Genomic DNA, 72,089 nt, shown 5'->3' on the forward strand with positions numbered 1-72,089 from the left:
CCCACGTCAGGGGAAAACCAAAACCTAAACGAGGTGCTTGAAGCCAGTTACTTTCCCAGCTCGTTCACTAGCACGTGGCACAGGGTTCACACCACTTCTCTGTAGCACCAGGGGGCTGTGTAACAGAAGTCCTCATCTCTGAATACCTGCAGTGCAACCACCAAGGTGCTTTGCAAGTACAGACATCACTCAGCAAAGGCCCCTTTACCTTGTTTGCAGGTGTAGACCCAGGCCTTCTCTGTGCCTTCCTGACATCAAGCAGGGGGCTGAAGATTAGATCATCACAGGCAGAAGATTTGTATGACAGCAAATCCTGGAAGATGGGAACACTCTTTGGCTTTTTGGTGTGAATGTTCTCTGAATAATCTTTTAATCTAAAAAAACTACCAAGTCTTTGAGTGCTTCAGGAGCTCGTCCATGTAACCTGGAGGAGTGAGAGCACCCAATGTACATGAGGGCAGGAGGCCTGATGTCCTCCGGGAGCTTGTCTTCAGTGGAACCATCTATGAACACAAGGTTAAAAGGCTTCGGGTGTTTTTGATTTTTTTTTATTTTATTTTAAGGTGTTTTTTCTTTTTTTTGTTAGGTGTTTTGTTTTTTTCTTTTTTTGGGGGGTGTTGGTTGGTTGTTTTTAAAGTGCAGGCAGACTTGCAAGTGTCATGCAGTGTCCAGGCAGCCCCACCGCCCCCTTGTCAAAGGCACCACAGAGCTGGAAGGGCCGACAGCAGGCTCTCAGCACAGCCTGACCATGGCAGTACAACGATAAAGTGGGTCACGCTGCGTTTCTGCGCCCCGGCCGAGAGCACAGGGGAGCTGGGGTGTTGTGCAAGGGGTCCCTGCCGAGAGCCCCGGGGAGCTGGGGTGCTGTGCAAGGGGTCCCTGCCCGGAGGGCATGGGGAAGGCAGGCGCTGAGCGCCGCAGGCGGCCCAGGCCATCGCTGCACAGGCCGAGGCCACGTCTCTGCAGCTCCACAGAGCGTTCCCTCCTCTTCCCCTGGGCCTGCCGTGCCTTTCGCTCAAAGGGGCAGCCGGGCGCGGAAGAGAAAAGCGAGTCTGGCGGGGCGGCAGAAAGGGGCCCGGGTCCCCGCGGCGGAGCGGCGGAAAGGGCCCCCGGTAGGCCCGGTGGCGGGGCGCGCTTTGTGGCGGGCGGCGGGCAGCGGGCAGCGGCGGAGGCGGGGCGGGCCGCGGCGAGTGGGTGGTCTGCGCGGGCGGCGGCGCGGCGGTGCCCGCGGCCCCTGCGCCGGGCCGGGGCCGCTGCCGCAGCTGGGCCGGAGGGGCGGCCCGCAGGCCGCTCTCGGCACATTTCTTCATTTCTCACTTGAGTGCCCTTCTTTAGTTCCCTTTCAACTGCCCACTTTATATCGGCTTCATTACACCACCGCTCCGTTTGTAATGTAAATCGCGAAACTCGGGGAAGTTTTTCTTTTGGCCTTGTCTACGGAAGAATACCGAGAGGTATTCAAAACGTATTAACACAAATCAATGGCACCAATAAAAGCAAAATCTCCTTAGCAACATAATCTTGATTGCAAAAGGAGAACTGAGAGCATTTAGCAGAACAGTGGCCCACATGGAATACGCATTTGTCTAGAAGAATGCGGCACAAAGCCTAAAGAGAGATGCTGAAAAAATCCAAAATTAACTCACACTGAACAGTTACTCTTTTTTTCAAAAGTACACAATTGGCTACATTAAATCTATCGTGCGCTTTTCTGCTCAGCAACATTGTATCATACCGCTTTGCAAACCCGAATTACAAACCCGGAATGCTCCGCGCCCCTCCCCACGCACACACGCTTGTTACACGCCTGCGTATGCAACACACGCACACACGCATATACATTACAGGTATTATACACACGCTCATTGTAAAGAGGCTGTCAAGACTTCCATACTAGAGTAACCAGAAAGCTGTAAAATGTGTCATGCAAAGAAAAAAAAAAAGCTGGCTGGTGAGAAGCGAGACTGTCCCGACAGCACTGGCGAGCCCAGGGTTGGTTTTTGTTCGGGAGGTTCAGGTTAGCCAGCAGTTCATATCTGACCACCTTATAAATACGTGAATTACATAGATGGGAATGATTCCTTTCTGAACAAAAGGTGTCTGCCTTTGGAAAGTATATATTGTTTGAGAGCACTAGTGTATAAAAAAAACCAACAGCTTCAACATTACTATTCAACCCTAATGGTAACACATATAATAAATCCCACTCCCATTAGGGCTTGAAAAGCTTAAAGAACACCAAACGCAGACTTAATGAAAAGCCAGTCTGAAACACTTGAGTCAGGCAATGCCTCTGAATTTGGCAACTTTAGTCCTAGAGTCACCTAAACTACTCAAAACCATTTTCCCGTTGTTTTTTTTTTTTTCCCCCTGATTTAAGACTAAAAGTATCTACTGAAAATTAGAAGAGACCATTGTCTCATAAGGAAGAAGTTTCTGGGGTTTTTCTTCCTTTTCCTTCCCCTTCCTACCACTTCCCAACATATTAGATAGATGAAAAACAGTAAGGCTTAGTAGATAGGTTAACAATTATTTTATTAGTTTATAATACATACAACTTAAGAAATGTTTTTAAAAAATTTATATCGGAATCCATTCCAATTCTGAGTCAGGTCAAGAGAAAACAATGCTGATGTATTAAATAATATTCTATAATTCAACAATAGATTAACTTCAGTAATTTAGCAGACATGGTTAAATACTCTTAAATATGCATATTTACAATTGTGCAGCCTTAAAAAAAAAGTCCTTTTCTTCCTATCTTCTCCTTCCAAAGCCGTGTGCCCTGTGGACACAGTACTGGCCTCTAAGCTTTCAGTCTCTCACCCAGACTTAAAATATTTGAAGAGGAATGTTACAACAGTGGAAATCACAGCAACCCTATCTTTCTAAACTCTTTATGAGAGGAGATGCCCAACAGGCAAAATTACCATCAAGTCTCTATCAGCAGCTTCCTTAATATCCAGTTCTAGGTTAAATTATTGCTTACGCATTTTCTGCCTGAAATGGATTTTTAACATAGTCCAAAATACCGGTTTTTAAGTTTGCCTTCTTGAAAGATAACATCCCTTTAGTGACTTATTTACCATTACTGCTTTGTACGTTTAACAGGTTTTTGCTAAGCACACACAACCTGATGCAATTCTCTGCAAATTCTTTTAAAGCAAAATGAATTACACAGGGCTAATTTAGCACACAACATTTAGGCACTGTTTTGTAGTTTGCTCTTCTCCTTAAAATTTATGTTTGGAATTAGTTTTGTATCCTGACCGCCATACTTGGTCTTTTACAGAAACAAGAATCCGAATTACACTTTTCAAATCAGGAACTACTCTGCATTCCTTGTTATCCCACTGACCCAAACTGCTCACTGACAATGTTAACAAGTACATACACTGCATATCCTAACAAGCTAGAAAGCCTGTTGCAAGCACAAAGCATCACAGAAAAACATGTAGAGTGGATGAGCGAGATATTTATATTGGTACAATGAAATCCGTTCAAACATAGAGCCACTAAAAATATCAGTTATATTGCATCAGGATATCTGACTTTTTCAAAAATTTCTAAACATGATTTAAAAAATGGATACACAAACCTAAAACACTGTAACAGAAAAAAATCTTCAGCTAACCACCAAGTCTAGTTTTCAACATGAGGCAAAGTAACTTTCAATGATGAAGTTATAAATGGGGTGGGGAAGCATGTTTCAATAAACATTACAAAATCTACCATCTGCCCTCCAAAGTGAGCATTTGTCAATGGTTCCCTTCTCCATAAAAGCTACAATTAACTACAAAAGTCTATCTTACTTACCTGAACTTAAATTATCCTAACTGGATCCTGCTCCTGGGCCTTAGATACACTGTCACATGACAGGAGCTGTCTGGATGAGTCAAGAATTTTCTTTGGAAACAACTAGCCGTGCATTACAGGCTCCAGCTTAAGAAAAGCCTGTTCTCTACTTGCTGCATAGCTCTCATCAGCAATTCCTTTTTGGTCGGGATATTTTAAGCTGAGAGATGCCGAGTTTAGAAGGAAGCTTACCTCAAAATCTGCATAATAGCAGAACTGTCTATTAATTAGGGCATAACCGAAATAAATTAATAACACACTTGTTAAAATACAAATGTAACAGAAATTAAGACAGTCTACATAATGACTGAAATGGATTGCTAGATTTTGCTTAACTTTTATCATTCAATGCCATTTCATTCAGTTCAAAACTACTTTCCATCACACTCTGGTAACTCCAAACCTAATCCTCAAATTCAATCTTTTGGGTGTTGCTTCTCCTAATTCCTATGTTTCATCCTTTGCCTCACAAAATCTTTCCTAATGGTCTGTTGTATTCTGAGGAGTCACGCATTTAGGAATATTTTTCCAAGAAAATAAATCTTAACGAAGTATTAATGAGTTAAAGTAGAATAATTTTTTAAATAATATCTTCTATGAAAACAAGAAAATTTAGTTTATAAAATATGTATTATCCAGGCATCATGTGGTAGAGATACATGTACCAGCACAAGTGTCAACATATGAAGTTTCATGAAAGGACTCATTTTTTTTTTTTAAATTTTCAGAAAGAGCCTCTACTTCAGCCCATGCTGACTGAAACATCAGTGTGCAAAAAGATGAATTGCAAAAATTAATGAATTGCGAAATACTGTTACCGACAAAACAACCCAAATGGATATCTGCAACTACTGGAGAATAAATGCATGATGTTTTCAGCAGTGAAAGTTTTTGCTTCTCCCCCTGAAACTTTTCAACTTCCTTAAAAAGAAGGATACTGTTCTCATTACACCAGTATCCCCTGATTCACAGAGAGAACTTTACAAAGAATAAACAAAGGAATTCAGAAGGTAGCACCATTAGAAATAATCACTCTATCCAAATCAGCAAAAAAACTTCATTTATCCTTATCCAACATATTTTCACATTCAGCAGCCTCATAATACAGGGTAAAGGGAGCTCTCGTAGCTGTATATTGGTAACATTCATAATGGTCATGCATATTACAATCGGAAGTTTTCTAGGGTGCCGTTTGCAAAGTAAGCCTTCATGCAGATAGGCATTCAGCTCATTAACTCCATTTTCATATTTCCTATTAGTCCCTGAGAAGTTAATATTTCTACCTATAATATGGCTATTAAAGGCATTGTAATAATCATACACTTAAGCTGTTTGTGATGGAAATGCAATGTGGCTTTATGGAGAAGCAGCACAAAAATTACAGCAAATTAGCAGTGATGAATACAGATCTTATTTCTAAAATGCTTTCTTTTCATAAGCAAGGCTGTTGAAGAGCAACATAAATTATTTTAGTCACAAATACAAAACCAGCCAGCGCCACTTACCCTTAACAAGTTGCTCCTATGAATCAGAGATATTTGGGGCTCTGAGACCTCTCTAATTGAGCATTTCCTTCACATAAAATCATCTGGATTTTGACCTAATGTAGGGTCACCATGATCCTTCTTTTAATTACTCAACAGCAGTGCTAGGAGAACTTAAAAGAGCCAGGGATTTTCTTTGCTTAACAAGTCTTTTGCTTCTTCAATTAAAGTGATCTCTTTAAATTGTTCAGAATTCAAATGAGGGTTTTTGGTGGACAATTTGCATTATTGCCCGCTGCTCAAAAACCGTAAGCTAGGGCTCCCAAAACAAGCGGACTGATGTAAAATTAAGACTTTGGGGTGGGGGGATGGAGGGAAGGGAATAAAGACAAGTTCTTTTTCTTTGCCTTCCGGCTTCTGAGCAGTTACAGATTGCATTTTAAAGCTCTCCCCTACAACCTTCAGGGCTAAATAATGACTTTTAGTAAAAAGAGAAAACTGAATTTTAATTTAAGCATATCTCAGAGATAAAGTATTACATTTAAACACCATGGTCTTGAGATTTACAACAAAAGTATCATTTAACAAATTGATTTAGAGATTATAATTTACATCTAAATACTGTAAAAACTTTTTACAATCTACTCTACTTGGGTTTGAATATCATGGGAAATTTTAGATTTGCCATGGCCATTTTTGGATTTACACATCTAGTTTATTAAAATGACTCTTATTGAGCTATTACAGAAATTTTACTGACTTCATGTAACCTATCTCCATAAACATTTTAATTTCTGGTGAAGTTTGCCAATCCCGATATAAACTTCAAATAATAGCTATTTAGCAACAGAGGAGCTCTACAGAATTCTTCATGTAGGGTCAGACAGCAAGCCTTTCTCCCTCAAGACTTATTTCTACCTATCACTAAAAGATTAAAAATAATTTATTTTGATTATATTACAGTAAGAAAGAAATCTTTATTGGCCAGTTAAAGGCCACTATACCTAAAAATACTAACTAGCCTTCACAGGGAGTCATTGATGCATTTACCATTAGTTTTTCAGGCTGAAGGTGAAACAGACATAATTAGCATCATTTGTTAAATGATGAGTATCAAGTGGGTACCTAACTCTTAGTATTCAAGGGAATTGGAACAGATATTATTTGTAAGAATTGCGGAGTTGCAAGAGGCTGAACAAATTAGTGCAATGTAATATTTATTTTGGCAAAGAGTAGGCTATGTCCTGAAGTCCTACTATAGCTTCCCAAACTGTTGCAACTTCATCCTTCACCAACTGGACAAAAAAAAGATAACGTATGTCTTCTCACTAGCACACAAAATAAAGAGATCTAGTGTTTTAGAAACAACATAAAAGGAAAATCCTGATGACTGCTGCAGGCATTTAACAGTTGATTAAAGTTCCTGCCACGTTCAATTTCTATCATTGTAATTAACAAATTAAAAGGGATTGTACGAAAATGTTTTATAACATTCTTACTAGGTGAGTGTGCTACCTCATCAGGAGAGTAACACTTCTAAGCAAAACCCATCTTTATACAAACGCAGTTTCTCAAGTCTCCTGGTTGTATTTTAAGTCGGAGATAATATTTTAATAAAATATCAGAAAAGCTTTAAAAGGCAATTAGTCTGGCTTCCTTACTAAGGGATTTGACTTTTTGTTTGCTCAGACCCCTACTTTGGACCCTTATACAAGAATTCTTAGAGAGAAAGTCATAGTTAAAATACAGGAATGCCTGCTAACCAAGGAGATGACTGTAGATGCAACCTAAAAGTGGACAAGATCTCAACCAGCACTACTGCTTATTTGGAAGCTTTACTAATGAGATACTCTTTATAAGCTTGTAAGCCACACCCTATTCACTTCTCTGGTTTCAGCACACATTGCGCTCAAATTAGCCTTACTGTAGATAGGTTTGGGTGCTGCTGGTAAGGTAGCTGTGGTGTCACAACGTAGTACAGAAAGTTCGGGTAGTAAACTAATGCGCATAGCTCACACTGAACGCGGCGCTGCTATGAACGTATCACAAGCCACATCCAACCTATCCCTCCACAATAACGAACTACCAGTGAAAAACTGCATCCATAACACTAACCTATCTACAGAGTCAACTGAGAATTTTGATAATAAAATCTAGGCCTTGTATGATTCAATATTCATTTTATTGAAAACTGACACTTGGAGAAATCAACATATATTTCTAGCCATTAGTATTTATCACCAGTTATCATTTCTGTTCAATTCCAACTTCTCCTCTGCACCTCCACAATCTCAGCTGCCATCACTGTTAGGCTTCTGGCCCCGCTCTCAGGCTGAAACTGGTTCAAGACTATAACTAATAATTCTGGGTGAGCGGAGGAGGGCTGCCGTCACAGATTTGTACTAAAGAAGAGGCTGAAATTGATTTTTAAAGAATTATAATCAGTTACTTTGGAGAGAAACCATTGTGGGACCCAGAAGACTGAGGCAGCACAAAACTGGTATTAGTTAATTAAAAATCATATTCCATCAAGTCAAAGAAACACACTTGTAGGCTTGTATGAAAAGCATAGCTGAGCTATTTTCAAAGTAAACAGCAGGAATCCACAGACAAAAGCTGAGCAAAGGATGAGTTTTGGGAACAGATACAGAAGGCTTAGATTTAAGAAAACTTAAAACTTTCTAGACCACTCCCACTATCAACAATTTAGGAATATAATACTCACTAGAGAATATTTTACAGAGAATAAATATTCTGAAGACATAGAAAAATAGTTCACAGCATCAAGGTACCTGTAATATATTACCTTGAAATAAAACTTGTATTTAAAAGATTAAAAAGAGAAGATTATTCTTGTAGTGGTATCAACTTTTCATTCATACAAATATTAAGCAGAGTATATCTGTTTTTTTCATATATTCACATTATTGCTTGCTACCACAACTGTACAAGGAACATATTCTTAACTTACACTAATGTTCATGTACAGTAATTTTAGACACCTACAGCAAATTTAAAAATATGATTGAGTTGCAAATAAAAAAACTATGTGTGAAGATATATACACCTAAGATTTAAGTAGAAGAAACAAAATACAACTGGCCTGACCCAAGCATACATCATATATCCAGTTAAAAAAAAGTCTTGTGCAGAAAATAAGCTTTGTAAACCAAAATGAGCAGAAGCAAGGATGCAATAAATAATTATCTAACACATTTAAACTTACACTGTTGCCCAGTGTACCCTGCTTTGCTTATTTTTAATACACAGCATCTGCATTTGCATCTGGAACTGTACTGTTCAAGATTTGTTCAATACCTTTTTTTCTGCTTATGTGGCTTTAAAACAACAACAAAAAAAGCAACCCTGAAAGGTCCTCTTGGACAGTAAGTTTTAGTAAAACAAGTCCTTCTGCACCTCTGTATACAGGACCTGGTAAACAGTAGGAATAAAGCTGATACATGGCATTGACCTGAATTAAAACAGCTACATTATAAACTGCAATACTAATATATTTTTGTGATCTTGAGTTCTACTAGCCATATGCATGCAATTCTCTCAGTGATTCTTCTAGTCCAAGTAAAATAATTCTATTTTGCTGCCTTTTTTTTTTTTTTAACCTTTAAATTAGAACTTTTTCAGAACCAGCTGACAGGACTTCTTTATGAAAAACACAGATTTATACTAATGCATTGACATTTGGTTTCCAAAAAGCACAGTTTCAGAAAGAACTTCATCTCCTTCTTTTGTTGGAAGAGGCTAGCCAATATCCCAAAAAGAAATAAAAATATTTACAATTGACTAGTCACTGACAAAAGTATAGGAAGATCTTAGAAGGTACTTCAGCATGTAAATGAATGATTAAAAGGACTTACACAATGTACAGTCAACCAGTTGTGTCATTTTGGGATAAAAAAATAACCTGCTCACTTGTATACCATTTTCAGCTGTGTATTTATAGTAATATATATATGTACACACACGCGCGCACACATATAAAAGAGTCTTTGAAAATCAAGATACATTAATAAACAGAAGTAGTAAAAGTAACAATAACTTAAGTAGTAGTTAACATTTGCGTGAAATGACTTTGCAGAGTTTGACCAAATGCACTTAGAACATGCTCTTATTTAAAAAAAAAAAACAAACAACAAAACAAAACAAACAAAAAAAATGAAAACACCACAAGATTCTGTAGAACCAATGCTATGTCACCACCAGGAGAGCACCAAGCAAGGCACCATTGGAAAGACAACATACTTGAATAAGTCTCTATAAATAAATCAAATGCTAATCTGGTCGAAAAATCGGTGTCTTTGGTAAAAATTCTATAAGGATGACCTGTATAAAAAGAAAACAAATATATATTAGATGGAATATGGCAGCAATTCTTTTATCTATCACAATAATTCACATGCTTTTTAGGTTTGTTTTTTTTTTTAAGTACATCAAGTTGTGGACAATCAAAGATCACAGTGCTTTTCTTAGGTAGGAGACCATTAGAAGTCATGTTTGATATAATTGTTTTGGGGTAGAAAACTAAAACTCTTAAAGAATCAAATTCAATTGGAAAAGTTTGCCTACCAATACCTAACACTCCTAAACAAACTGAAATAAGCTACTACATAATTATTCTTTAACATAACTCATTTACTTTATTAGGAAAAAATTATAAAACAAATAAATGTATTAATTTTTAAAACCCCAGAAGGCACAATGTATGCAAACTTAATTTTCAATTACACATGTAATTCCCTTTACTTTAAAATTGTTTCCACTTAATATAGGATTCTAAATCGTGTTCATAGTTCAAAACTTGTATAGAAAGGTGTATTAACCTTTGCAAAGTTCCCACATCTAACAAATCTGCAAGTAGTTAACAAGAAATTTGACTAATGCTTTTGCATGATTGTTCTTATGGTCCCAATTCAAATATAAACTACGTGTTTCTAAGCTATGCACGTATGGTAGGGTACAGTCCAGAACACAATCCAAGTATTTATCCTACTTTAGATAGAAAGCTTAAAGAAAACGTTCACTTGCGTATTTTCTTTCTTCAGAGAGACAGTCATAATACAGCACAAAATTGTATTCATAAACAAATAAATGCATCTGGTAACATAACTAAGGATTTTCGTTACTTGTAAGGGGAGCTTGCCTTTCTAAGAAGTTAAAAAAGAATTTCTAAATGGTTTTGATTGTAAAGGAGAACACCACTTGGCTGCTTAGATAGTAAACACTTCTATCTCTGATAGCATACAAACATCAGAAAAGAAGTCTCTGATTTTATTTCTAAGGCAAACACTTTTGAAATAATATCAAAATCAGGTATGTAAGTTTATTTTTAGAGATTTTTCAGAAGTGACTTATTTTCAGAAGTGACTTATTTTCAGAAGTGACTTATTTTCAGAAGTGACTTATTTTCAGAAGTGACTTATTTTCAGAAGTGACTTATTTTCAGAAGTGACTTATTTTCAGAAGTGACTTATTTTCAGAAGTGACTTATTTTCAGAAGTGACTTATTTTCAGAAGTGACTTATTTTCAGAAGTGACTTATTTTCAGAAGTGACTTATTTTCAGAAGTGACGCAAACTGCCCAAAATCCATTGATCACTGACATGAGTCAACCACTGGATGCTTCAGAGATACCAAAGCTTCTGATATCAGGCAAGGTTTCAAAACTGGAGCCAGAAGTAAAGCTGAAACAGTGTGTTTATGCCAAAGCTGTAAGACTATCTTGCCTGTCTTTAATTAATTTATTTATTTAATTTAGCATCTGCAGCCGTGGGTTTAGAAGCTCAAGTTGGCAAAGCACCAAGTTTTGGGTACAAGAGTCTAATTTAAATCACCTGTTTTGAAAAAAATTGAGGATAAGAGTTTGTTATTTAAAATTAAATCATGAACACAACATTAAGGGCAGTTTTTAAGAGACTAGAAAGTTCACTGAAAATGAGAAACTGGTACAAAGAAGTTTTGTAATAATTTTCTCTTTAAATATATACAGAGATAATAGATTTCATTTCACAAATGGAAAATAGAATCTTCGATCTTTATCCTGTAAAACTATATGCCCATGATTATATATTATCAATGTAAACAGGTTAACTGATTTTAAATTGTATTTAATAGAACGACTGTTCATCTGTAAACGTTGCTGGGCCATAGTATGTACAAACTAGCATTGTATGTGTTTTTTTACAATTGAATCTGCAAAACATTCGACATGCCAATGTTTTCCTATAGAAAAACTAAATTTTCAGTTAAATAAAAAATGCTTCATTTAGGTAAAGCTCAAATCTACTTTCTGCACTTTGCTTCACTCCATTTTCAGTCACATCTCACACATCTAAATCAAAAAATTTTGTAGAATAGATGTTACAAAAAGTCTACTTAGTCAGTGAACTGAATAGAGCCATTCTGTAAAAAACTGTAAAATAGTAACTAGAACAGAAACATCTTACGTTTCAGGCTAGAAATAAGATCTAACGTAGAGACAGGAAGAAGGGGAAGACTAAAAGAAAGAGATTCTTTTAATATAACTTCCAACTACTTAATCACTTTTAAAATTTGTATATGCATGATAGCTTTATTGTTTCACAGAACAAAGTACCATGTAATGAAAGATCACAGATAAGTTAGAACTAATACAGTAGATATTTCTCAAAGGCTAATCTTTATTTTTAAAAAGTTAACCCTTCCTATTGCCTACTTCCTAGAGCATTAAAAGAAATTATGCAAATTCTAATGTTTCTTACATTTTAGCAGCTTAATTTCATCCTGTTCTATGTACCTCCAAGATACTTCGAAAATGGAAATAAAGACAGCACCAAAAAAGAGCACGAAGGTTGCAAGCTAAACAAACTGAAATCCCACATTGGACACCATTCATTTTAAACCGCATATAACTTCCCACTGTATATTTCCAAGAAGGGCTTATGGAGTCTCAGCCAAAGACTGAAGTAAGTTAAAACTCCAGAGACTGACTTAAAAATATTTTAGTGACACCAATGGGAGATAAAGATACTTTCAAGACAGTTGAGGTAAGGGGCAGTTAAAATCTAAAAAGGCTAAAGATTCCTTAAGCTCCAACAGCTTAGTTGAAAGGTCTTCTTCCATACTTTTAGACTTGATTAGCATTGTATAAAACAGCCATATCTGACTTGCTGCGTAACCAAAGTTGTGGTTATTCTTTATATAGCATCTAAAATTTCACACTCCATCAGCACATGTTCAAGCTATTTTATCTTGGCAATTAATTTATTATTTTTCAGAACACAGTGAAGCCTTGTTTTCAAGTCATTCATAACTTTATAAATCAGTCCTGCACATGAAACCATGCATCTGTGAACCGTAGAAAATCCTTGCACTCAGGCGATTAAGCTCCTGACACCTTTACTGATTAATAATCATGAAAAGAATAAGATCAGAAGCAAAATAAATGATCATTTAATAGAGAAACTCACAAAACAGCCCTTTAACTTACATATTCCATCATGTTATTCGTTTCACATTTCCTTTTGCTTAGTCTCCAATGCAAGCACAGCTAGACAAGGAGGAAAGAAAAAGAAGAAAAATGAGCTGTATTTTATTGCAGCACAGAGACTAGCCCATTTATCCACCTTTCATATTTTTTGTTCAACAAAAGCATCTGTTTCCATACTGTGCAATTCAAACTCCAACAGTACGAAGCTGCTCCCTGCGGCACTCACCTTGTGGTATAACCTATTGTTTTCCCATTCTAATAACTTCTCAATCGATCTTCGTGTCTGGAAGACAAATGAGAAAGAATTTTACTCTTGACTGGTTTTAGAAAAACTTTGTTTTGCAGCTGCTTTTGTGTGAAAAGGATAGAGGTACGGGACAGTGACTGAGTACAGGGTGGTCTATAGTACTATCAAAACTCCTCTGGTATTCAATAGTAACTAGAACAGAAACAACTTTTTATGACACCCAAATAACTATCTTAACCATTTTGGAACAAAAACTGTTCATATATATGCTTTCTGGTTCTTACAGCAGTTACAACTTTAAAACCACAGAAATTTTGAAGTGATCGAAGTATAAAAGCAGGAACACTGCTCTCCCAGTATCAGTGGTCTAAATGCACTGCTTCTAAGAAGGTCAGCATCTAAACCGATAAATGTTGTGAACTATTTTGCAATGCTGTAGGTCAAGTACAAATACTCAATACTGTAAACGAAAGAGAAATTTTTGTTCCTTTTATATCCAGATTTTAGAGACTGAAAAACAAATGCTGAGAATTACAGTAAATTGCACAAATGAATATTACTAAATCTGTGATTTGTATAAAGAGTAAACCCAATATTTAGGGTTCTAAAGCAAAGTTTTACTGCCTATGTTGTCCACACTTGACACTTCAGATAAGAGAATCATGAAAGCTGTTCTGCACAGCTTTTTAAGATTATGCATGCTAGTATTAAAGGACATTCTGTGCTGTAAAGTTTCACAGCATTTTGAATATAATTACTCAGTTATATTTACATTTGAGAAATACATTCTGACATTTATGGTCATTTGACTGCCAGAGTATATACTGCTTAGCTCTAAATGGGATTTGCTCCTGACTATGAATAAAAAGAGGATAATTCATGGTGCCAGGTGTTAAGATGAGACCAACAGAGCTGCAGGTGCAAAAGGACGGAGCAATGACAAGGATCAAATACAACTTAGTGCAGCTGCAGCTTCCTTACAAGGCAGAGAGGGGTGAGGGGAAGGGATGAGAAAGCATCTTGCTGTTATTACTACAAAAATACAAGTAGTGTAAATGAACCTTAACAAATCAAACTAAATGCTGTCATGAGAAACAAGAATGTCTGCGTAAAAAGAATTAAAGAACAAATTATTCATTTCCCACCAAATATTAGCATCTCTGTTTTCAAACATTATTTTCTCTCTAATTTAATACCGAAGCAGTTTTGAGGAAACACATCTAAGCATGTACCGTGGTCACGTGATTAAAAATTAGATCATTGCTATGTAGGAGTAATCATTACACTGAATTTTTATTACATTTTATTTTAAAAAGCACAAGTGAAGGAATTACAAGAAGGTAGATGTGCCAGTGACTAATTTATCACATCAACTAGGAACTGAGTATTTTTGGGGTTATTGTTATTATTATGTTTTTAAAGACAGTGCCCTTTAACAATAATCAGTAGACCTCACTTGTTTCTTTGTAAAGATAGCCTTTTAGAGTCTGCTCTCCTTTTAAATGAAAATAGGGCAGCAGTTATGGTCACACTTTTGTTAATTTAGTTGCCAGTCAGCTCCAAATCAAAAGAAAATAAGGCTGCAGAGTGTAATTAACATTCAGTTCAGTCGTTTTGTCCCTTGTCTAGCCCCCAAGCTTTGTTAAAATTGCCATCTGAATGCTGAAGGCTGTAGGGAAATCGATTTGATTCTAATCGCACCATGAAAAGAACATGATCTAACTGCTTTCAGCCCTCCGTAAATCTGTACTAGGTCTTTAGCACAATGCAACTTCCAATTTAAAAAGCACTGAATGTCTCGTCAATGACTTTGTGAAGAAAAAAGAACAAGGAGCAGACATAAAAATTCCAATAGTTGTTTAAGCATTAAAGTTCATTTGCATCACAGCAAACCTGAAAAGGGCTGACCTCTCAAACCGCCTCTCAGGTCTATGAAGTTGTAGCCTTGACAAGCTCACATTGACAGAGCTCATTGACTCTGAAAGGCTACTCTATCAATGGTGAAAAATGGCAATAGGTTCTACTCTGAGCAGGCATCTGCCTGCCCACCCGCTGCTAAACCAATGGCAAAACGGATTCAAAACCTGAATCCACCTTGTAATCTTCCTTTCCAGGACCTTTTAATAATAGATTAAGATCACTATACAATTTAATTTAATTGTTTGCCCCAAAGACTCTGAAAAACATCCAAGTTTTTCAAATTCCAATAAAATTACATATATATTACAATATATACACATAAATAAGAAACTCATAGGTCGTTATGTACTATTGATTGGTTTATTTAAATAAGAAGCCAGTTTAAAGTCACTTGACTAGCATGAGATAAAAACACATGCAGCCTCAAGACCACCATTATTTATGTTTCCAGAGCCTTAAATACAATACTTCCTGTACTATAATTTGGGACACTCATAGCTCCCAAATCACGCCATATTATCAATACAGAAATGTTAATGAAAATTAGACTGTACAATATTTCTGCAAATCTCAGAGCCTGGAATAAAAAGAAATTAATTAAACAGCATCACACAATTCACTGTAGTAAGTTCTCTTCCTACTTGACAGGTGAAAAAAAGCACTTGCACGTGCAGCTTAATTAATCACTGCTCTTGACATCTCAATGATTTACAGTGAGGAGCAGGTGAGGATATACAAAACCAGAAAGGAACATTTGATTTGAGTGTAGCATTTCCAGCACACTAGGATGACAAGCTTATATATTCTATCAATGGTGTACAGAAAAACCCATACAGCAAATTATTTGTTAGCCACAACAAAAGCACAAATTAAGTGGAAGAGAGACTTGCTTATTAGAAAGATTTAATACGATCCAGCTTTTAAAATTTTTTTTCTTAAAAAACCCAATCCAATATTTAAGCAAAGCTAAAACTGCAATTCAAGTACTTTTTAGCATACCAATGATACGAAAGTATGCTTTGTAACATACTCTGTGAAGAAAGCAGATAGTCTTTAATGTTATCCACAGAATTTTATGAAATAGACCTCTTCAATCAACTATCTAGATGCAATGTTTAATGAAACATGCCTGTACAATAACTGATTCTTTAAAGATATTCATGTTTGACAGTGTCTTTTGAAAAATCAGACTACCAAAAAAGCCCAACGCAGAATACTTTCACCAATGCTTATTGATCCCAATTAAGTAAAATAAAGTTTTGTCCTTGAACACAGAATTAAAAAAAAATAGGAAGACTGTGAACTTTTCATGCAGAAACAAGGCAGTATGGAACACAAATAGTGTGTTACCTGTATTACCAACTGCAAGATCTTTCGGTTATGTCTTTGCAGCATCTACTGAAGTCAGCTTACAAGTCCAGATGCAGCTATGATGTGGCCTGGGAGGCTGCGCAGCCACAGGGCCCCCTCTTGCAGTGCATGACCTGGAACATGCATGCTACACCAAACCATATGAGTGAATGGGCCAAAGCCCCCTCAACTCCTGCTGTAAATCAGCGAATGACTGGTACAATATTAAACAAAAGGATCTTACATGACTCCCAAAATGGTGCTAATTTGAGTACCTCCCTTTGTCTTTATTGCGGCGGGGAAACAACATGGACAGTAACAACACGATCCTCCACTACCGATCTTATTCACAGTTGTCTGGGAACAACAGAAGAATCTCCCACTACATGCATGTGATCTTTGACTTCTCATCTGAAAACTCCAAAACATATGTAAATGTAGTGCAACATTAGCCCAATAAATAGTAGATGGAGATTTTCAAATTACTTCATATAAAACTTTATCACAATCAAGTATTAATAATTTTGAATATGGTCCTGAAAAAATACACTTTATGCTTAATTTCAAAATACAAGGAGACTGGTTTAAGTAGATTTTTGCTGATTCTTATATGACCAGAATTTATATTACACCCCACGGAAGAAAGGTGAAGGATCCCATCAGAGATCTGAATTACACCATCTCTGCTCACTCAAATAGAGAAATTATGGAAGCAGGAATTTCTGTTCGTTCTCCAAACAAAGATATACCTGACTACAAAATTTATACCCAAGTAATTTAGTTATCAGCACAAACAATTAAATATAAAGTTAGAAGATAACTGAGTCACACAACTGTATGCTCACTTTCAACATGCCAGAAATCCCCCAAGTCAATTTTGAGACCCATATTGGTGCCATGAAAATGCCAAAGCCGTACTCGGAACATGCATAACTGAATTACATATATCTTTATCTGTGCTGAGAAAGTCCCCACCTTGAACACTGTATCACAAATAAACCCTTTAGAAACTGTAACCTGGTAAGATTCACATCTTACTGAGGAATTCTCTATTTGTGAAGGGCAAAGATGACAATGGTGAAACCTGAGTTGAGCTCAGATCCTGATATCCTGGAATACTTGCTTCAGCACACACAATAGCTTGAAAAGGTGTCTGTTCAACCACACAGGTGTATCTTGCATCATCTTTCCTATTAGTAGCTAGGACATTTCTTCCTAGAGACTATTGTAAGGGTGCTCATCCCCAAAGCCACTGCAGCATCCATGCAAGACAGTGAGTGAAACCCATACTACATGGACTGAAGAATATCTGGAAATAAATGTAGCATTCTGGTGCTTTTTGTACAATCTTGAAATAACTGCTTTGTCCACCAGGATTACTGTTGCTGCATCTTGTCTTACCTTACAGATGTCTCTGGGCAGAAAGTAAGCCCAGACCAAAGCACAGATCAAAGCTCCTGATCAGGTAAAGAGAAATATAATCAGCAGAATTCTGGAGCAGAAAACCTGACAACCTCAAACTGACCTCAGGAAAGTTCCCAATCTAAAAGACAGCCCTGAGAACATTGTCCCATATCCTCACATGATCCATAAACTGACCTAATTTATACAGGTCTCAACCCTGGGTTGGTACATCACAGAGAAATGAATTTAAAGCTTAATGAATCAAATCACATCAGCTACTTTCTGGAAAGGTCTCTTCCACCAAATTGTTCGCTGATATAAAGAGAAGAGCAGCATTATTTAACATTACTGCATATAACAGTTTTTAATATCTAAGCCAAAGACAATTCCTCAGAGACTCTGGTTACCTCGATTCTCAAACTCCTATACTGTGAACAATGGAGAAGGTGTACCTAAAAATACAGCCCGTGTACATTATCCAGGAGTACAATGGCAAACATCTTGTAGTGTTATCACCAACGTATTAACTGATAGCTACTGGACAAGTATTTTCCAAAGTCATTTTGGTCTGCCGTAGAAACACATGGTAGAGGGAAATTATCAAGGAAATTTCCTAAAAGTTGATTACAAAAGTCTTTTATAAATTTCCTCTTAAACACAGACAATCCAGAAGACTCAAGATGCTAAGGCCACTGAATATTTCAGTTGTCCTACAAGAGCTACGTCACCAAATAAGCATAGCTAGCTACTTTCTGTAATGAGATGACAGCGACTAGAGCCAACCACTGTGGAAACTTCATACTATGGAGAAGCCCTGTAGAAGAAATGGTCTTGACCTTGGCAAAATTAACACACTTTCCTTGAGCAGGCCTAATTGAGATGTGAAAAAACACATTTCACAGGCAGACAGATGTTGAGCTGATCCATGAAGCATCAGGATTATAACTAATGTTGTTACTTGAATTTGTAAATAAAGACTTTTTAACTCTGATTCTAGGATTAAATTCTAGCTCTGATTCTCTGTCATTATAAGGAAACAAAAAACATGAAGCTCCATTCCCTCCCAACAAATTATTCAAATCTGGCCATGACAATCTAAAGCATCCACCTACCACTGAAGTATATTCTCACAGAAAGGGCCACAGAAAATGAACACGTAAGATGGAATTGACCGTAACAGGGATGAAAACAGGATTGAGTCTCCTCCAAATAACTCATTTGGTGTCACCCACTGTGGGAAATTATAAACTGAACGTGGATGAAAATTCCACCTCCATCTTCTCTTTTAAGGTTACAGAGATGTTAATTTGGGTCTGCGTCATTCATTTCCAAAATATCCAGTAGTATGCCGTAAAACATTGTTCAAGACCTGTGCAGGTGGAGAAACTTAAGAATCTCAGGTTACGTCTCTATTAGGAAATGAAACTGTGCCCAGAAACATCTCCATTCACTTGATGCCAGCTGGCAGGGAACAGCTTACATCTGTTATCAGTAAGTTTTCATAACCTCCAAACCACTCATAGTGCCCGAAGCATTCTGATTAATGCCCAGGAACTGTTACACAATACAGACCCAGAGCCTGCCAGGGACCTCTCTAAGAGTACAAACTATAAAGCGCCAATTCCTAGGAACACTCCAGGTTTAATTTATTAGTATGCAGGAAGCCTTTGACTCCTGCTGTTAGGAGTGTTTAAGGGCAGGGGCCAAGAACGGAAGAGAAGCTACATGGCCAGAAAGACTGAAAGGCAGAAGAACTTTAACTGGAGTAGGCCCTGTAAAATCCAGCGGTTCACCAGTGTGCATGCTGAAGAGAATGATCCCTCTGAAAGGGACTACAGCCTCTACAGTGCCTTGCCCATCTAGGACTGAACCAGAAAATTACAGAATCCCAAGTAGGTTGATCCTATAGCTAGTTAAACAATTTAGAAAAAATAAATCTGGCTACTTTAAAAAATATTTTCCATCACCACCATCATTATTGTTCCAAATTCAGCAATTTATTCCAAAATTCAGCAAAAATAAATCTTATGGGGAACAAAATTAAAAGTAAACACTCACTTTCCACTTTACATATATATTTGGTACAGTAGATTTATCAACTCCTTCAGTCTTCTCTTTTGTAGAACTGCCCCCCTCATCCAACTGTTTTGTCAGCAGTCATGTTTCTTGAACTACTTTTTTTTTTGTTAAATAACAAGTTACTTTATTTATACATAGTGCTTCAAGTTACTGAGAGTGCTCCACTTAGAAAATGTTTTACCCTATATTGTTTAATAAAGTGAAAAAGTGAACACATCCCAGAGCAAGACTACTTTGAGAAAAAGCAAGAGAAGAGGCACAGAAGTGTCACTACCTCACACTTGCCAGCAGCCCATTCATTTTGTTTGCTTTACAGTAACATCATCTAGAAAGTTATTGTTCAGCGAAGTGCTTTCTGTTTTAATTTTATAATATGAATTTCAGATAATTTTGCATTCTAATTCTTTCCTCAGTGTTTGCGTATGCTCACTCATCCACAAGTTGCTAAAGACAGAATCCTATAAATGACCCTTCCTAACCTGATTTCCAAATCTGACTACTAGCTACACCATTTTTAGCACGCTCTTTCAAAATAGCTCTATGTGAATTTCAACTAGCTCACATTTGTTTTTCCAGAAACATGTCAAATTGGACATGAAGAGCAATACAAAAAGCAATACTAAAACCAAACCACTGCGTGATCTATGGCTCCCTCCATACCTCCTAGCCATCACAATATAAAAGGCACCATAACATGGAAATGTTAATCCTGCATGTATTAGTTTGATTAATATTAGAATGTTCAGAGATATCATTCTAATTACAAATGCAATTAAATTTTAAATAGCATTTAGAATATTCACTATAGAAACCAAAGATATATGCGGCATTTAAGATTAATATAAAACCTATTATTAAGAATACGTGAAATTACAAATTTAACTTCAGAATACATATTTTTGAAATACTGAAGGATTTGCATTTGACCTATACAGAAACAAACTAATATTTTGTGATTTCCTTATATTTGTAAATATTCTTCATGCCAGTCTTATTGCCCTGCTCCCCCCCCACCAAGTAGGTTTGCAAATTAAAAGACATGGCAGAACTATCTGCTCCCACACCTCATTATGCACCAACTCACTACTCTACCCTTTAGGAAAGCACATGAAAACCTGATAAACCTTTACAGAGTGCTCTTAAGGAAATAAAATCTGATTTCAGAGATAGCAAAAAAGAAAAAAAAGAGTAATCACAGAGCTATACACATGATGATTTCACATTTATAGTATTATACAGGCTTTGCCACTTAAGTTCAGTACGTGGAGGACTTAGTGACTCTTCTGACCAAAATTATAGTGAACAATATTCAAAGAAAAATATACCATGTCTGAATCTTCTGATTCTTTTAAAGTTTTCATTTCATAGCTAATACTAAAAAAGAGAGTATTTTAAAGACCTCTGAACATATTTGAAGACATTGGTCAAGAATGCATATTTGATACATACAAGCTCTACTTTAAAGTTTTACTAAGCTGACTGAGAAAATACAGAGATCACATGTGTTCTGGTTAGGATAAACATAATAAATACATCACAATTTTAGAGTCTTCCAAACTGAATTACAGTGTAAATTGTCACAACAGAGACTTGAAAAACAAGGCACCTGTAATTGCCTTGAGGAACTGCTTGCAAACGTGTTATGGTATTAGAGTACCTCCAGTGCCAAGTCCCTGGCAGACAGGCAGAGGAGAAAATACGTACTACCTTCAGTTTTGAAAATAAATGTAATGTATTCATAGCTGCAATAAACTGATCTAATGTATTTTAACATCAGTATCATCCACTGACAAGCAAGACTACCATATTTAAGAAAAATCATTCCAGTTCCTCCACCACATATTTAATTTAATCAACACTTTGGAAGTCGTAATTAGCTTATGTTTATACAGCATTCTGAAGATGTAAACTGCTACGTAAGTGACAAGTAATGATGAGGCTTAAGCAGCATTCATCACCTTTGTGTGAATTCACAAACAGACAAGTAGCTCTTGAAAGTATTAGTACAGATCACTCTTAAATATCTCATGCTATTCAAGAGATTGCCCATGAACCTTCTGAAACATGCAATTTACACGTACAATACCAGCTTTTAAGAAATCTAGCAGTACCGCAACTCTATCATAGCTTTCATTGCTACCGTTTTGTTGAAATTATTTATCCTATTTACACATCAGGAACTACAGCATTTAGTTAATACTGAAAATGAGTGTCAATTCATTTGAAAAAGTGGCTTCAAATGGGTAGTTCAGCCTGTAGTTCTTTTTGAATTATAATTCACTATGCCATTCTTTTTATTTAAAGAACAATAACTTAAAGACTTAATATTAATTTGTACAATCTGGAGCTTGTCCCAGAAAGGATGGTACAATCTACGAGTAAAACTGCTGAAGATCATTGACAATCTAGATCTGCAAACGAGGGACTGTATTTCCTGTACTTTTCTTGCAGCTTTTATTCATCAAAATCAAATCAAGACCACATAAAAGGAGAGAGTCAATAAGAGATATTGAATGAAATTCAACATTTATTCTACTAGTGAAGAGTAGCAGGCTTTTTCTCAAATACCTTAATGCAAAAGAAGAAAGGAAACAATACTGTACAAAGACTTCCAAAACCAGCACTGAACAAAGCACTGAAAAGAAAAATACAGTGAAGGGAAAGCTTTCATTGCATGGAAATGCATTAAAGTGATATAATTAACAACTAAGCTTACAAATGCCTGTGACTTAATAAATTCCTAGTTTGAAGCACCTGCTGATTTAAGGAGACAAACCCATACCTTATTTTTCACTGCACAAAAATAAGTATATGTTCCCATTATACACAAACTTCCAATAACTGCAATTTCAAAAATTGTATTTACACTTGTGATAACATTCCAATGTTAGAATTAAAAAATTCAATGGAACGAAGTAAAAATACAGAGAAAGATAATGAGAATTATTGTAACTTCATAAACTTTGAAGCTGCAGCTTTCATTTTGTCTATATGAACCTTAAAAAAAGTTTCTCTGAAAAAGAGCTGCAAAGTATACCAGCAATTTAAGAGCATGGTAGATTGACTCAGCCTCATTAAAACAGGCATTTCTTAATTGGTCATTCTGAGAAAAATTACTCTTCTGTACTAAAAGTAAGCAACCGTATATTTGAAACTGTTGTTTCATTTAATAAAATCCTTAACTTGAGAAACACTCCCACTTATCAGCTCACTGTATATGCAATTCAACAAAACAAATTTGTTAGTCTTCTATTTCAGTAGAAAAGGGCAAAGATGAAGGCTGGTATATTTTCATTGTGCAATTAAAGCACGTTCTACACAAATTTCAGTTCTACATGGGAACACTCCCATCCTGCTTTCAGAAATCAAATTCTCTAATGATATGGTCTTGGTCTGCAGCAAAGGATGTAACACAGGCCAGTTACAAGTAACCGTCCTTTCACTAGGGATCACTTAGGACAGGGCTGAATTAGCAAAGCTCTCTGGGTAACACTTTTCAGATAAGTGCACGTACTATAAAATAAGTAACCTTTTATTTATTGTTCATTTGTTATAGTTGTTTTACATTATGGGTGTCAGTGGGAAAGAATCCATTGTGTCTAAAAGTTGAAGGGAAGAAACAGGCACATGTCATCCTGGATCCCTGTTTCCTCAAGAAGTGAATCCTGGCTGTTGTGACTATACATATGGCTGGAGTCTGGCCAGTGAAAGGAGATCTGAAGAAGTCAAAGTATGGAAGATCATTTGATCAACACAACCCTCTTCGAAGACACAGTAAGGTCAGAGACAAGCAGTGCAAGAGCTCAAATGTGATTACTTCACACTGAATACATTAGTCTGCTATGTACCAGCAAAACTGTGGCTCTAGCAGCAAACCAAGATAGTCTATGGATTTAATTTTTTTTTTTTTTTTTTTAATGGAAGAGTATGAAGTTGCTTCTTGTCACAGTTCTACTGGAATCTACTGAGCAAATTACAGACTGGAACCTAGATGAACCAGGTTGTATTTACAACTGCTGTTAATTTGCTGCACAGTTCCACGTAATTCACATCATGCACTGTCTCGCACTTTCCCCACTTCTAGGGAAACACATAGGATTAGTTTCCTGCACTTGTCATGGCACTTTGACATAAACTGATGGGAAGTCCTGCATAAAAGAAAAATCTTACAAGCTTGTGAGATCTTAAAGAGTACAAAAGCTGTAATTTGCAGGAAAAGATGCAAAGGTCCTTAAACATCTTCTGGTACCAGCTTTAATAGGAAAAATGCAACATTTACTGATAGCCTGGGCCATACCTCTAGGATGACTTCCGGACATTCAACCCCAAGTTTCTGACCTTGCTCCTGCTGTTCATTCTCTTTCTGAGACTCTTCTACCTTTATGAAGTCTGCATATGACAGCAACAATTACACCACTAACCTCTTTCTAGCCTCCCCTGAACAGAGTATCCACATATTTTTTCCAGATTTACCCTTTTGGAAGGGAGATTACCTTAACTCCTATCCCATACACCCTTCAACAGAAGCACTTCTCTAACTGTTCCTTCACCAGGTTCCCACACAGAACCTCCTTCCTCAGTTCAGAAGATGAGGCCTTGTGGCAGCAGCCACTACCGTGCTACATTCTGCTATCATTTCCTGCTACAACAGCACATTATGTGAGAAAAATGAGTCAAACTAAAGAGCACCAGAAGCTTTCTCCTTCAGAAGTTAAACACAGACAGCAGGAAAGCAAGCTTCCCTTGTGTTTGTAATGAACAGAGCTAGGCCTAGAATGGAAAAGGTAGTCTTCTCTGCAAGCCAGTTAGATCACCAACTTACCTGTTGAAGCAATCGGCAAATTCTAATTGCTTGTAACAGACTTTTAGATATGGGTATACAATCATCCTACAGCAGACCTACTAGTTTGTGACAGCTTGAAGACATAAAATCTAGGGGTTTTATACAATTCACACTGATGCTAACAATATTTTTTTCCACAGACTCCAACATTACCAGGAGGCTTTTCTACCTTATTTTGTATACATTTAAAACTAGTCTTAAGTAATCTCTCAAAGGGACTAAGCATTAAGATCTTAACACAGGAAGTCAGATAATACAAAAATGTGTACAGGTTTTGTTATGATCAGTGTTCATTCTATACATTTATTTTTTTTAGAATGCCTTGATTTACTGACCCTGTAAAAAAAGGACTTCAATAAAGAAAAGCACGATGATGTTCAGTGTACAGAACTGTACACTGTTTGTAGCATTAAGAGGTGTTACACAAGACAGAACATACACAAGCCTTGCCATGAAATGGAAAGATGAACAGTACCAATAGTGAGGAGAGAATCACAGAATCACAGAGAGGATGGGGAGGCACAGAGACTTCTTGCAAAGTAGTAAAATAGGACTAGCCAAAGACAATTTTTACACACATGAAGATAGAAAAAGTGGGAGGGTAGCCTAATTAACTGCACTGATGGAAGCGAGGTGAAAACCAGGCACTTGCAATGAGCTTCTGTTGTGAACAATACACTAAATGCCAAGTGTACACAGACAAAACACTACTTTCTAGTTGTTAATTTCAAAAAAAAAAAAAAAGGTCTTACTAATCTACAGCTTGGAAAGAAAATTCAAAACAAAAAAATCAATTATCTTTTTTAAAAAATTGCCTTTTTAAACAAAAACATACAGCTATTTGGGCCACAGTGTAAACAGAAGCTACTTACAACAAACTGCCACTCAACCACTGCCAAATTCTGATAATCCCAAACAGTGTATCACAGAGAAGATGCAGCTATTGAAAAAGTATGTTGAAAGTTATTTCCATAATAAGTGCTGTACAGTACTTGATTCTAGCAGAGACATTCAGCTGTACTATTGCTCTACATTATAAGCTCAAAGTTCTGACTGGTGTCTGTTGTAACTTTAACTAGTATGACAGACAACTGATATCAAAATGTATGAAATCAAACTGATTTAAGTAAGTTCTAGCACACAGTTTTTAAAGGTGGGGGAGGAAAAAAAAAAGACAAAACTCAAAATGAGAACAAATCCAGTACAATTCTAACTATCAAGAATTACAAGAATAGTTCAACTTACCCTTTTACTGAGGCAGATAACTGGCCACATACTACAACCTAAAGTGCAGCAGCAGCAAAGGCATCCACATAGTAGCCATCGTACATTAACTGGAAGGTTCTTCTTAAGACAACTGTTAACTCTACTGATGCTGGCTTTAAATTCTTCGGGTGCAACCTACAAGGGGGGGGAAAAATAACCTAGTACCACAGCAGTGCGATTTATTACTCTTACAATGGTCTACACCTGGAACTCTTGTTTTTGTAATAAAATCTTAACTCCAATTCCAAATTCCTATTCACAGATACTCACCTTTCCAGTTAAAGATGAAGGAAATTCTGCTTCAAATTTGTTGCTTAGTCCAAACCTGCAAGAACAAAATGAAGACTATACCAACATTATAAATAACCCCAATCCATGCCACAAGTTACAAGTACCTCATAATACTCTCAGGGTTCATATCACAACAGCATTAATTTCAGGAAAAAATAGTTGTTATTAAAAGTAATTCCTAAAATTATCCTAACAGACAAAAGTACACCATTGTACACAGTCTGAAATCTATTTTGCCTATAGTCTCTTCTTAAAGTTCTGTTGATACTGTTGACTCTTCCCCAAACTCAGCAAAATCTTTATAAGCAATAGCGGCAAGTGTGAAAAGTGAAGAGAAGTACTTAATGGGAGAGGGGAAGTAAGTTAATGCTACAGTTTGAGTTAACCCCTGCCTCCAGCAGTACAGACGTATCTTGAAGAAAAGCTCATTCAGTGCTATTCCACTCAGGCCATGCTAAATAACTGTTCTAAGCATAAAAACGGAATCAATACCAGCTTGTTTATTCAGAAGAAAATACACTAATAAGTTTCAGAACACAAAATACTACCTAACAAAACATGATTTAAATGATAACTAATTTGAAAGAAACACACCAATTGCAAATGTAAAGCTATGAAGCAGTTTGAGATGAGCTGGAGTTACTGACTATTCTGGCTTTCAGAAGATCTAAAGATTAGAGGAGTTTCACCTTGTCTATTAAAAAAAAAATTGATTTCTATCTTACAGATGGCTGGTTGGGTTCATGAATGGGTGAACCTCAAAGAAAATCTGAATATTTTCTGGCATCTGGTCTGGGCAATAACTTTTAATAGGGCCTATACAGTCTAACAAAGCCATTAATAAAACTGTATGACTGGCTACTAATTTGGTAAGCAGCAGTCAATGTAAAATCTAATTTGTCATTAATAACCTTCTGAATATAAACCAAAGCAGATACTACAACCAACACAAATCAGAAATTAAACTGCTCAATACTTGCATATTGGCAGCAAGACCTATCACACACAGCTCAGCTGTGTGCAGAAAAGCTTACCTGAGCCTTGATATTTCAATAATTTAAAGACATAATTTGCTTTGACAATATGTTTATTGAGCAGCGAAATATTTCTCAGGGTTGGGGTTTTTTTTTATGCCTTACTGAACTGAATGATCTGCATGCCAATGGAGAACTTTGTCCAAGTAATCAAATGGGCAGGTAAGTGCTGTACCAACGGTGAGCCACTGTGGAAGAACCACAAAACCCAGTGGACAAGAGGTGGCAGAGGAGCTTCTGTGTAGATAAATAAAAGGTGCTGAATCTTGGGAAAGCTAAACTATGCTTATGTGACACTCAACTAAAGTCTGGCAGCTACAGCTCAGGAAAGAGATCTTTTATCACCACTCAGGATTCTCTTAAATGCAAGCTCAATGCAAGCAGCAGCCACCAGAAATAGCAATAAAATACTGGGCACCACTAGGATGGTGATTAAGAACAAACACAGAGGGCATGGTTTTGATTCTCCATAAAACCCTCGTATATGCACATTTTCAGTACTGGGTGAGGTTCTGGCATCCACATTTCATGGAGGACTTGGTAGAGTTAAGAGAACGCCAAGAGAAGGAAGACTAATATAATTAATGGATAAAGCAGCTGCCTTGGGAAACTAACAAGGCTGACGCTAACTTGGAAAAGAAGGCTGAGGGGGGTATATGATCAAAGTGCAAAGATCAGGAAGGCAGGGTGTAAGGTGAATGATTAACTGTTAATCACCAAATCCCACAACAGAAGGCACTCACTGAAACTCATACTAGATAGGTTTAAAACAGATAAAAGAAAGTGCTTCTTTAAGCTGCAAGTAACAAACTTCTGGGTTTGTTTCCACTTGAGATTAGTGACGCAGACTGTGACAACAGATTTGAAGAGAGATTACACAAGTTCCCTGACAAACAGACACTTTAGCTTCACCAGGGGAGGTTCAGGTTGGACATTAGGAAGAATTTCTTTTCAGAAAGGGTTATTAGACATTGGAATGGGCTGCCCAGGGAGGTGGTGGAGTCACCATCTCCGGATGTGTTTAAGAAAAGACTGGACATGGCACTTAGTGCCATGATCTAGTTGACATGGTGGTGTCAGGGCAACGGTTGGACTCGATGATCCCTGAGGTCTCTTCCAACCTGGTTGATTATGTGATTCTGTAAAAGAAAGACTATGTTGAAGTATACATCACCCCACACAACTGCAGGTGTCAGAGAGTACAAGCAGAATGGACACCAGGAACAGCTAGACTTGCATGCAGCCCATAAGTAGCAATGCCTGTTGCCACAGTTTGCAACAGCACGCTGGGCTAGACAGTTTATGAATTTGACGCTGAAGGTGATTTTTACATACGGTCTTAAGGAAAAGTAAACATGTCACCTCCCTGTCATTGACTACAGGCAATAGAATCATAGAAACACAGAATGATTTGGGTTTGAAGGGACCGTCAAAGATCATCTAGTCCAACCCGCTTGTCACTAGATCAGGTTGCTCAAAGCCCCGTCCAACCGGACCTTGAACACTTCCAATAATGGGGTACCCACAACTTCTCTGGGCTATCTCTTCCAGTGTCTCACCACCCTCATCGTAAAAAAGTGTCCTACTTATGTCCAACCTAAATCTACACTCTGTCTGTTTAAAACCATTGGCCCTTGTCCTGTCACTACAGGCCCTGGTAAAAAGTCTTTCTCCATCTTTCTTATAAGCCTCCTTTATATATTGAAAGGCTGCAATAAGGTCTCCCCGGAGACTTTACTTACACATAAGTTACCTAGTATATTTGGGTATTTTTAATTAGAATATTAGTTCTGCGACTCCTACAGATCCCTCAAAACTGGTGAAGTAAAAAATGAAAATTGTTAACCAGAGAAATATATGGCAAGCTTACCATTTCAACACAGAACAAAGAAAACACACATTTACTGGAAACATACCTCTACCTTTGAAAATCCTGTTGAATATCCCATGACAGGAGGACCATCCACCCTTTCCCCAAAATCCTAAGTGAAACCAAGTGCTGAGGCAAAAGTTATGTAAATGTCAGAAAGAAAGAAGTGTCATGCCCTATCAGTTAAGCTACTTAAAATTGCCAGTAGGTTGAAGTGAGAACCAAAGCCTGAAAAAATCCCTTGGATCTGTATACATTTCATAAGCAGCCAAGCCTGGAGAGGGACTCCAAGCTCAAGACACACAGCTGCCATCAGAAGCCGCTTTACTATATATTTAATTCAACAAATCATCACCAGAGACAGATGTCTAAAGAGATGTCTCTTCAAAGAATGATCTTCATGTACTTGATGCTTCAACATCCAGAAGAGATTTACTATGAATAATGGAATTAAACATAAATTTGAGCAATAAGGAAGTGGTCAACTACAAAGATAATTCAGTCCAAAGCAGCTCTTGTTGCAAAAACTAAAATGAAGCCGAGTCCCAGACCAAGACATGAGACAGAATTTCAGCTGTTCCTCTACCCAGAATACTAAGGAAGTCCTTTACTCTGAGGCATGAGCAGGTAAGGCAAAGGCAGAAGGAAGACTCCCTGCCCTCAGTTAAGTCAGAGAAAGATGTAATTGCAGGGAAAGCCCTGCTCAGTCTCATGCTGAAGGTTGGCTGGGAAGTCAGCAGGACAGAAACAAGGCTTTTTTTTGTGAATGCATGATCCAAAAGTATTCAAACGTTGACAGCTTCATCAAACAGAAGCAAATATTCATGGAGATCGCAAAAGCTACGCCTGACAAAGGCAACCCTACTGGCAAAGCTCTACAAGTATCTGAATTTACAAACGCACTGAGGCAGGGTGAGGCACAGAAACTTCTGACCAATACAGTTACACTTTGGTGAAGTTATAAGCAAATGAGACTGAGACCCCATACTCGAGGTTTCTGCAATGTTTAATACATGGTGGGGCAGTGAAACTGAAACATCAAAGCTAACTCAACCAGCTACCAACATCATTCTGAGCTTTCCGTATTACAGTTTTGTCACCGTACGCAGGTAGTAAAAAAGGGTGACTCCATACATTAAAAGCTTTGGTAAGTAATTATGTGATCTCCATATTACCACTCTTGACCACATGCTGCAATTTGGAAATTAAAATATTAGAAACTCCACAGAACACTACCACATGTTCACTGTAAAGACATAACAGCTCTAAGAAAAAAGCAGCAAAAAGTGTCTTAAAATCAAACACTGGAAAACAATATTTTGGAGATGCATTTCCTCAGACAGCTGTCCTCATATAGCACTAGATTTCTTCTGTACAATACTCCATCTTCAGTGACATGTACTCTTCTCTGCTTGCTCTATGCCTTTCCCATTCTACACCACGTCTTCAACAGATCCATGCTCACCTCATGCACAAGTACTTTCTTCAACCTTCCTGGAACCTGAAAAAATGTTTCTTGAACATGACTCTGCTTGAAAGGCTCAGCTGAGTTCCTGCCCTCGTGTTCAGTGAAGACAGAAATGGTGAGAGGTAGAAATGTCAAAATATAGAAGTTTACAGTATAGGACACAGCAAACCTGCAACGTTTTCTCAGCCTGCAGCTCAGATCTTCCCAACACATAAAACTGACACAGGCTATCCTCCTCTTCTTTGTCCTCTCTTACAGGGAAACTAAACCATTTTTTCTTTGCTCTCAACCATACTCTTTAGTTCCACATGTTCACAACCCTTACAAAATATAGATATATTCCACAAATCTTAACACTCTCCATCCGTAATTCTCACATAGCCCTGTTTTCACTCATATGTCCCCGATACAGAGTAAGGTTCAAAAATACATAAGCAGACTTAAGTTTAATATTAAAGAAACTGACTTCAGTGAAAATATATTTTGTGAGGGTTTTTTCCCCTCAAAACAGTTATCTTGCATCAACACATAATGCGCTACGATGACAAACAGCACAAAAAGGCATTCACTAGCACATCACAATGGCTCTCCATCATTCCAGCACTGCAAAAGACTAATAAATCCAGTATTACCAGCTAATGCAGTCTGGTATGTATAAGGCACATACGTCTCAACTGGTCGAGGAACAGGAAAGCACAGGAAAAGAGACACTGAAAAACACAATCAGATACCTATCACAAATATTCTCTTTGTGATTTCAAACTCATCATGTACCTCTCTTTCCATCCTAATATGATTTTAGAAACAAGTATGAAATAACTTGCACTTTCAATTCAGTTGTAAGCAAAGTTCTATATTTTGTCAGCTTTCAAGTTTCTTGCTATTAGAAGAGATCACCTCAAGTTATCAGAAACCAAGTCAAATATTACTCTTGATTACCAAGCTATCTAAACTCTGCTGGCATGAAAACAGTTTAACCGAATATTTAAAAAACAACGTAAAAAAAAAGTTTTAGAACTGTGTGCAGGATGTTTCAAACAGCGAGTTTAAGAAGAAAACTCTTGCTGCTAACCAAAAGCCCCCCATCCTGGAAAGGTAAGGCCTTCGCATGTTTTATTTGGATAATATTTACCTGCTTTCCTTTAATTGCTTTTAACTACTCCGCTTAGAAAGGATTTTCACTTCCATTGTCTGTTGGATGATATCAAGTAATAGTAAATGTCCTTCTGACATGAATCTGTAGTCGTGGAAATGACATATTTCATACTCAACATTATGACTCCTACGTAAGATCAGAGAGGATATGACAACAGACTGAGAAGAGAGCTTCTGTTTAAATAAACACACAGCAGAAGCAGTCAGCAACTCTTTAAACGGCAGAGCCAGGGACAGATCAATCCAGTATTTGCTTAACTGCTGATAATTTTTGTCAGATCTTCAAAACGTATACACCCTTTTATACCAGGCAAGACTAATTCATTACATACATAGGACTTGACCTATTCCTTAAATCCGCACAGTGGATGTTCTGACAGTGATCTAACTTTTAATAATAAGCTTCTCGACCACTGACAAAAAAGTTATAGGCTGTACAAAGGTAAAAGTGGCTGATGCTATTTAGTTAGCTGTTCACACCTGGCACAATAAAGAAAGTAGATGAAGATCAATTGCCTAATTTTGGAGGTACATGTTCATATCTCATAGCTCATGCAAAACCTAAAGAACAAATACTTTAAGTAAGATCTTAAAGTAATAATGAGCTAGTGACCATTAATGAACAGTTAATGAGGCAACCATCCTTCTTCAACCACGATGCCCTTACTAGTCACAGACACTCTATGCAAGATTCCTCACGATTCCAATAACGGGCCTTGATCTTGTCTCGCACTACTCACCTGCCAGTATTGAAGAAGAAACAAGCATTTGCCTCCATTTCTGTTCTTTATACTTTTGCAGTTGCCAATATGACAACTATCTAATTGTGGTTTTGATCTGCTTACCAGAAATAGGCTAAGACTAACAGTTTATTTTCAGAGAAGTCACTGGATGGTAACAACTTTTGTTCACAATAAACAGTCATATGCTGAACACTTTGGCTACATGCTTCTGTTCCTTTATGGGGCCTCCTCAGCCTCCTGCCCATCCATGTCCTTCCAACCCTCCAAACCTGTCATCTCTGACTTCCTGTTTTTAACCAGACATCAAACTGCATTGCCTGGGTTTTAGTATTACTTAGTGTCAACTAAATATTAAAGCAGTAATGATGTCAAACAAATATGAAAGCAGTAATGTACCAAACTGCCACAAAACAGCTCTAAATTTAACCCCAGATTTCTGGACTGGTCAGTATCTGACATCAGCAGAGTTCGTGGGACTCAGAGCAGTAGGCAACAATACTTTCAACTTTTATGCTTCTGTTGCAAGCCTAGTCCTGCTGAACAGCAAATACTACAAAAAAAAAGTTTGCACTGCTGCATTTTGTCTCCAGGCTGATATGTCAGCCTCTGAAACTGTACATCATGAGAACCAGTAGAGTGAGCCTGACAGAAAGAACTCACTGAAGAAAAGATACCCTCATCTGTTACATTATTGAGAAGTACTACACTAAATCAGGGTCACTTGCTGCTAGATCATCAAAGATACCAATCATTCACAAAACAAAACTCAGTCATTCCCGTGTTAAACACAGAGAAACAACACGTATCAATCACAACTTAACATGATTTTACATGTACCTATCTGACTCACGGACGCCTTTTCTGTCTTAAAAGTCCTCAGAAGTATATTAGCGGCCACATGTTAAACAGGAGTGGGTATCGGATACATAAACAACCCTAAGCAAGAGCCCAGCCGGTCATGTGCTGGCACATACCTGTTATACACAGGAACCAGGCTTCTTACTTCCTAACAGCTCATCACTTCGGACAAATACTTTACATTCCTCTGCCAGTCACAGCCCAAGTCAGCCTTGTTTCCTCACCGCCTCGTTAGAGGTCTGCACCCGCTTGCTAGTCCCGGCCGGCACCCCGCTGCCCGGCGGGGCCGAGCACAGCCCTCCCACAGTCCCACGGACGCCGGGGGAATGGGGGGAGCAGTACCAGTCCGGTACTTCCCTCCCACCCCTCCCCGACTTGCCCCAGGTTGTGAGCGCCGGCTCGGCCCCCCCTGGGCTGCCCCCGGCCCTCGCCGCCCCCAGGCCCCGCACGCAGCCGCCCCCGTCCCGCCGCCTGGGCCTCCTCCGCCGCCCGCCCCGGCCGCGCAGGCCCCGGCGCGGCCCTTACACGGTGACATGGCCGGAGCCGCGCACCACCACCGGGTCGGGGGAGTACTTGAGAAGCTGCTCCTCCAGCGCCCGCTCCTCATCCTCCTCCTCCTCATAGATCTCGTCGAAGTCCGCCATAGCCGGGCCCGGCCGTCCGCTGAGAGAGAGGAGCCGGGGCGACGCGACGGGGCCGGCCGCGGAGCCCGGCGGGAGGTGGCCGGCGGGGACACCCCAGTGCCGGGGGGCGGCAGCGGAGCCGCGGCGAGTCGGCTGAGGCGGCAGCGGCGGCTCCGAGCGAGGAAGCGCCCGTCACCCTCCGCGGGGGGAGGGGGCGAGGGGCGGGGCAGGAACAACAACAACAACATCCGGCCGCGCGGCCCGCCCCGCCCACCCGCCGCGCGGGGCGGGGGCGGGGGCGGGGCGTGCGCCCGCCTCAGCGCGAGGAGGGAGGGACGCGCGGGCGGGGAGGGCGGGTGTGGTCGTCCTCAGGGCCGTGCTTCGCCGTGGCCCTTAGCGGTGCTTTGCGTGGGGTTTTTCTGGTTTGTTCGAGCCGGGTGTTTTCTTTCCCCTCTTTTTAGCCCCTTTTTGGGCATCCATGAAAACAACCAAGCGGTCTGGGGGCCTGCTGTTCGCTGAGAGGTTGCCTGTTGGGCCCTCTAGGTGAGTTCAGGGGAACGTGAGGGAAGCGGCCCCTAACCAAGGCCGGCCCCTTTGGATGAGGGCTTGTGCCAAACGTTCGCGTGTCCCTTGGTGCTGTCAGCGTCTGGGTTTGCCATCCCTCCGGTAGCCTTTCAGCCCTCCATGGAGAGCACCATAACCACAACTGTTCTTTGCGTGAAGCACAAAGCAGACAAACACAATGAAATTGCAGAGGACCGGCCTCTTTTAGGACTATATATATGAAGGCTAACCAGAAAAACCGTAACAATGAACGGGACTTTTGTTCTCTTTCTGCAGTTTTGGTATTTGTCATAACCAAAACCTAAAGCAGAGGCTGGAAAATGCCAGTGAGAGGAACATAACAGCCTTAGTAATGGGTAGGCCATCGGCTGTTGTGACAACAGGGGAAGGCAGCGCTGACATGGGATTTAGCAGTAGCAGGGTGACATTTTGAAAAGGGAGAGCAGATCTTCTATACTTGACAGAGTGAACTGGTGGATCATGTACTCGTAGCAGTATTTAATGTATAGGTATGGCAGTTATGGGGACAGGGGAAACTTCTCAAGAAGTTTTGGGGATGAACCTGCTTTTCATGAGTGTGAAGAGAATTCTACATTCCTGTCTCCTTTTAGCCCGCACCCAGGGCTAAACAATAACCAGTTGTTCTATCACCCAATCTCCCCTCCCCAAAAGAAAAAGGGAATTGGGAAAAGAAGGGAGACTCATAGGTTGAAATTTAAACAGATTTAATAAAATAAGTAAACCAATATTGATACTAATACAAAAGACACAAAATTATACTTAGCTCATAGAGTAGTGGCAAGTCCCTCCAAGGATAGATAACTGTTAATGGGAGAAGAGAGTGAGAAAGACAGAGAGGAAAGCAAAGCAAAAGCCACCCCCTGTCCCCAGCAGCTTTCCCATTTATAGTGAACCTGACCTTAATGTTATAGAATACACCTGTGGGCCAGCCTGGGTCAGCTGCCCTGGCTGTCACTGCTAATGGCCTTGATCACCATACCACAGCTGGCCACAAACTGAAACAAAATGTAACAGAAAATTGATTCTATAAATTTTATCCCTGCAAAACCAGGACAATTCCACTTTCCTTTCCTCAGTACTTTACTCCATATATCTTCATTACAATAGCCCCTTTCTCATATTAAAAGTCTTCACTGCTAGATCATTTTAATCCTGAAACCTCAGTTCTTTTTTCCTGTCTTGTTACAATATATGTACTGATCAACTTATACTCTGAAAGACGACATTGCTGCTTAATCTCCATTACTCATAAAGATCCTCATGGTGTATTTCTCAGGAATAAAGTCTATAAAAGGATGTGATGGTGCTTACTGCTGTATGTAAACCCAGGGTAGAAACAGTGTAGTTGTGAGACAGCCCATGACGCTATCTTTGCCGTAAAGGAAAAAAACAGCATCTTTTACTGTCACACTTGGAAAACTAAGTGTTTCTCTGTCATGAGCTACTTGTAACAGGTTTCATTTTCCAAATAAGAGAGTTCTACAGAATAACACAGAATTCCTCTGAGTAATAGTTTGCTTTCATGCTAATATACTTACATGTTGTTTTTTTTACCTACTTACTGTTCTTGCATATGTGTCTCACACATAGAAATTGGATTTAGCAAGACTGATGACTCATTGCTTCTGTATAACAGTCTCGAAATTGAGAAAATGAACCAAATTTAATAGTGGCAAAAGCAAGAGGAAACCCACAGGTTTTGGTGAAGCTATGCCTCCTTGTGCTAGCTCGCTCTACGGATGAGTTTGGTAACCTGTTTATTTTCAAATGACTGTTTTGCAGTACCAGCCAGCTAATCAGAGTTAATGCTGTGCAGCACCATGCCAGAAGTCTTGGAAATGACATTGAACAGGTGGGCTTGGCAACATCACACTTGAGCCCTTGTAGTGGTGCTGCTATCCTGTTTGAGGTCTGAGATCCCTGTGCTGCATGGCAGGACAAGCTTGGTTAGCTCGCTTGAAGGATTTGAGCTAAGACAAGGAGAACAAAAATCCCAGGACCCTCGATTAGTTCATTGCATTAGGTGTATATTACTCACCTAACAAATGTCTGTTCCGTGGTCTGCTGTTTCCAGCTGTTCAGTATGCGGTAACCTATAACAGATGAAGAGCTGCGGCAGATATTAAGCTGAAGTGCTATGTTTCTAGACTGAGATGCTCATGATGATTCAGCATGTGTTCTGTGGCAACTGGTGTGGTCAAAGCACCGTGGCTGGATACGGTGGTGAGTGCAAGGTGCTTTGGAGCATCAGACTTCTGGGACAGGCACTAAAACTGAAGTACACACAACTAGCAGCCATCTATGAAAAATTCAGTTTAAGTAACATTTTCATCATCTCACATGGACACTGTTAGTATATTGTTTTTCAGGCAGAAGTTAACTGCCTTAATCTTGAGATTCCGTGTCACATTTGCCGACACGTTCAGTACTGGTCTCAGCAGTACTGGACCACCCCTACAGGCAGTAAGTAAATTCTCCATTTTGTGCAGCTGATGTTCTACCACGCACTGAAGAAGGTGTTACCATGGGTCTCTCTCCTCTGTTTCAAGGAGTATCATGCAAGTAGTCACTCCTTCTCCACTGCTGTCACCTCACTGTCACGCGCTGGACCCCCACCAGCCATGCACTCCCGAGTCAGTACCTTCACATCACAGCGTTTGCTTGTGGCTGTTTTGGTGTGTGCTCTGACCCAAAATGGTGGGACACCTCTCCTGTTTCCAGTGCATTGTCCTTTCTCTGGGAACAATCAGAGTAATGCCAGGCTCATGCTGATTGCATTTTTAAGCCACTTACTCTCTTTATATCTAAATAAAAGTGGTTAGGCTTAAAGCCCAGCTTGAAGAGTACTGTGCTGTTGTTCCAGGTAGGAGTGCCCTCCCCAGTGAATGTGCTAACTGCACCTAACAGTTAAACGGGGGGAGAACTGGTGCCATGCACAACTCTGACCCAGGTACTCGCTGTCCGAAGAGTTGCTGTGTAAGGACTGCATACTGTAATTGAAAGGAAATCTAAATCATCGTCACGTTTCTTTTTCTGTAGCTCTTCATTACAGTTCCCTCTCTTTTGCCATCTGCTTTATTTATTTTCCTCTCCTTTATTAATTGTCCCTCTCCTTTTTCTGTGCATTTCTTTCCCAGTTCTCCCTTCCCTCTGCTTCCCTCTAACAGCATCTCTGTTGTCACTTGCCTCATTCCTCCCACACTCTTTGGCTTGTTTCTCCCTGCCTTTTCCTTTGTTAATTAGTATGTTGTTGGACTTCTGAAGGAAGCTGTTTTACGCAACAGGGCATCAAAGAACAAGCAGCAGATGCAGAAGTAACCTTGTTCTTTGAACTCCTACCACCACTTGACAGCAAAGCAAAGCTGGCAGGAACAGCTTCTCTTTTTCTTTCCCTAATTAATTAAGAGAAGAGAGGTAGTGAGAAGGAAAGCAAGAGTGGGTGGTGATAGCAAGGGGAGAGGGCAAGCAGGGGAGGATAGGAGGGTAGAGAAGCCAGAGACAGGAAGATAGAAATAGTAGACTATAACTTACGTTCATTGATGCCACAGTGGGAGTTTAGCAAAGATACAGGACTGTGGCAAACCTCCAAGGATACTCACATCAGGCTGTGCTTTGCTTTTTCTGCTTGAGACTGCCTCCCACATCAGTCCCTTCCCAAGACACAGAGCCTCTCATCTCTGGGTTAGCTCCTCTGTCTTGCTTAAGTGACCCATTGCTCTCAGCAAGCCTGGCTAAAGTGCTACTGATAATGTAAGCATTTCTGCTAATGGTATCAGTCACCACCACCCCTTGAGTTTCAACAAAACAAAATAAAACAAAAAAAACCAAACCAAAACAAAACAAAACCTAAAAATGAGGTTTTAGTTACAGTATTGCAGAAATGAGGAAAGGCAGTGTCAGGAACAGGTAGGTAGCCACAAATGTCTTGGATGGGCATACTCTTCACTGGGTAAAAAACTGGCCGGATGACCGAGACCAAAGAGTTGCCATGAATGGAGTTAAATGCAGTTGGCGGCCGGTCACAAGTGATGTTCCCCAGGGCTCAGTATTGGGGCCAGTTCTTTTTAATATCTTTGTCAACGGTCTGGACGAGGGGATCGAGTGCACCCTAGTAAGTTTACAGATGACACCAAGTTGGGTGGGAATGTTGATCTTCTTGAGGGTAGGAAGGCTCTGCAGAGGGATCTGGACAGGCTGGATCGATGGGCCGAGGCCAACTGCATGAGGTCCAGCAAGGTTAAGTGTCGGGTCCTGCACTTGGGGCACAACAACCCCATGCAACGCTCCAGGCTTTGGGAAGAGTGGCTGGGAAGCTGCCTGGTGGAAAAGGACCTGAGGGTGTTAATCGACAGCCAGCTGAATATGAGCCAGCAGTGTGCCCAGGTGGCCAAGAAAGCCAACAGCATCCTGGCTTGTATCAAAAATAGTGTGGCCAGCAGGACTAGGGAGGTAATTGTCCCCCGTACTCGGCACTGGTGAGGCCGCGCGTCGAATACTGTGTTCGGTTTTGGGCCACTTACTACAAGAAAGTCATTGAGGTGCTGGAGAGAGTCCAAAGAAGGGCAATGAAGCTGGTGAAGGGTCTAGAGAACAAATCTTATGAGGAGCGGCTGAGGGAACTGGGGTTGTTTAGTCTGGAGAAAACGAGGCTGGGGGGAGACCTTATCACTTTCTACAACTACCTGAAAGGAGGTTGTAGCAAGGTGGGTGTTGGTCTCTTCTCCCAAGTAACAAATGATAGAACAAGAGGAAACAGCCTCAAGTTGTACCAGGGGAGGTTTAGACTGGATATTACAGTCTAAACAATTAGGGAAAAATTGTTTACCAAAAGGGTTGCCAAGCATTGGAACAGGTTGCCCAGGGAAGTGGTGGAGTCACCATCCCTGGAGGTATTGAAAAGACAAGTAGATGTGGTGCTTAGGGACATGGTTTAGTGGTGGACTTGTCAGTGCTAGGTTAGCAGTTGAATTTGATGATCTTAAAGGTCCTTTCCAACCAAAACAATTCTATAATTCTATGATTCTGTGAAATAACACAGCAGAACTTACTGCTAGAGCCACAGGATTGCATTCGTTTCTCTGACCGGTTCCTTGGGTTGTTTTTTGCTGATTAACTGATTATTTTGCAAAATCTCTGCAAAACCACAGGTAAACTAACCAAGGTTTTTTGTGAAAAGCAAAGGGAAGTCTTGACACCAACCCATTACAATAGGTCAGAGTTTTGTCATTGACTTTATGAAGCAGAATTGAGTGAGATCTTAGAGTAAAAAGATATGATGAATAGCTCCAATTCACTTTATGTTTTTATTAGCCTTTTTCCTCCTATCAAGAAATTTATTTTGTTTTCCTTTTTGTCCAGATTCCTGTGTTGCATTTATATGAGGTTAATGAGGAGAGCTCAAAAGATACCTCTATATAGAAAATAGTATTTCTGAAAGAGACTCTATAAGCCATAAATAAAGTACGGGAAGTATAGATCTCATGTAAAGAGAAAAGCAGATACTTCCTTTTCAGAATTTCCTTAACATATAATGAAATGAAGAATAGAGTCCTTGTCGTTTCAAATCTGTTAAAACTGTGGACGGGTGCAGTCGGATACTCCTGCTCTTTCAAGGACCACATGACAACAGGTTACTGAAGGCAGAATCTCCTAATCCAAAAAGAATTTGTGATATGCTTGACTTAAAGATCTACTTGTGCTCCACATAACCTACAGCCAGGATAAACTCTTGGATGTTTTTAGGCATGACATCAGGGTTTTTTCTTGTCTTCAGTAGGACTCGCTGACATAGGAAATATGTATGGTCACTTGTTTCTTCCCTTCACATCTAACATAGCAGAATCCTTGCTCTTTTTTTTTTCCATAATCACATAAATTAAATAGAAGCACACAAAAAGTCTCTGTTTGTCTTTTTACGTGAGATGGATGTAGCCTTGAAATCCATGGGGGTTTTCTATGCTGCATATACAAAAGTATGAAGTCCATTAAAACCAACCATATAACAAAGTCATATAAACATAAACATACAAACGCAAAAGCATGTTCTAGGTTTTTAAGATGTTCTTAAAATGGCAAATGTACAATATCAAACCTTTCTTCAGAAGATCACCTTTAAGAACAGTATCTGTTGGAAGTGCTGAAAACAAGTATCAAGGAATACTGTGGGCTGAATTCTCCGCTGTGTCTTAGAGATACAGATGGTGTTAGTTGAGTAAAGCTGTAGTGGGCTTCTATCCTAAAAAATCCCACAAAACAAACCAAAAAGCCAATGATGAATGTGGGGCTCTTCTAGCTGCTATTGGAGTGAACAATCATACCCCCCTGAACATCAGTAGGGATTTTAATTTAATGTCTTTATTTTTCCTTGTTTCTTTGTTTTTCCATCCTTTGATGCCTCACCTCATAGTTTATTTCAAGGACAGTTATTTTTCTCTTGGTAAATATGACTGAATTCCTAAGATGTTTACTCACCATCTTAAAGAAACAGCGAGTGACTACTTAACTACTGCAACTGAACTACAAATCTCAAAGTCACCATAATAAGAAGTAGCCTTTATGTGAAGAAAGTGTTAAAAATCAGGTTTACTAATCTGTTGTTAAGATAAAATGCCTTCATGTAACATATTTTAGAGAATTAGACAATGCCTCTGTCCATTTCAGCTTGGGAACAGAAAGTGCCAAAGTTTTTATCCTGCTTAAAGGCAAATACCCTCTGCTATGCCACCCACATATACCCAATCTGTCGGAAAACTAGAACTATGTATTCCTTTAGGATTGAGAACATAACTCTTTGCCTGTCAGATTATTCTGACAAATTACATTATAATTACTTCCTCATTAATTACTGTGACAAATGTTGATCTAAAGAGAACAGGGAAGGATGTCTTTCATTTAAAATCATCAAAACATGAACAACTGAGATTTCCTCTGAACACTTTAACATTCATTAATATCTGAGTACACTAACATGTTCATTCCTACTGCATATAAGCAAAGAGAGATTTCTAGCACCTCTCTCTTTCAGATATGACAATTTCATTTCCTTCTGAATATTTTAAAAGAACTTCTTTTCTTTTTCCAAGGAAATATCTTTCTCTCTGACAGTATGAGGCATGATCCATAATAAGTCTAACAGCATGAAAAAATAGATGCTTTTGTTCTGAGACATTGTTTAAAGTGTGGCAACACTTCACTTATAGTACTTAAAGTGGAATACATTTACATTACGTTCCTAGAGTATGAGGTCCTCAAGGAAGGTAAAGAACAAATAACAGCTCCAACCTCTGTGATAAAGCATGAGAGATGGGAATAATTTGCAACCTGAAAAGAAACTTACTTTCCTTTCAAAGCAAGAGAGAGATTGGAAAGGAATTGCCTCTCTTCAGGATCCAGTTACCTCCTTGAGTTCATTTTTGGGTGCTGGCAGTCTCACCCTGAGCATCAGGCCTGACATAGCAGAGTGAAAATCTGCTCATTATCCCATCACTATATGAATGCTACGGTTTCTTGATGCATGTGTGAAAAAGCAGAAGAGGAAAGAATTGCACACATGGGCACTTTGTGATCAGATTTGTAAATCTTGTTGCAGCTTGGTTAAGACAGTGGAGTAGAGTAGTTTTCTCTCCTCAAAGAGACTAGAGTAACAGTTCCAGCCTGCAGCAGAAGATGGAATCAGTTAAGTTTGCGTAACTGATCTGTTTGTACACAATGAACAACTTGTACCAGAATGCCCTTGTGAGTGAGACAACAACCTATATAAGCTGTTACCCACAAAGGAATGGGAAAGCTGCCTAAGGCTTGCTTTGCCCGAGGAGTTATTAAAGTGTAGTCAGTCAGATTCAGCAGACTCTTTGCAATCCTGCAAGATTCCAAAAGATAGGAGACATTGGGTCAAATCCCAGTTCCACAGCTATCTTGCTCTGGGACGTTGGACAAAATTGGTTGTTTGAATCTGTACACCTTTCCCACAGTGGGTGATTCTTGCTGATTGGAAAGCTCCCAGGGTTTTTCCCACAGGTTGATACCTTAACATACAAGTGTTGTTTCTATGTGTGCATCTAGGAAGTGTGATCATGGCTTTTATTTTTATTTCTTTGGTACCTTTGAAAGACCTTTTGTAGCTCTAGAGAATGAGCTGACCTCTTTTGTTCCCCTAGCCTGAAAAAGGTCATAGTTTGTTTAACTAACCTTTGAAAACACCAGCCCAAATTCTACTCCCACTGCACTATTCAGAATAGCAGCAGAGTAACAGTCTTACAGCTCTGTAACTGAGAGTAGTATTTTTACCCAAACCTTTCCATCTTCTGACTTCTAACAAGTCAATGTCTCAGTATGCCTGAGGGTGCAGACAGTCATACCTCTTATACCGCTGTAGTGTTAATTGTATTCAAGATGTATAGGTGTTTCAATAGGAATGTTAGTTCTTTGGTTCAGTTGCAGTGTAACTCAGGGAACCCGGACTGATAAAGTCGAGATACTTGAGTCTGAGCTGCTCTTCAAGCAATGCTTCTTCAAGCATTCAGCTGATTTTTTTTATCTGGTCCATGTATAATAGTAATTATATTTTATTGGCGCTTTAAAATTGCAACTTATACCTTCCTAGTTACATCTTCTGGTCATTTAGGCTCCAATACTTCCTCCTTCTTCAGAAGATTCAAGCTGTATTTTCTTCCATTTTAATGTCTTTCCTTTTCACTAGAATAGTGCTCTGAACCTTATAAACTAATTTTTAGGACTTCTGTCATTCTTTTTCCTTTACATTTTGTCATAGCCTCAATACTAAATAAGCTTTGAACCAATGTACTTACACAAGATCATAAAATATGTAAAATTACTTTGTTTCTATGATTTTTCAAAGAGAAAGCTTTGAATACAAGCTTGGACAATGTATTCACTATAAATAAGAAGAGGCAGGCTATGCAAAACTTTTTGATATTGTTTTAACAAAAACCTTCATTTTGGTTCCATTTTGACATGCTCATATTGTGTGTTTCTTTAATATGTTACTTTCTTCTTGGCAAAGCAAGAGGTAGGGTACCTCTAGCCTGTACTACACTGTGACTCTGCTTCCTGAACCTTTTGGGTTTGTTCCTTTATTTTAAATTGAGGATACAAAGACATATAAAAAGATGAAACTGAAAAAGGGCTGCTTCCAGCCACAGGCATTCAAGATTTGTTTTCACACAACAGCTGCTCAGACAAAGCCAAAACTATGTTGTGAAGAGATGAAGAAATGAGATGGCAGGTTTCTTTCTCATAGAGGCTTCCAGTTCATATCAAAATCAGACCAAAGTTTATTCTGACTTCTAAAAAACATACCATTTTGGCACATCTAGTTTTTGTCTTCCATTATCTTAACAGCAAATGTAAAAAGAAAGGAAAACCACTGTCAGTTTCTATTGGAGCAGAGACAGTATCTAGAACACTAACCAGGCAATGAACATGGATGATACAGGACAGAGAACAGGGAAGATGCAGCAGAGTGCTGCTTCCAGCCATGCTCTAGCTGCTCTGTGGACCTCAGTTTCTAGGAATACCAATCCAGCATCTTTCATAGAAAATACATTCCCTCAAATAATCAACAATTTAATTTTAAGTCAGTACTATGTCAAAATGGATAGTAAGCAGTCTTTTTGTGTGCCTTCACTCCAGAAAAAAAGTCCTCTAACTTCAGGTACTGCTATATAACAGAAATGTGTCAAGTGTTCTTTTAAAACTACTTCCATTTTATATTCCCATTAGTAAATCCCACAGTGAGTTTCAGAGCTTCATTTCTCTCATTAGCTTTTTTTAAAAAATTTATTTACAGGCTAAATTTCCACATGGCCAGAGTATATCCATCTGTTCTTGTGGTGATATCATAGAATCATAGAATGGTTTCGGTTGGAAGGGACCTTGAAGATCATCTAGTTCCAACCCCCCTGCCACAGGCAGGGACACCTTCCACTAGACGAGGTTGCTCAAAGCCTCATCCAACCTGGCCTTGAACACTGTCAAGGAGGGGGCATCCACAACTTCACAGAATCACAGAATCACAGAATGTTAGGGATTGGAAGGGACCTCGAAAGATCATCTAGTCCAATCCCCCTGCCGGAGCAGGATTGCCTAGATCATGTCACACAGGAATGCGTCCAGGCGGGTTTTGAATGTCTCCAGAGAAGGCAACTCCACAACCTCTCTGGGCAGCCTGTTCCAGTGTTCAGTTACCCTCACTGTAAAGAAGTTTTTCCTCATATTTATGTGGAACCTCCTGTGTTCCAGCTTGCACCCATTGCCCCTTGTCCTGTCAAGGGATGTCACTGAGAAAAGCCTGGCTCCATCCTCATGACACTTGCCCTTTACATGTTTAGAAACATTAATGAGGTCACCCCTCAGTCTCCTCTTCTCTAAGCTAAAGAGACCCAGCTCCCTCAGCCTCTCCTCATAAGGGAGATGTTCCACCCCCTTAATCATCTTCGTGGCTCTGCGCTGGACTCTCTCTAGCAGTTCCCTGTCCTTCTTGAACTGAGGGGCCCACAACTGGACACAATATTCCAGATGCGGCCTCACCAGGGCAGAGTAGAGGGGGAGGAGAACCTCTCTCGACCTACTAACCACACCCCTTCTAATACACCCCAGGATGCCATTGGCCTTCTTGGCCGCAAGGGCACACTGCTGGCTCATGGTCATCCTGCTGTCCACTAGGACCCCCAGGTCCCTTTCCCCTACGCTGCTCTCCAACAGGTCTGTCCCCAACTTGTACTGGTACATGGGGTTGTTCTTGCCCAGATGCAGGACTCTACACTTGCCCTTGTTATATTTCATTAAATTTCTCCCCACCCAACTCTCCAGCCTGTCTAGGTCCCTCTGAATGGCAGCACAGCCTTCTGGTGTGTCAGCCACTCCTCCCAGTTTTGTGGGTAACCTGTTCCAGTGTCTCACTACCCTCACAGGAAAGGATTTCTTCCTAATATCTAATCTAAATCTACCCTCTTTCAGTTTAAAACCGTTCACCCTCGTCCTGTCACTACTTGCCCTTGTAAAAAGCCCCTCTCCTGCTTTCCTGTAAGCTCCCTTCAGGTACTGGAATTCTTCTTTACATGGAGTAGCTCTTCTGTCTCATGGATATTTACCTCACTGGTGTAAGCAACAACCGTTTTGCCTCTCTTTGAGTCTTCTCGTGAGGGTTCGTGTTCCTCTAATACAATACTCCTACAGCTGTTCTCTGGTCCTGCTCTGATCTAGTTTTTTCTGAGCTGGAGGTGGAAAGCTGTCTGCTATCCCAGACAAGGTTTCCCCATGCACAGTGGCTTTAGTACTTCCATCTCCTTAGTGGAATGACCTTGCCTGTTATGCTCTGTGGTTGCATTCACCTGTTGCCTAACCATGCCACATAACATAACATAATCTCATAAACATGGATTAATGTGCCCAGGTGCCTCAATGACAATGTCATGTTCAGCCACGGAGCTCCTAGCTTTTATTGGCTTTGTCATTGCACTTCTATACTCCTCAGAGAATCTACTTCTGACAGTATGGCACTCCAGTCTCCGTGGATACTGACTTCACCTCTCTCCTATCAGTAGTGTAGTCCTATTGGCTGTGCCAAGAAAACAAATTAAACTAAGTAATTCAACTGCTTCTGAGAGTTATCCTTGAGGAACTCCATGATTAACTGTACCTCACTCTGCAGACCCTGAGTCTGCAGGAGTAGTATCATCTCTCTTTTATCAAGTTCCTTCATCACTTTGCAGTTATTGTGGGCTATCCCACATCCATACTTTCATTCCAGGAAAAAGGAAAGAAATGATAATCCATCTTGGGCTGGATGAGGTGAACTCAAAATTCATACAATATTCAGGCTGTGAAACAGACAGCTCCTGTAGTATGATGATAGTTTTGATGACCTCTTCATTTTTCTCACAAGTTGCCTTTAATGTCTGTTCCTGTTCATCTGTCTAAAAACATGCAGCATTTCCTCCAGCAACAAATTCAAAAGACTGTTTTTTGGTCACTGTCAAGCAGAATGCTTCAACCTAAGCATGACCCCTAAGGACTGAAATGCATGAGGCTGGAATTTGAAGGATAAACATTAAATAGGATGTTTAATATTACACAGAATCTCATGTTCTTCGCTGGATTGGTGCCTCCATTACTACACGGTGTCATTCTCATATTGATTTGTGGTATATCAATGCAAAAACAAAACTGGTCATGGTTGGCATGTTCCAGAGCCCACAGCAGCATTCTGAATCCATGATCTGGCTCACATGAACTCAGTTTCAGCTCCATCTCCTGCCATAAACCTCCACTGAGGCTGTTGCAGAGGTTTAGCTTTACCCTCTTTAAAGATACACCATCACAGCTTTCCCTCATACACGTCACCTGTAGTAGCTAACAATTTTCGCTGCTAGAGCTCAAAACAAAGGTCGTTAGTGAAACCAGGGCCTGGACTGCCTGGAGTGTCGGGTCCAGTGTTGCCCTATATCTGAAGAGTACTAGGGACATGGCAAAGCCAGGCTCAGAGAAATAGCAGGCAAGACGGCAGATAACAATAATTTCACTGGGCATTTCCTCTTCTGACTCCTCCACACGATCTCTCATAGGGAAACAGTGCAGAAACACCATTGCAGACTTTGCTATTGTGAGAAGGCACAAACAAGAAGCTTCCTTTGCATCCAGGCACTGAAGGGAACCCACCAACGAGCTAACACTCTTTTTAAGAGGGTTGAAGAGAGAGAAAATTAGGGCTTACACCCACATATTTAAGTACAGAATCACAGAATCAGCTAGGTTGGATCATCAAGTCCAACCTTTGACCTAACACCACTGTGTAACTAGACCATGGCACTAAGTGCCACATCCAGTCTTTTCTTAAACACCTCCAGGGATGGTGACTCCACCACCTCCCTGCGTAGCCCATTCCAATGTCTAATAACCCTTTCTGTGAAGAAATTCTTCCTAATGTCTAACCTGAACCTCCCCTGGGGCAGCTTGGGGCTATGTCCTCTAGCAGACCTGAGACATTTAGGAAGAACCTTGCAAAGTGAATAAAGAAAGTTCTCACTCCAAATAATAAAAAAAAAAGGATAGCAGAATAAGGCCTGCTGGTTGGTCATCACGTTAAAGTTATCACATTAGACCTGCAGGTGAAGTTAGAAAACATAGAGTCGGGCCACGAAGGGAGTGTGCCAAAGGCTGCTGCTGAGGCTTTTTTGAGGTGCTCACTCCAACGCAAGTGACCACAGCCGTCCTGAAGGACTTGTGTATAAATTTGCTTCTAATTGGGTGCAAAAAAAAAAAAAAAAGTTAAACGCACCCCGAAGGTGAAGCGGGAGCAGGGTCGTGTCTCCGCGGGCTGCAGGCGGGGGCAGGTTTCTCCCCAGCGAGAGGCAGCTGGTCACGCTCCGGCAGGACCCGAGGTCGCCGCGCCGGAGCTCCGCGCCCCGCCGCCCACCGGCACCCCCGCTCCGCCGGTACGGCGGGGTGCGGGAGGGCCCTGCGGCAAGAGGGGCTCGGCGGTCCCGGGGAAGGGGAACCAGAGGCCTGTCCTTCCTCTGTGCGGGGGCTCCGCGGGTCTCTCAGCTAACCCCCCCATTTCCTTGAAAACGGCCCGATTTCCCGGGGGGCTGCCGTGCCAAATCGGGGTGGGGTAATCTATGACCGGGGATGGGGGCAAAGGAAATCTCCCACGGAGGGGAAGGGCACCGGGGAGCTGCATCTGCGGGGAAGGGGGGGAAGCGGGGTCTCTCCCTCCCCAGCCCGCAGCCAGCCCGCGAACCCTTGGGTGAGCCCGCGAGCAGGTCTCCGGGGAGAGGCTTCGCCGGGGCCAAGGAGGGGAAAGCGGGTGCTCGGAGGCGGGCAGAGTTTGTGAGAGGGGTGGTGGGGTCTCGGCCTCGGCTCTGCCCTGTCCCCCCGGGCAGCGAGGAGCTGGGCAGGCAGCACTGCGCTCTCCCGTCCCCAGGGCACAGCTCCCATCCCCGGCGTGGCAGTCACCGGCCCCTGCCCTTAATGAGATTCTCTGAAATCCAAATAAAGAGAGTTTTAATGTTACATCCTTATCTTCGGAGGAGCGCGGGCTTCTTGCCGCGGCGACGTCGCTTGTTAAACAATCAGTGGCTGAGCCCCTGAAAAGGGAGGCATTGCACCCTTCTTGCTGAATGCACTTCTTAGTGCATATAACGCCAGGGCCTTTTGATGTCTCACAATGCGTGTTACACCCAAAGATTGTCTCTTTGGACAGATCTACAACGCTTGGCTTCATGTTTGGAAGTTAAATGGACAGCGAGGTTGTTGAAACTCCCACGCTTTAAGCTAGCGCAGACACTCGCTACATTGGCCCGTTGCTTTCCGTGAGTGAAAGAGTCAGGGGTGGAGGGAAGGGGCTGCCGGGGCGGCGGGTCCCTGGTTTAATCCGTGCTCCGAGGCAAAGAGAGGGGGGGAAGGAACCCAGCCCAAACTTTTCCTCTCTTTTCTTTTCTTTACTTTATTCTTTGGCAGCCTTAAAACAAGAGCTATGTGCAAAGCGTGAGCCCTGTGTAGGTAGCTTGTGTCTCGAAGTCGCTGGCGATGTTGCTGCTCCATGAAATCAAAATTTATGATTATTCAAATGTTGGGGACTGTGAAAAGAGAGGAAGAAAGAGAGAAAATTAATATTGCAGCTGTTCTTCTGATTAATGAGAGATAATTGCTCATGAAAAGTCACCCCTGTGGCATTTTGTTGTCTCCTCGATCTTTGTTCTTTTCCACTATTATTGAGGACTTTCTTGAAGACTAAGCGGTTCTTTTCAATTTTTGGTATTCAGAAAGTGTTGCTTGGTTACAGATAATGGAGAAATCTCGGGCTATATTGGGTAAGATGTGCCACAGACAGCAATATCACAATGCCACTTTCAGCAAAGGATGGATACAAGTTAACGATGCGCTTTCAATAAAACATTAATAGACTTGTTCACGCTTTTATAATGACCTCCTTAATGGGAGCTGGGGGGCAAGTCCTGTCTTTTGCTTGCGTTCCCTTCACAAAACCCCGCTTCGACATTGTCGATCGCTTTGGAAACTAATAGGAAATCAATGTTAGATTAGCGAATAAATGCGATTACAGCGCAGGAGCCCGCGGCCCCTCGCTTACCCCGCGCAGGGCTTGATTTTGAGCGGGGCTTTCCCGCCTGGGGACCGACCCGGCCCGGGGCGCATCCCCGCCAGCGCCACCGCATGTCACCCTGGCGTGATGTTTATGACCACGGCCGCTCTGCAGAGGTTGTTTTTAGGGTGGGTGGTTTGTTGTTTGTTTTGTTTTGTTTTGTTTTTTGCTGCTCGAACCGTGTCCCCGGGCTGCGGTTCTTCCCACGGAGGCAGCTCAGCTCCTCCCGTGAACTCGGCGGAGATGCGCGGCTGAAAGCCGGCGCTTTCTGCGGGCGGACATGGCTTTTTCTTCGGCCGGGAGCTGCGGGGGTGGGGGGAGGGAAGGGAAAGAGTTGCTTTTGTCATTTAAGCCGTGAATCTCTTCTACATAAAGGTGTTAGAGACATCTGGAAGAAAAGAGGGACCAGCACCCAGTCCTGCGCTCGGCGGACCAGGGGAGCGGCTCTGATGTTCTTTTTGAACTGCTCCACTTTCAAAAGGGGGCAATTTCGTTACATTCTCATTTGTTACACTGTCTTGAACTAAAGGCAGACAAAGCTATACTCTGTCACCCCGAGCAGAATGAAGGGAATCAAAGGATTTTCCCTTAAAAGGACTAATTTTCTCCTTGAATTATGAAAGTAATGGCTAGGTAACAGCCTGTGCTCTGTACCCAACTGCTTAATACCTTCTAAATCCTTCCACGTGGCTCTCCCAGTCGTAGCAATTAGAGCTCATTATAGGCTCATAAGAGCTCTCATTTCGGGGATTACTTAATGGACAATGAAATTTTATCGGACAGAATTATTGAAAAATAAAATTGTAACGAGGCCGATGTGATGTGGGCGCACGCCTTACATCATTCCGCCTGGTTTGGGATATCTTTGCTTTCAAATGACTTCTTTTCTTGCTCTGGGTTTCAGGGGTGGGTTTTTCTTTGTGTGGTTTTTTTTCCCCTCCTCTCTTTTATCACTGCACTTGGTTTATTATAACAATTACAAATTGCAATTTTGATCCGACTCTTGCTCTGTCTGCCTTCCCTTACGACAGCCCCCTCCCCAGATCCATTCTATCACTGCAGCCATTTTTTTCCGCTGAGGTCGATTTTTTTATTATTATTCTTTTCCAGAATAGCCTCTCGTAAAGGAAAAAAAATAAAAATAAAGAAAACGCAGAGATTAATTCAAATCTCCACCAGATGAACTGTGTTTTAAACGGGGAGAGCCGGGCAAAATCCCATGCCTGTGCACTGTGACCGTGATTAAAACCTCGCCGGCCCCAGCGGAGCCCAGGAGCCCAGGGCACCACTCGCATCCCAGGGGCCGCCGTCCCCAGCGCCTCGGCGGCCGGAGGCCTCGGCGGCGGTGCGGGCAGCGGTCCTGGGCCCCGGGGCTCCGGGGCCTCGTCTGGGCCCTCGGCAGCAGTTTGGGGAAAAGTAGGTGAGGTGGGAGCCGACCTGCCTAAACCCCGCGAGTCCCTAATTGTTGTCACAAGACGCGGGATTAGCGCATTGCTGGAATAGCTGTCTGTTTACACTCCGGAGCCCCGCCGGCCGGTAAACACTTTCTAATTGAATTCTAATCACATTCAAATAGCTCCATAACCAGCCTCAGCTGCAATTCATAAAACTTTAATTGCCATCCATAAATCCTCAGATCGCCGAGTGCGGAGTGTCCCTAAAAACACTGTTGCATCGTGCCCGCTCAGCGCTGTCGGGGAGGTGGCAGCGGAGGGGGGAGGGGGTGGGGGAGAAGGCGAACAGGGCTGGGGCTGAGTCGGCCCTTGCTCGAGGGGGTCCCCGCACAGCGGCACTGCCTGCGGCAGGTTGGGGACGGGGACGGGACAGCAAGACAAGACCTGGCCCTTCTCTTAACAAGGCTCGGGTTGCACCGCTGAGCCTCGCTGGTCCCGGGGGCGAGGGAATGCCGCCTCCATCAGAAAGCGGGCAGCAGATTTATTTTGCTGGGTTTTAACATCAGGAGAGTGGGTGTGCGGGAGGGCTGGTAGGATGTCCGCATCCCGGTCCGGCCCTCGTGTTCGATAACCCCCTCTAAATGTGTTATGGCTATTGATTCACTCCCTAGCCTCTGCTCAGCCTCTGGTAATCAGGCGTAGGCTGTGTTTTATGCTTTAGAGCACGATTGTCACTTCCCTTTCCCGAGTCAAGTGGGATGGGATCCGTGGTCGGTTTTAAACGCCACTTCGCATCTACCCAACAAGAACGCGATCGCCCTTCTATTAACGATAAGTCTCTTCTTAAACTCCCATAAAACAGGTCATTGGAAAATCGTGTAATACGCTGCGAATACCTTGGCTTTTTAACGCGATCTGAAATGCTCCGGAGCCACCGACCGTATTTAGCTGTTTATCCAATTTTACTTTGAATGATTGCTTCAGCAAACTTGGTGGAGATCAAAGAATCCCCCCCTGACATGTTCGCCTTTCATTAGCGCTGCGCGCTGCAGTCCTGAAGCGGTCGGGGAAGTTCACTTGGAAGTTTTCCGTTTTGATACCGTTTGCCTGAGAAGTGTCCAGATATTTGAAGGCTTTGTCCGTTGGAGTAATTGCCATTTGGCAAGATTCACTCGGGGTGAAAAGGGCGAGAGAAAAAAAAAAAAAAAACAAACCGCTAACCCACCCGACGTGCATATGTATGCACAGACCCACACACACGTACGATCCCGAACTCTGTATCTACGTCCGTATCTGTGACCTGGCTCCTCCGGTGCGGAAAGGGCCTTCTGGAAGAGTCCTGCTGCAGGGAGTGGACCGGCCCGGGGAGAGGTGTTGGCCCCACGCCTCCGTGGGAGTCACGGCCCCTCGGACGGTACTTTTCCCGCGGTGGGGGTGGGCGTTGACCCGCTTGTTTCAGCGCATTACTTGCTCCCCTCTCTCCTTCCCTCCCTGCGGGAAAAGGAGAGTGCTCCTCGGAGAAGACCCCCGAGCAGAAACTCCCTCCGACCGATTTTACCCCCCATGCCCCCCCTCGGGCGTGTTGACAGGGGGATGTGCCTGTGAGCTCGACGTGTGACGGGGCCGCGGAGCAGTCCGGGGCAGCCGCCCCCTCCCCGGCTTCCCCGCTCCTATAATTTATCTGGGGCGGAGGCGGAGGCGAAGGACTGAATTCATCGGGCAGCGAGCGAGCACGCACACTTTGGGGGGCCCCCCTCTTTGCCCCCCCTCCTCCTCCGGCAGCCTCTCCTACCGGCCTGGGAAGCTGGGGAGATTTAGATCTGCGAGGCTTTCAGCCATCACGTGTTTAAATAGTTGATATAAAACCCCGGCGCAGGGGATCCAGGCGGGGGGACTTTAAGACCAGCCCTCTCCAGGGACCCTTTTGTTCAGCTCTCAAACATAAGCACCTTCTCGCCTCGCCAGGACTTCAGTGGCGACTTGGCCAAGCAGGAAAAACCCGGCTTTGGGAGAGCAGCCCCCGGCTTCGGCTGCCCTCCGAAATGTCCCGCTCTTTCTATGTCGACTCCTTAATCATCAAAGACTCCTCGAGGCCGGCTCCGTCCCTGCCTGAGCATCACCACGGCCAGGACTTCTTCATCCCTCTCAGCATGCCTTCCCCCCTCGTCATGTCGGTGTCGGGCCCGGGCTGCCCGTCCCGCAAGAGCGGGGCTTTCTGCGTCTGCCCGCTCTGTGTCACCTCGCACCTGCACTCCTCCCGCGGCGGCGGCGGCGGTGGCGGCGGCGGGGCCATCCCCCTGCTCAAGAGCCAGTTCCCCGCCGCCGCCGCCGGCGAGGCCCAGTGCTGCCCGCGGGCCGGCCACGCTCACCACCCTCCGCAGCACCCGCCGCCCGCCGCCGCCGTGCCCGCCGCCGCCGCCGCCCTGGGGCACCCGGCGCATCACCCACCTGCCTGCGGCGCCACCACCTACAGCGTCAGCGACCCACGGAGGTTTCACTGCCTCGGCATGGGTAGGGGCCCTGCGGCCGCCGGGGACGGGGGGGCAGCGGGATAAGGGGTTCCCCCGAGGGGGAGCGGCTGCCCCGGGGCGGAAAGCTGCGGGAAAACGTCTTTTATTACTCTCTTGGTTTTTTTCCCCTTTCCTTTCGCCCATCCCATTGAAGTTCTCTCTTCTCTCCCGTCCAGGAGGGTCCGATTCCAGCCAAATTCAAAATGGGAAAAGGATGAGGACAGCTTTCACCAGCACCCAGCTCTTGGAGCTGGAGAGGGAATTCTCCTCCAACATGTACCTATCCCGGTTGCGGAGGATCGAGATAGCCACCTACCTGAACCTGTCCGAGAAGCAAGTGAAAATCTGGTTCCAAAACAGGAGGGTGAAGCACAAGAAAGAAGGCAAAGGCACTCAGCGAAACTCCCACGGGGGCTGCAAGTGCAGCACTAGCCAGGGTCATTACCCCAGGTCTGAGGACGAAGAGTCTCTTTCCCCTTCATCGGCTACCGAGGACAAAGAAATCTCCTCCTTATGAGCCCGGCCCGGAGCTCCGCTCCCGCCGCCGGGTCCCAGCCCGGAGCGGGGCGGCGGCACGGCGGCTCACCTGGCACCGCTGCCCCGGGGACAGCAGCTCGCCGACCTGCAGCGGGCTGTCCCTCGCTGGCCGGGAGGTTCATTTTCATCCCTTCGCAGTAATAGAGAGAGATATATAAATATATTTTTGGAATTTAAATGTTTTAGTCGTGAGAGTTCAACTACAGCGTTATTTATGTAACCCCAGGAGCGGGCACCTGCTCTTCCTAACGTGTAACGCGGGACTGGACTCGCACGGCCCAGGGTGCCTCCCCCTGCCTTCCCCCCAGGCAATTTAACGGAAAAAAAATAAAAACGTATTTGGAACCGAAAGACGAGACATTAAAAAACTGAAAAGCAAACAAAAACCTGTAGGGCTGAGAACCTCCTGGACGGACTTCTTAACAAAAATAAGAAAAGAAATAAAGATCAGTCGTTTGGGTTCGGGACGGCGGTTTGTTTGTGAATAGTTTTATATAAAATTTATATTTATATTTATTTAAATAAATGAGATCAGACGAGAATTTAATTTTTTTCTTCTCCTGCCCGCCCTCCCCAAGTGCTAGCCCAGTCCAAGCAGCGAAGGTGGACTGGCTGGGGCAGGGTGCGTTTCTCCGCAGTCCTTTGTACGGTGAAAGCATTGGTGTTTACGTGTCAGACCTCCGCAAAGACTAGAAATAAATGCCATCGGCTACTAACCCGAATATGTTCTCTGTTCCCCTGTGACTCGGGCCGGCTGGGGGGCGGAGGAGGGTGGGGGACCCCGCTCCGGCCGGGCGGAATGCAAATGAAGTCGGTTTGCTGAGCCCAGCAGCTTTGTGTCACTTTACAGCCGGAGCCAGCGCACGCCCTCGCCGGGGCTGACAGCTTTCTCCCGTCTGCTCGCCCGGCGGCACCGCGCCGGGGACACCCGGCTACCGCTGGCCCGGGGCCGCCGCTCCCGACAGCGGGGACGGGGCGAGGGGCTGCACCCCGGGACACCCCGCGCCGAGACACGACACCCCGCGCCGGGACACCCCGCGCCGGGACACCCCGCGCCGGGACACCCCGCGCCGAGGCGGGGCTACCCGGCCCAGCTGGCACCGCCCGGCTCTCCCCCCACCGAGGGGGCTGCCTGCCCACATCAGGCAGACTGAAACTCCGCGTGTGTTATCCCGGGACGCTGTCAATCAGACATCAGGGACAGTATCTGGGCTTTTGGGTGTTGGTTTCATTCAGGCACCTTGTCTGGGCTGAAAGAGCAGATCCGGGAGCAGACCCACTCCGTGGGGTCAGACTGAGATGGGGTTGAAGTGCTCTGCACTCCGTGCTGGGCAGCGCCCGGCCACGGGCCCCATCCTGCCTCTGCCTTGAAGCGGTGTGTCCTGAGCTCCTTGCAGGGGGCTGGTGCAGAATGGGTTGGAGCTGGAGCTGGTCAGTCACAAAAAAGTCTCTTCCAAACTTTTTTCCTAGTTCCTGAAGTCCTGGTAGACAGCATACGAGCAGATCAGAAGTGCCTCTTGCACTCTGTGTCATTCCTCACTCACACCTTTTCCTTGGGTGGGTTTCCCACTAATACCACCTGCACTTTTGACTTCAGCCTCTGAAACTATGGCAAAACCTTTTAGGTAAATAATTCACTGAAAACCCCCTACATTTCTCGTGTTTGATCCCTAACCTGGCTCAGAGGTATGTCTCCAGTTTCATTTGCCTGCTCTGCTTCTAATCAGAAAACAAGCCCTGAGCCTGCCTGCTGCTGCTCTTGCAATGTGAATAACCCCAGCGCCCTGGATACTAGAGGGAGATGCTAGTTGTGAATAGCTGCTGAGAGCAGCCCCTGCACAGCGACGCACTGCTCGTCTTGGAGGAGAGTTCAGGTGCATGGGCAGGTCTGGGGTAGAATGGAGAAGGCCTGGTGTGGTCACTGCCCCACAACCCAGACCAGCTGCAGGGCTTGGAGCAGAGGCAGTGCCTAGTGCACTCATAGTGTAACAGGAGGGGGAAGGAAGGGCAGGACTGAGGTTTCTAGCCTAGACTTGGAAAACAAATCCAAAATCTCGATCTTCCATTTAATCACTATTTCACTGTTTATCCAAGTGGTGGTTTCCTCACTTGCAGGGCTGGGGAGACCAAGAGGCTCATGGGCCTTATGACTTCCTCCCAAGGGACCTCATGGAGAACATGGCTGAGGGGCTGCCTTCTCTTACCCTAAAATCTGCTGAGGTGGGCTCTGGAGACTACTGTTCCTCTGCTTCAGTTCCCCTGTGTCTAGTTTGCTCCTATAATCCCGCCAGGTCTTTTCCAACCTAGAAGTTCTGGGAGGAGGAGTTAGCACCACAGAAAGTCCTGCCCACCCTCTCGGCTGTGTCATCCCTGGCTTGGAATGGGGGGAGTCCACAGGCCTGCAGCAGCCTGGGGAGGCAAAGCTATGTTGGGGGAGGCTCTTTGAAATCTAAGACTGGGTGATATTGCAGAACTCAAAGATATTTTAAAACTGCAAGGATATTTCTTGGTAGAGTGTATCTATTCTCAGTGTAACTCTGTGGAAATATGCTGCTCAGTGAATAAATGGGTATTTCCCTCTTATTCTAGAATTCACCTCTTCCAGAGGTAGGTGAGAAGGGATCTCTTCACTGCAGTATTTTACAATTTCTTGACAATTAAAGGAAAACGAAATTAGTTGCTATTTCTTGTAGTAATCACTTTGTATGTATCTTTCAAGGGTTGAAAGGAAATTGTGGTATATTATTATCACATACTGTTGAGACAGTTGCTATCATCACCAGATTTCTTTTTATTTCAAAGTAAATGTTTCATGTTAAAAAATTGGGAAAAGAGGAATGATGCAATGGTTTGCCCTGACAAATCTCAAAAGGCTAGTACAACCAGCTCGACCCGAACCTAGCTTTGGGGAGTCCAAGCCAGTGTGACAGGAGCACTGCTGGAAGTTGTACATACCTTAGCTTTCAGCAAATGTATTGTAGGGTTTTGAAGTCCAACATTCAACAGTTAGAAATTTAGGCAAATTGTGCCCTGATATTATAATGTTTTGGGCTTTTTCTTCTTTTTCTTCTTTCTTCTTTCTGTTCTTTTTTTTTCCTCGCATAAAGTGTGAAGTGCAGGTTTTTTCCCCTGGCCATTCAGTGCCCAAGACTGGCAGAGTTCAGCTCCCTATTTAATATTCCTCTTACCGTTAGTTTCCTAAGGAAATAAGGATTATGCAGTCACTCTGCGTATCTGTCTGCCCCTTACCCTCATTTCCTCATAACTCTTAAACCCTGCGATCAATGCCAACCAGACGGCTGACATGATAGCTCTGTGAGGGTCTCCAAGGTGTCAAGTTCCTACGTGTTCTGCAGAGCTCAGCAGCGGGCTGGGGGAGACAGACCCGGGAGAGACCTCAGCCACCACCCATCCAGTCCAGCAGGAATGGGCTAACCCGTAACTGGGGGGCAGCGGGATGTCTTTTGCCCAACAGACTGCTGGAAGAGAACGTCTACAGGGGGAACAAGATGGTATTGCGGAGGCAGACCTTGAGGCAGAGGGTATGGTCAGCAGCAGGGCTGGGGACAGAAGCTGTAGAGACTGAAGGACCTGGGAGACATGGGACTGCACCCAGATAACAGCTTTTTCCTTTTACCATTCGGTGTGATCCCAAGCCTTATTTGTTGAAAGTGCAGTGTTTAAGAAACAAATCCTACCTTTTTATTTTTCTTTGATACTTGTCACGATAATGTTTGAGAGCACTGGAAACATGACTGCGTTTATCTTTATCTCTCCCGTGGGATCAATAAATTCACTTCTTTTTAGAGGTCGAGAACGAAACCTCGGAGAGGTTCGGGCCGCCGCTGCAGCACTGCCCTCCCATCGTGAGGCTCCGTGCAACTTCCCAGCCCTGCTCCCGTTTTTAGCACCGGATGTGACCCAGGCACGGTCCCGACATACTCCAGCTGCAGTCGCTGCCCCTAACCGCGCGTTATCCGCCAGATATGCCCCACTCGGGCAGTCAGGGAAGAGGAGCGTGTGGCGGCTGCGACCGCTGCTGCTGGAGCCGCTCATCTCGGGGTAACTCGACGGCAGAGGAGCTGCCTGTTCCTCAGGGAGACAGTTGCAGGCGGCGGTGTGTGTCCCGGGTGGCTTTCAGGTACGGGAGGGCCCCAAAAGCCCCTCCGGGCCGCCGCGACCCCCCGGGCAGCCGTCGCGCTGAGCAGGGCCCCCGCCGCCGCCGTCCCCCCCGGGCCGGGAGCCGCAGGGCGAAGGGCGCGCAATTAAACCCGTGCATTTGCACGAGGGATGCGAGTTCTGTTTGCGTGAGTGACCTCGCTACCGACCTTCTGTAACCTTTCGGGGCTTGAATGAGCAAACATAGCATTCCTTCAACGAAGCTTCCCCCCTTAGACATTCATTTGCTTCCTTTAATTCGATTTAACTCTTTCCAATTAAAAAACGCGGAGGAGGAAAACATCCGTCTTGAAGAGTCTCCCTGACCTCGGTCTGCACGGCCGAGATCAGATCCAAGGCACCGACCTCTCCGGTTGTGAATCCCCTGGTTGAACGTGCTGCCATGCTTTGATGGGACCTGTCTGCCCAAGGGCAGCGCCGGCGACGGGCTGCCGGCCCTTGGCAGGGCGGAACGCACCCCTCTCTCCCGGCTGCTCTCTCCAGCCCTGCCCTGGAGTCACCCCGGTCGCTCCTGAAACCTTTCCCCGCCGTGGACCTCTCGCCGCCTCGCCCATCACCGGCGTCTCGCACCTCTGCCCCGGCGTTGGGGGAGCGCAGCCCTTGGTGGCAGCTCCCTGCTCCCAGCCGCGGTGCGGCCGCGGCGCCGTGTTCGAACACGTCCTGCGCCCGTGCCTCGGGGACGGGGGCCCCCAGGCCAGGGGACTGCGGGAAACTCTCCTTCCTCAGTAGCTCCGGTTTTGGAGCTGGGAAAGAGAGGGGACGAGCTGTCTAATCCCCCGGCATTCATCTCTAGCTTGTCCTAGTTTCCGGTTCCCTCCCCTCCCGCTGACCCGACTCCGCTGGGACGTTGCCCCGGGGGCGGCTCCCCGGTGCTTGGCGCTGCTCCGGTGGGCACGGACGGGCGGAGCGGCGGCAGCGCTGCCCGGCGTCTCTGCTGCCGCCCGGGGCTCTTTTACCCCCTTGCACGGTTCAGCCCGTCGGCTCAGCCGCAGGACGAGGCCATGTCCGGAAGGATCAGGCCCACTCGGGAGTTTCTGTCGTGCCCGCAGGGATAAGAGGGCCGGGAAGGGGCGAGTCCGGTTGCCGCCGCCCCGGGAACCCGGCGAGCATCCTGCCCCCAGCCCGGAGGAGGCAGGCAGGGTGGGGAGCGCTCCGCTCCTGGATCCGGGGCCTGAAGTTGACAGCACGCAGTCCTTCGGGGAAAAAAACAGCAAAAAGACCCCAGGAGTATTATTTTTTTTTTAAGGCTTCGCGGCAGCTCGAAAAGGATCCGGGATAATTGTGAAGGTTTTGAGTACGGGAGCGGGAACAGCGCCCCGCTGCCTGTGTGCGCCTCCATCGGCTGAGATGGGTTTTGGTCTGGGGGAGAAACCCCGGGGCGGGTTTGCAGCCCGGGCCCAGGGGTGCCCGGCGGGACCCCGGCCCTGGGCAGGCGCCCTGGCCCCGCCGGGCCCCCGCCGGTGCCTGGGCAGTTCCGCGGGGCAGAAAGTCGAGCGCTGGGCAGCTGCCGGGGAGTCCGGCGTGACAGGAGAATAACAAACAGCCTGAATCCCGTGTGCCACTCGGGAAACCTCGGGGCGTGTGTCCGCACTGCAGCGCGCTCAGCCCTGGCCGTGAAAGCGCCGATTTCACGCAGGATCTGGTCCGCGCCCCGCTCCGCCCCGCTGCGCGCCTTCCAGCCGGCCCCGCTCCGGGCGATGCGCCGGCCCCTCCGCGCCTCCCCCCCGCCCCGACCCCAGCCAGCGTGTCCGGGGGGATTTCAGCTGTTGGAAGCGAACCTGAAGAGATCGGAAGCGTGTGCTGTGTGCCCTGGAAAAATAACTAGTTTCAGATTAATGAAGGAGTGACAATTTCAAGGCTACCATTGGCACTGCCCAAGCCAGAGCGTGGGGAGCTCGCCAGGCTTTGCTTTATATTGTCTACTTTTCTGAAGAGCAGACGAAGATGGATAGAGAGACATTGAAAAGCAGGAGGCGTATTTCAAACAGTTCAATAAAGAGGGTTGTCACTTAAAGACAAGAACCATAGTGCTTTGATGACTTTGTATTAGCCTCACCGTTTCAAATAAGTGACTCTACTCTCTTTGCGGAATTCACCGAGTTTTAGTAGATGACACTTCAGTGAAGCCGCTTTAGACAGGAACAAGAGCTTGTAACTGCGGGGCAAAACTCCTCTTCGGGCGGGTTTTGCAAAGCAGATTGCCGCCCCGGGCTGTTTTGTCTTTCCGTCCTCAAACTAAGGAACCTCGATAAAAGCAAAGTTTACAATTTACGTGGATCCACTGTGAAAAAGGGAGAAAACGCTTCTGCACCATGTGAATGGAAAGAAAGCGGCGGGGAAGTCTTGGAGCTCCGGGGGGAAACGCTGCCTCCCGGCAGACCCCGGCAGTACAGGGGCGGTCCTTCTTAAATCGCTTTCTACGCCCTCGGAGAAAGCACCAACACGGGGTGTTAAAAATAAAGTTGCGTGTCATTCCCCAGGCAGCTCACGCGTGTTCTCACCCTTTCCTTTGCCGGGGTGCCGCAGCCCTGGGGTGCATGCGGCGGGGAGAGGGAAGGCGCAGCCCTGCCGGGTAAGATTTTTCTGCCAAAACTGAGGATTTTTTTTTTTTTTTTTTGTAAGATGGAGACCCCCGACCGCTGCAGCCCCCCAGGCTTTGAAGGCACAGCGAAAGGGCTTCACTGTGGGTTTGAGCGAACCATTTAGTCACTGTTTCATTAGGCACTATTTGAACCTTGCAACATGTGGTAATTTCTGGGGCAAACTGAAAAGGGGGGATTATGCAGGAGGGACACAAGGAAATTAGCTAACGGTTAATTTAACTCGTTTTCTGGTAGAATTTTCGATACATTCCTAATTGACTGAGGAGGCAGGTGAAGTCTTCAGTTCCAGGCAGACTCATTCACGGTGAGAATAAATGGCTCTTTTTCAACTCACACTGCTCACAATATATCATCAAGACATGCAATGAATATGTTGATTTTTTTTTTAAATTATTAATGGAATTACACCCTGCTACGCAGGTGTGAGGGGAAAAACCTACACTGCAGTGAAATCAGATTAACAATGAAATGAGAATTTTATTAGCTCTCTATGTCACATAGACCTGGATTTAAACTGTCAAAACAAGAAACAAGAGGGGGGAAAAAGATACTCTGAAGGAACAGTGCCAATCAACGGGCAGAAGTAGTGGCTTGGTATCCAAATAATAATTAACTGTAATTCACGGTGAATATCCACACCCCACACTCTATGCTATTTATATCATATAGAGAATGTATGATTAGCCTATAATGGCAAATCTCTTTTGAATCCGGGGTTTGCCAATTAACCCTAATCACCCTGATTTACTATGAAACAGGAACATTTGTTCATAAGGTCCGAGTTTTAATAAAACATTAGATCATGTTGGAAATAAACTCTGGCTGAGACTCTTGCCATGTTCGAAAGGGAAAGGGGCTCAGCCAGGTCAGTGTCCTGGGGGCTTTGGGACCAGCCTGGGAAGCAGCGGACAGGAGCTGTGTGCACCGGGCAGCTCCAGGGAGCGATAGGCTGGAGGTGACCCTGCACCAGGCACCGGCAGGTTGGAGATGACCCTGCAGCGGGCACCATTAGCGGTGGGTTGGAGGTGACCCTGCAGTGGGCACTGGCAGGTTGGAGGTGACCCTGCAGCGGGTACCGTTAGCGGTGGGTTGGAGGTGACTCTGCATTGGGCACCGGCGGGTTGGAGGTGACCCTGCACCAGGGGATGGTGGGTTGGAGGTGACCCTGCAGTGGTCACTGGTAGCGGTGGGTTGGAGGTGACCCTGCACTGAGCACCTGTAGCAGTTGGGACTACCTGCGCGGCATGCGGAGAGGTGTTGGGCACAGCCGGGCAAGGCCCATGGCCAGGGAAGCCTGCCACGTCTGCCAAGGGCCCCTTTGTAACATGCTATAGAAAATGGAGGTACTCTGCATGACAAAGCCCAATTAAGCTCGCTATTCAGGACCTCTGCAGCTGGTAGCCCATTGGGAGAGTGGGAGGAAACGAAAATATATTAATTATGCGAAGGGGCAGTGAAAAAATACCAACAACCACGGTTCTGGGTTGGGTATGTTTGTTTGATTTTTTATGCTTCAGTCTCATTATTTATTTCTGTATATATTTGGTGGTAGGGGTGGTGGGAGGAGGAGGGGCGGGGTGGGCACAAGCCCCAGCCTCCGGCCTGTCTGGGCGCTGCCGGCCGTGGAGCCCCCAGGAGCATCCCCTACCAGCCTCGGGGTGTTTGCAAAGGGGAGCAAGGGAGGCTGCCTGCCAGGCTGCAGGAGAGGTCTACAGGCTCTGGTAAAACTGTGCTTTAATATGCTAGCAAAGCTGTTGATTTTCTCTAAGAATTCTCTCTCTGTTTTTTAATTGTCACTCAACAGGGGTCAACTGTAAGCCTGCCAAAGGGCTTTCACAGGCTGAGGGACACCAAACCCTAGGACAGAGTGAAGGCCAGACAAAGAAGAGAAAATACTGGAGACCTAAGGTTGAGACTAACCCAGACAATCTGCTTTTCAGTGTTACCTTTCCAAGCCAACGGGCCGTAATATATGCGTGGCTATAGTCAGTATGTAAAACATGATTTCAGACTCCAAAATCCAAAGTGTTTGAGAAATATCTTGCATGACATAGTCATCTTACTCTAAATAATTCAAGTCTTGTAACAGCAGGTGATTTTTAGTTCAGAACTATGTACCACTGCCCACAGAACTGTGCTTGGGATCATGCAGTTTTCAACCCCAGACACAAATGCATGGATGTGACCACAGATCTTTCCATTTTATTCTGTAGAAGGATACAATGACAGAGAAAATCAAAGCTGTTTTTATGTTACAAGTGTTCTCAATCTTCTCAAAATAGCACGAAGTTTAGGCCAGAATGTGGTCAACCATACATGCAGAAGATGCAAATAGTAATAAGCCAATAAATATACTTGGCATAAGACATGTGCAATGCATTTGAACAAAAATTTGGTATTCTAATTTTTCTCCACTAGACATATTTTAACTAACTTACCACCATTATCCCATTCTTCTAGAACAGTTGTCAGAGCGGTCACGGCTTCATATTCTCAGTGTTGCTACAGAAAAGCAAGTAGACACCCCCAGTTTAGGTACCATAAAGGAGGGATATATTGCTTTTTGCTTCAGTTCCCCTGAAAGTTCTGGCTTTTGATGCATATTCTGGAGTGGATAGACAGGGATCCTATGCTGACTTTTGTTAAACTAGTAGTAGTAAAGACACCATGAAGTCTTCAGATGTGTGAGTGACTCAACTGAATACAGAACTGTGTCAGTGAGTCAATCTTGCTTGTGTAAAAACTGCAATACCTCTGAGGGGGAGCTGGGATAGTAGCAGAAAAAATGGCTAGTTGATGTCAACAGCATCAATTTTCGTGTTGCTGTCATCATTTTCACGTACTTACATAGTTCTGTTTTGAGATTGCATTTTTTTTTATTCAGGGAAATGAGAGATGGATTTTAATGAGTTAATGAATAGCCATCAGGAGTTCCTATTTTTTTTTTAGTAGGACCTGCCATTTTCTCACAGGCAAAAGATACCAACTCTAAAATCACTATATTAAAACACTGCTGCCATTAAGAGAAGATGGCAAGACAGAGGTTTTGATTTGTTTTTGTATTGCCTCGTTTTCTTTTGATAAAAACGTTTTTCAAGATCTGGTTTGTCTTATGTAATTAATGCAAGACTGAGTGGCCTTAGGCAATATACGGTTTAATAGATTGTGGCAGTTCAGTCCGCTGGGTTTTCAGCAAAAGTTGTCAAATTGCAGTAAAGTTGTCAAGGTTTTTTCCTCTTTCTCAATCGCTATTAAATTTCTCTCTGAAATGGATTCTCTCTGAAGGTTTATATTTAAACGCAAATATGAAGAGACTGATGTTTGTACTGCTTTCAGATACCTGCAGCAAGTGGAGCTAACACTTTCATAGAGCCATTGCAGCAGGTCATCAGCAATACTGTGGGCAACCCAAAAGTAAAAGCAACGTAGGATACTTTTCATCGGTTTTCTTTTTCTATTCTTCTAAGGTTTTATTAGCCCAATGTTAAACCTCAAGGAACAATTCTAGTTTGCTGCATTCACAATGAAGAGCAAACCCTTAGGACAGTACTGCATCTTGATTCAAACTATTTCTCTGCTAAAAATTAATGGAAAGCTATCATTGCCTTTACACTGCTGTGGCTGATTTTATTTAAGATTCTCAGTTTCTCACAACAGCAGAAAGTATTGTTTGTTGTGGCTTTCCCTGATCTGTTTCTTGGAGGACAATTATTGACATTCTGTGTTCTTATGTTGAGTGAAGAGAATGAAAATAATGGACCCCTGAGTACACATTGTTGGCCAAGACCAAATTTTGGAGATGCTGTTGGCTATATTACTCACTGCTCAAGATCAACCCAATACGAGGGAGTGCTGGTGAGTGCTAGTGCATTTGTCTATAACCTTTAGCCATCTCCACTTTTTCATTCAACAGATTGCCCTTCCAGTCTTTCACATCTTCCTATAGGTTACCTAAAAAGTTTTGAAGAAAGAAGTGTCTGACTTTGAGAAATGCCTACTCTTTCAGAGTATGGTTTTCTGAAATCAGTGACAAACTACTCTTTGATTTAATTGACTGCAGGGTCAGTTCCTGAGGTAATATTGACTGACAGAAAAACTTTCAACACATACCACATAGATTGTAGTATAACACTAGGCAGCTATTTCTATGATACCTTTCTATGCATTCAATCATACATTATTCCTCAAACATCTAAATTTTCAAACAACAGAAATTAATGTGTGTTATTAAATGCTCAGTGAGAGATTTTTTACATTGAATTACTGCGCACATTAGGTTTTACTGTCATTTTGTGGCCATCAGACCATTGGCTTTGAGATCCAGGAATACTACCAAAGACTTACTGAAAATTTGGAAAGATAAACATATTTCTGGTATTTGGTGTGAAAACTTGCAGTCTTCGCTCTGAAGATGGTGAGGCACTATAACAAGTGGCTATTTACTCCAAAAAAGGAAGCAAATACGCTTTTAGATTGTAAGGAACCTTGGGTGGAAATTTCATTGTTATCTGGTTTTGTTTTGTTTTTTTTTTCAAGCTGAAATGTGTACACAGCTTATTTTCTGTTAATACTGAATGGCCATAATTAAAGCACACATTTGAAAACAATTTTACTGTAAGCATGACAGCACAAGGAAAAAAATAAAATAACATGTAAAAAATACAGGCTCGGGTGACTTCAGCACACTTTTTTTCCTCCATGGACTGTATCCCAGACTGCTTAAATAAATTCTTAGACTAGATGCCTGAAGCAAGGCAAAATGAACTGTCACTGGCCGGAAGAAAACGAAAGTATGAGAATTGGCTATGCTATGTCTTTTACAGGGTGTCAGAGCTTCCTGTTGTTTCACAATTACTTGGATCACAGAAATGTGAGAACTATCGAAGACAAGACAACCTCCCATCCTCTGCTCTAAATGATGATTACAAAATGTTTTAAGTATGCCTCAGCATTTACATACATTCATCTTTTTTTTTTTTCTTTTTGGTACTGAAATCATGTATACAACATTGTCAAAGGACTATTTTTACTTTTAAGGTGCCTAGAATACCCAGCAGTGTGTTCAGATTTTTTGAGAAACATGATCATTATACTACATAGAGGATTTCAGCTTGAAATACTCAAAAGAGAGTCAGAGACACACACACAGAGTTCACTATAAGCAAACACTTCTCGTGCTTGGAACACAAAGAGGTGTCTTGTTTATCATGTTTCGAGTGAACTATTTTAGAAGTACTGTAGTGGATTTACAAGCAGAGTTGACAGTGCTATTGTTAATCTCACTCATCAGTGTACAGAGATTTCCCTTTGGGAGCCAAGTCCAACAAGCCTTTGAATCAGAAGGCTTTCTTATTTGATGACTTCTTTACAGACCTGATCCTGCTTCCACTTCTGCAGGAGGCCAGATCAGCTAAAGACATTGCAGACGTGCTCTGAAGAGAAATCTTGCAAATAGTTTACAACAGGAGAGAACAGCAGATTGATGCTCTTAGTGTTTCATGTCCATTAATTTGTCTCTCATCACTATGGTTATACACTGGAAATGTACCCAGGCTCTTAATTAGAGAATTCAATATTGTTTAAGCACACTTCAAAGGTTAAGTATGTGATTAAGTGTTTTCCTGAATCACTCTCTGGAGACACCTCTCTCTTTCCACTGAATGCAGAGGCAATCAGCTCAGCCCGGGTACCTGCATGTAGATGGCTAGAGCTGCCTGCTCTAAGTTCCTTCTCAGTGGATATAGCTCTAAAATAAAGTTGATCAGTTTCTCATTTCCAGATCCCATATGCCAAGCTCCATCAGCCAGTGTCTTTCTCTCCAGGTCTGACTCGCAGCATAAAAAACTTCATTCAAACTGACATTAGACTCTCTTGGGCAAGTTCGTTATGTTACAGCTCTGAAGGCTGCAGCAGGCTTCTTCAGCAGGTGCCTTCTGCTCGTAAGTTTGTTTGGCTGCTGTTTGTTTTCTTGCTACTAAATGTTAACCCTTAATATTTGGGAGAAAAGGAATCGCGGATGTATTCCCTGCCAGTTCAGAAACTTTCCTGTCTTTGGAAGGGACATACATTTTTCTACATGGATGCTCCTGTCGCACTTGGACAGGGGGAGGTGGTGAAGTAAGAGGTGGGAGGATTTTCAGGTGGGGTTTTTTGATGTGGGTGGGAGGTCTAATTTCCAGTCCTGTCCTCTCCTCACTCCATGTCTTCATCTTCACCTCTGCTTGTGAACTTTTTGTGGTTCTTCCTGGGGAAGATTATCCCTTAGAGTGAGTAGTAGCCTTTCAAAGTGGCTTTATTTTGAATCAGGGGATCTAACAGAGGAAATCTGAAATACCTTTGACTTAAGAATAGCAATTATAGGCAGATGCATAGGCAGTCTGGGCTAGTAACTTGACATTAGTCCTTCAATAAGCAAGAAATGAAACCCACTGGTGAGCAAATGTGGGATAAATGGGGTTAAGCTTCTTGCTCCTCCCAGTTCCTCCATCATCATTCAACCTGTACCATGGCTGTCAGAGGGTAGGGTGTGCTTCAGAGTGAGCTCATAGAGCAGCTTGTGCTTGGTTGCTGTACAGCGGGTATGTGATGGAAGAGTAGCGGATGGGATTTTCTGCTTTCTCCGTCACGGAGCTGAGAGCTGCTGAGGGAATGCTGCTCATGCAGCCTTGGCAAAGAGGCAAAGACTGGGCCAAGACCAAAGAAGTCTGATTTATATTTACTATATTATTTTGGTTGCTTTGTAAGAAAAAAGAGGGGAAAGTACTGGAATAACATAATATTGGTAACTACACATTATCTTCTGTGAGGTTTTGTCCAGAAGCACCTTCGCACATGGTATAAAGCAGTTCTAGATCTAGGCCAAGGGAGATTATCCTGCCCCTCTACATGGCTCTGGTGAGGCCACATCTGGAGGACTGTGTCTAGTTCTGGGCCCCCCAGTTCAAGAAAGATAAGGATTTACTGGAGAGAGTCCAGCGAAGGGCTACAAAGATGATCAGAGGACTGGAGCATCTCTCTTATGAGGAAAGGCTGAGAGAGGTGGGTATGTTCAGCTTGGAGAAGAGAAGACTGAGAGGAGATCTTATCAACACTTACATATACCTTAGGGGTGGGTGTCAAGAGGAGGGGGCCAGACTCTTCTCAGTGGTGCCCAGTGACAGGACAAGGGGCAATGGGCACAAACTGAAACATGGGAAGTTCCATCTGAATATGAGGAGGAGCTTCTTTACTTTGAGGGTGACAGAGCACTGGAACAGGCTGCCCAGGGAGGTTGTGGAGCCTCCTTCTCTGGAGATATTCAAAACCCACCTGGACGCGACTCTGTGCAACATGCGCTAGGTGAACCTGCTTTGGCAGGGGGTTGGACTAGATGATCTCCAGAGGTCCCTTCCAACCCTTAATGATTCTGTGATTCTGTGAGATGGAGGTAGCGCATGCAGCATAAAATCTTAAATGTGCTTTTATTAATGACATTACTTCTTTATATTAAACCTGACCTCAGTTTCAGGTCATCTTTGTAAGTTTCTGTATTGGACCCCAGAGTTACTCTGCTGCTATATTTTTCATACTGGGAGGATTCCTTGGCATTCTTTGCTTCCTCTTCCTAAACACTGCTAATTCACAGAGCACTTCTGCAGTACTACAAGGTTGGAAAACCCATACTGTACACCAGAAATCAGGGCTGGGATGATGGAAGAACCTTTCTTGTGATGGATGAGAAAGACTGATGCCTTTTTAAATGGAAAAGAAACTATATTTTAGAATGCCAAACATGTATATAGGTATACAGATTTTTTTCCCAACTACGTATAATACAGCCGCATAAAATTAATGTGAACAGGTGTTTAGTTTGAGAAGTCTCTCAGGTGAATAGAAATTTCCTGGAGTAGTTTATATTAAATGGCAAGTAACATACACCTGCTTCATTCTCTTACGTGATTCTCCTCTCACACATAAGGCGCGCAGTGATGTGCTGTTAGTGCAATGGGCCTCCTCCTGATTTGGATCTATGTAGACAAGAATGGGACCTCTTTATGCTGAGCTGATGAACATTTTGTTAAACTGCTCAGGAAAATATTTTGACTGACAAGAGAAAATGCCTATAATACAGCACTCAATATGTTCAGTTGGTGTTGCTGTAATTTAAAACAGTGGGGTGAAATCTGACAACATAAATTCCTCATCTCTTTTCCCAGGAAAGCCAAAATCTTTCTTGATTTCAGTGGTGCAGAGTCTGGCCTATCAAGGAAGTAATGTCATTCCCAGAGGGCTTAGCCTATTTTCAGATTTATGGGGTTAACTCGCTTACAGTTTGATTTAAAATATTTTTATAATGGGCTATGTGAAAGTCTTAAATGATTCATTGTCAGAGAAATACCACTTTTTGCAGTAAAACAGCCAACTGTTATTTCCATTCCTCCAGAGTTCTTAAAAGCTATAGCCTCTTCCTTGCATAATTTGGAAAACAGTGCTGATTCGCTCCACTTTAAAAGCAGCTTTAAAGCACGAGGGGAAAACGTTACATACCACATCTCCTTTCAGCAAACTTGCCACTGCTGCCTTTTAATATTTAGAAAGCGCAACACTAGTGAGGATCCTCCAATCACAGTCTTTCTTCTTGCAAAGAAACATAATCAACTGTCTCAAGAGAGAATAAGATTCGGTGAAACCAAAGTCTGGGAAAATGCTATGCTACCACGTTGGTGTTTGTGTGTTTATGATTATAGGAAAGTTTTCGGCTTTGAAACCAATAGCAGGTGGAACAATATTATTCTCCTCCTACATTTGCTTTATCTCCTGTAAGAACTGAAGTGCAACAAAAGAAATCAGTAAAGGATTTTTCTGTTTTTCTTCGTATTTGTTCTAAGTGCGCTTGACGCCCGTTTATCAATATCATGGTGAATCCCCAATTCCTGACCACGAGCTGAGCTGCAGCTCTGCTCAAGAGCAAAACAGTTATGTCAGTGTCTGAGAGTCTGGGTTACAGAAGGCTGCAAGCATTGGCTAGAATAAGATATTCAGGACTTGGTGCACTGTTTTTAGGCGAGAAAAAGGCACAGGCATTTTTCGATGACAGACCATGGTAATACTTTTGGGCAAAGCTCTTTAGGGTAAATTCTTCGGTGGCAGCTGAGTGGCTGAGGACGTCCTGGTGCAGATGTTTGTCCTTACCCTCCCACCAGCTCCCTACCGCTTGCATCTGCCCATGGCACTGCTCCCACAAAGCCTTCCCCTTTTTACAGTCAACAGAGATGGACCAGGTTAACTTAATTGGTTTAAAGGGGAGATTTTTGCTAACCTGACCCATTTCGTGAGAAACGTATCAGGGAGCAATCCCACATGCAGCTGAGTGGACAAGACAGAAACTGATGGAGTCTCCATGTGAGGATGGGCGCAAGGAGCAGAGGAGACGAGAAGCTCTAAGACCCAAGCTGCTATGATGCTAACAAACTCTTGCTCAGCAGGTCTTATTAGCCTGGGCACGGTGCCATGCAGCTGAGGGGACAACGTGCAGTCAGCAGTGGTTCTGGGATCTTTGTAACGTGCCCCGCTGCGTAGTGTAGACATCTACTTTGTGTTTTCTTCACACCATTCATGCTACAACTGTTTTTAAGAGGCTAAAAAAGCCTCAGATTTGACAAGATGCACAGAGTTGAAGTCCAAAATGAAATTATTAGCTCATCTAATGTGGGATCTCATGTATCTCAGGATATTAAATTTCACCTATTTATTTTTTTGCAGGCTGGAACTGATCCAAAGCCTACTGCAGCCTCTGGACTTATTCCAGCAGATTCAATGGGTTCTGATTCAGGCTTTGAATCAAGCCTTAAGTTTATACATTTTTGATTATTGGAAGGACTCTAATCCCCTCCTGCCTCCATGTGTGCTGATACAGAGACCTCATTTTCCATTGGTTAATGCTGGAATTTGTCACTCTGCAGGAAACATGCAACATTTTAAATCGATGCAGTCAACCAGTGTATTTTTCTAATAGGTTTTGTAGGTATGCTAGTGGAGCCATGTGGCACAGTCTCAGGGCACAGCTGACATAAATTATTTCTAAAACTCAATGAGCTGTGAGCATAGAAACAGAAGTATCGTCCTTTAACTTCAAAATACAGGTCTCTTTCCCCCTGAGTCACTGATGATGTCCCCAGAGGGGGAGGGTGAGTCATACACACACAGAGGTGAACCCGCATCCCTGTCCAGGTACACACTCCCAAAGCTCTGTGAAAAAAATATCTGGCTGATTGCTAGACTAAAGAAAAGCAGGCATTTCCCTTACAGCAGTCACAAAAATAACAGTGCAAAGCAAAAAGTTTGGTCCAAGGCAAAACGTTTTTGCTTCTGGAAGCAGCAGAGAGGAAAAGGGGACGAAGGGATGACAAGGTAAACTCACAAAGCAGGGGTGGCATTTGCCCTGTGAGCCTGAGCAAGTAGAAGGAAATATTTCCCTCCACCTTGGGGAAATCTCCATTCTGTGTCTCTCAGCAAGCAAGAAGCAACAAGTATACTCAAGTGAGAGGAGGTTGGCACAGTACCAGTCCATATATACAATTATTTGAAGAAACTTAAATGTGAGTGCTGAAGAGAGAAACCCCCGAGAGCCAGCAACGATGGCAGCTGCATACAGAGTTACTTAAGAAATACCCACAAACTTCATTCCCTGTATCATTTCAAAAAGAAAATAGAACCCATGTGTTGAAAGAAGAGTGCAACGGTTAATCGTTTTACAGATATAAATAACACAAGGCCCAGATTACTCTGCACATACAGCTTCCAGCTATGCCTGGCTTAATAGCGTTCCTTTACTTGTGGTAGTATAATAAGACAATTCAGCACATCACCAAGGTATTTTGCGATACGCTGTCATCTCCAGCCAATTTCCGAAGGGTTGTGTGGTGAGGAGGGAGACTTCACAAACTGATGCACTAACAACGTGCCAAACTGCTCTCAGAGGAGCGTGCCAGGTCTCAGGGAAGTGAACAGGTTGCAGTCTTGGTTCCATTCCCAGTCTTTTTTTCTGTCTCCTCCCCCACCATTTTAATTCAATGCTGGGGAGAAATCATAGCGACCAGCTAATTACCGCAAGCTTCAGAAAAGTGTAATCTTTGTGATGACCTGCCCAGTAACCTAGGAAATCCTGAGCAAACACTGAGCTTCTAGCAAGCCAATTAATGAACTATC

At 42.9% G+C, this 72,089-nt stretch overlaps 2 protein-coding genes across 2 annotated transcripts; one reads left to right on the forward strand and one right to left on the reverse strand.

The window, feature by feature from the left end:
- Positions 1 to 5,900: 5,900 nt before the first annotated feature.
- Positions 5,901 to 34,113, reverse strand: CHIC2 (cysteine rich hydrophobic domain 2). The gene is made up of 6 exons (XM_068403907.1): positions 33,876 to 34,113; positions 26,202 to 26,256; positions 25,911 to 26,066; positions 13,049 to 13,105; positions 12,823 to 12,882; positions 5,901 to 9,680 (listed from the first exon to the last, which is right to left on the reverse strand). The coding sequence occupies exons 1-6, from the start codon at positions 33,992 to 33,994 to the stop codon at positions 9,630 to 9,632; spliced, it is 498 nt and encodes a 165-aa protein (XP_068260008.1). The 5' UTR covers positions 33,995 to 34,113; the 3' UTR covers positions 5,901 to 9,629.
- Positions 34,114 to 53,115: 19,002 nt separating this feature from the next.
- On the forward strand, positions 53,116 to 54,100 carry GSX2 (GS homeobox 2). Its single transcript, XM_068404093.1, has 2 exons — positions 53,116 to 53,584; positions 53,760 to 54,100. Exons 1-2 carry the CDS (start codon positions 53,116 to 53,118, stop codon positions 54,098 to 54,100), a joined length of 810 nt encoding a protein of 269 aa, XP_068260194.1.
- Positions 54,101 to 72,089: the final 17,989 nt, after the last annotated feature.

This window comes from Nyctibius grandis, chromosome 6 (genome assembly GCF_013368605.1).
Source record: "Nyctibius grandis isolate bNycGra1 chromosome 6, bNycGra1.pri, whole genome shotgun sequence".
Taxonomy (NCBI): Eukaryota; Metazoa; Chordata; class Aves; order Nyctibiiformes; family Nyctibiidae; genus Nyctibius; species Nyctibius grandis.

Coding starts and splice junctions, on each gene's coding strand:
- CHIC2 (XM_068403907.1), bottom strand. CDS start 33,994: ATGGCGGACTTCGACGAGATCTATGAGGAGGAGGAGGATGAGGAGCGG. Junction 26,257..33,875: donor GGCTCCGGCCATGTCACCGT/GTAAGGGCCGCG, acceptor TTGTTCTTGCAG/GTTTGGACTAAGCAACAAAT. Junction 12,883..13,048: donor ACAATAGGTTATACCACAAG/GTGAGTGCCGCA, acceptor CTCCTTGTCTAG/CTGTGCTTGCATTGGAGACT.
- GSX2 (XM_068404093.1), top strand. CDS start 53,116: ATGTCCCGCTCTTTCTATGTCGACTCCTTAATCATCAAAGACTCCTCG. Junction 53,585..53,759: donor GTTTCACTGCCTCGGCATGG/GTAGGGGCCCTG, acceptor TCTCCCGTCCAG/GAGGGTCCGATTCCAGCCAA.